The sequence below is a fragment of the Hibiscus syriacus genome, unplaced genomic scaffold (assembly GCF_006381635.1).
Source record: "Hibiscus syriacus cultivar Baekdansim isolate YM2019G1 unplaced genomic scaffold, ASM638163v2 tig00110809_pilon, whole genome shotgun sequence".
Classification (NCBI taxonomy): Eukaryota; Viridiplantae; Streptophyta; class Magnoliopsida; order Malvales; family Malvaceae; genus Hibiscus; species Hibiscus syriacus.
This window is the reverse complement of record NW_024062869.1, coordinates 570,088-642,176: the sequence shown is the minus strand read 5'-3', so window position 1 is coordinate 642,176 and position 72,089 is coordinate 570,088. Positions and strand designations below refer to the sequence as shown.

General features: G+C 33.9%; 1 protein-coding gene and 2 pseudogenes across 1 annotated transcript; 2 read left to right on the top strand and 1 right to left on the bottom strand.

Annotated features, from left to right (window-relative positions):
• Positions 1-49,882: 49,882 nt before the first annotated feature.
• LOC120141485 (probable terpene synthase 9) lies at positions 49,883-52,009 on the top strand. The gene is made up of 7 exons (XM_039156338.1): positions 49,883-49,989; positions 50,057-50,303; positions 50,384-50,768; positions 50,868-51,086; positions 51,157-51,295; positions 51,370-51,633; positions 51,719-52,009. The coding sequence occupies exons 1-7, from the start codon at positions 49,885-49,887 to the stop codon at positions 52,001-52,003; spliced, it is 1,644 nt and encodes a 547-aa protein (XP_039012269.1). The 5' UTR covers positions 49,883-49,884; the 3' UTR covers positions 52,004-52,009.
• Positions 52,010-56,784: 4,775 nt separating this feature from the next.
• On the bottom strand, positions 56,785-57,611 carry LOC120141471 (annotated as a pseudogene).
• Positions 57,612-59,238: 1,627 nt separating this feature from the next.
• On the top strand, positions 59,239-66,536 carry LOC120141444 (annotated as a pseudogene).
• Positions 66,537-72,089: the final 5,553 nt, after the last annotated feature.

Here is a 72,089-nt window from a genome sequence, read left to right as displayed (position 1 = left end):
TGAAGTTATTTTCTCTTAATTAAATGGTTAAATTGACTTTTTCCTCTCAATTTTAAAGTCGCATTGACTGTAAAAATATTTCAAGAGTCACATTGTTTTTTTTTGAAAAAAATTATCATATACTATTAATTTCAAGAAAAAAAGATTGCATTCCAAATTTCATCACGTTTTTTTATTGGTTTAATGATATATGAGCACCTCAAACTTTTCTAAAAAATCAATGCGATCATTACAAATTTTCACTTAATGTAGTCCTTAAATTGAGAAAAAAACTAATTTGACTATTAACTAATGGAACTAAATGTTAACCATTACGATGTTGATGTGACGGTTTACGATGTTACTGTGACGATTTATGATGGATTATAACGTGATAAATAGGCTAAATTGATTTTTTTTGTCGAGTTTGATGACCAAATTGATTTAAAAGTATATTGGGCCGCTATAATCTACCATGGATTGCATCATCATCCATCGTGGACCACTACGCCAGCTTCATTGATTGCCACATTAACATTAAGAGCAAATACGTTAGTATCATAATGATCAATATTAATTTCGAAATAATTTGAAGATCTCGAATACCTTTAAATCTTACTTTTTACATAATAAAAAATTATAAACAAATTTCTATTTATCACATAGTTATATGAAAATATTAATTATTAAAAAGGTGTACATTTGCTCTTGCTTTTTAATCGATCACTAACTTAATATCTCAAAATCCATCCGAAATATGACGATGATCTAAGTTGATTATTATTTATTTTAATAACAATTTTTTAATAACAGTTTTTTATTTAAAAATAAGATTTAATTAAAAAGTTAAATATTAAACACGCTTATTATTTATTTTAAATGTCTAAAATTTTATTTGACTACCTTTTTTTTCTTATGCTCTAATTATATGTCTCCTTTTTATTTATCATAATGAATTTAATAAAAATAAATAAATGATTTATTTTAAGTGATTGAAGTACAAAAAAAACTGTCACTTTCAACACTTACACGACATCCACGTGGAATCTAGTCGTGGTTTCTCCCATTGCGTGAATCGAAGTTGTTGCTTACTATACACACACACAAAAGGCGCGCCATTATCTCTAATTTTTTTAATTAATTACTAATATTCTATCCATTAATCGATTAATTCAGATCGGATATTGCAGAGGCGAAATCGATCCTTCCAACCTAATTTACTCCATTTGCAAACGCCAATATTCGAACCTCTAACCTTACTTAAAAGATTTAGTGTATCATCACACTAGATCAATTGGATGTTGTTCTATTTTTTATTTCTCCATTGTTCGATTACCTTATGCTCTACTAGATGTCTTGTGTCACTAAAAATCAAATATTCACATATTATAAAACAATGTATTTGATAAATTTTTTTAAAATTTATATTTAATCTTTATTTCATTTTAATCTGATCATTAATAATTTAATACGTTTAATACTTAAACTATTAATTTTTATCCGTTTTAATACTTAAACTTTTATTTTTTAAAAAAATTTAACATTAAATTTTTAGTAGAATATTAAAATGAAACAAAAACTAAATGCTAGATATGTATTTAAAAAATTAAAAGTTTAAATACTATAACAAACTAAAATTAATAGTTTAATTACTAAACACATAATTTATTTAATATCATTTATTTAAATAGTTATATAAATGTTATCTTTTAAGGTACTTTTGCATTTATCTCCGCACGTTATGTTTGTTTGCATAGTATAATTGAGTTGGTCAGCTATCCTTTCAGATGGAAATCATTTTGAAATTTAGTAAAAAAATCTAAAACAACATTATCCCTACATGTTATTTTTGAGTTGGTCAGCAGTCCTTTCAGATGGGAATCATTTTGAAATTTGGTAAAAAAATCTAAAACAACATTATCCCGACATGTTATTTGTTTGTATATTATAATTGAGTATTTCAGATTATTTCAAAAAACAATAATTTAATAATTCTGGTCAGCTATCCATTCAAATGGAAATCATTTTGAAATTCGGTACATTTATATTACAAGGGAAATTAGCAGGCCATTAATTTTTTAAGTGGTACAAATAATTAATCGTATAATTCTTTTAATAATTTTGTTTTTGTTATAATACTTTTATCGATATAATCAGATTTATTCGTTTATATTTTATTTGTTAAATCCATAGAAATAAAATAAAGGAATATATGAGAGTAATTCATTAATTGCATTCTACAACTGAATAACTTTACAAGTATGTACACTTTATACAAGTTCACAGACCCTCAACTAGTTCAACTAACCACCGTTATTCAATATACTCCCCCTCAAGAAAATAATGTTTTTAACTCCTAACTTGGACAAAAGAAAATAATGTTGCTGGACACCCAGTGCTTTAGTCATAATGTCCGCAAGCTGGTTCTCTGAAGTAACATGTGCAGTTCGAATCAACCTTTTTTGTATTTTATATCTCATAAAATGACAATCGATCTCCACGTTCTTAGTTTTTTCATGGAAAACTGGATTAACTGCGATTTGTAAGGCCGCCCTGCTATCACAATATAATACAACTGGTTCCAAATTATTTTCCCTAGTTCCAACAACAAACCTTTTATCCAACGATTTTAAAAGCTGTCACGGCCATGCTCATATATTCTGCCTCTACAAATGAGTGAGCAATAGTGTTGTGCTTCTTTGATTTCCAAGAAACCGAAGACTCACCAATCTTAACACAATAACTTGTGATTGACCTCCTCGTCATCAAGCAAGATCCCCAATCAACATCGCAGCAAGCTTGCAGTTGACAAGTCGGTCGATGGAAGAAAGATTCCTTGACCAGGGTCCTTCTTGATGTACCTGACAACTCGAATAACAACTTCGAAATGAGACCTCTTAGGATGCTGTACAAACTGACTCAAATGATGAATAATGTAAGACCCCAAATTTTGGTTAGTGACCAAAATATAAATTTTAAAAGTTTAGTGGCTAAAGTATGAAGTTGGAAAAGTTCAGGGACCAAAAGTATAATTTTCAAAACTTAGGTGTTTTGACTCCAAAAATGAATAATTCACCTCTAAGAATGATATTTTCGCGGGAATCAGATTTTTGATTCAGAATTTGTGTTAAAAGCTATAAAGCATTAAAGTCCGATAAAAAAATCGGATAATCGAATTGAACTAAAAATTTCACAAAAAATTGAAGGATGATAGTTTAAGGTTGGAAATATTATTTCCATAATTTAGAATGATGAAATTTAATATGGACTAGTGGAATTTATGTATGTTTTCCATGTTAAGCTAAAGGTGAGAGATTTGGTGACTAAATTGCAATTTTTGAAAATTACCATATTTGACTTTGAAGATTATAAAGATAAGATGATTTCATAGAAATGTAAAAGTGGACATTATCATATTTTAGTAAGGTGAAAATGGTAATTTCCAATTATAATGAAATTTAAATTCATTAAATAAAGTTCTAACAAGTGTATAAGGAGAAATTTCATGGAAATCAAGCCTTCTTCAAGCTCCATTTTGTGGTCTTTCATAACCTAGGTAAGAGAAATTTTATTTTTCATTTTTGAGCAATTTCCTTTGAATTTTGGATCGAGTCATGAAATAGAAATTTATTTTATTTGAAAAAGGCTATCATTTGGTACCATTATTGCATGCTAATCTTACTTATGTTCAAAGATCCCAAATTCTAGGGTTTATGTAATTAATGATGGATTTTGAGGTTTTTGAGGTCGTAGAATCGTTTTCAAGCTTGTATGATGATCAAAACTCCCTGGAAATGCTTCCATGATGTTTCAGCATAATCCCTAATTTAGGGAAGTTTGTGTTTTAATGAAACTTTATTAGGGGTTTTATTGTAGAGGTTTTAAATTATTGATTCGAGGTTGAATTCATGCTTGAATCGAATTGAAATCGAGTAAAAATTATGAAAACCCTAGTCTTGGATTTTCAAAGTATTTAGCCTTAGGGTTTAAATAGGGAAAAATTCTCATGGCTTAGAAATGATATTTGGAAGGTTCTACAAGCTTTAGAAAATAATTTAGGCCAATTTGTAATTTTATGAAAGTTGGGGGATCTATTCAACAATTATGAAAAAAATATGGGATTAATGTGTAATTATTTAATAGTTATTGTACTATGTTGGAAATTTCTGTTTGAGTGTTGAAATTTATGTTAGAATGTGAAATTGGACTATTTTGGGAAATTGACAAAGTTTGAGTACTAAATAGCGAATACTGAGAAATTTAGTTATTTAAGTGGTAATAGTGAAATTATTGAGGTATTGGGATGGAAATTAGGTGCTGAAAATTTAATCAAGTTGTTTGAGACTTGAGTTGAAGTAAAATGCCAAAGGACTATTAAAAATAAAATGGAAAAAAGTTGAGATGAATTCCAAAAGAATTCATAAAGTATGGTTAAAATGTAAAGTTGAGAACGTTATGTGAAGTTGGCATAAATTTGGATAAAAGGAAAATTGAATGGTCAATTTGAAGTGCTAAGGACAACATAGATTTTGTGGCATGGAACTAATATTGAATGACCATCAAAATATTTTTACAAATTTATTTTCTAGTATGAGCTCATGTTAAATTAGGACTGATTATTTTGACTAGTTTAGTTTATCAATATTTGGTCCGCATAAAATAAATAATATTATGTTTTTAAATAGTACATAAATTTAAGTTGATATAAATAGTTTTAAAGTTGAAAAATATGAATGTTTTAAAAGAAACAAAATTTTAAGTAGCTGAGAATAGTGAATATTGGTTAGTTTGATGTGGCATCTATGGCTCGTATTTTTTAGATGTATATGGGCTATGAGTGTTACATTTATTGGTATCATAGCTACAGGTTTAGTCGATTCTCGATCTAAACCAAGCCTATTTTATATTGGAAATATGAACATGCCACTATGATGTCGAAATTATTGGTCTGATATGGTTTGATGATTTTATTTATGATGCTGCTCCTTACAAATGTAAGTTTGTGATTTTGTTTAGATGTCGGGTTCAGAAGGAATGAGACGTGACACCAAACAAGAAATTCTCGAGGGAACCGTTAGTGGGAGTAGTAATGAGGTAGAGCATGTACCTCAGAGATAGGGTGAGCAGGCATATCAGGGAGTGTTGGCTCCGGATTAGGGAACGTTTTTACAGGCCTTGGAGGCTATCATGGCTCGATATCAACCGGTAGCAGCACCTCCCCCTCCTCCAGATTTGTGAATATCATTTCCGAAAGAATTTAAAAATTTAGGAGTTGTAGAATTTAAAGGTGAAGCGAATGAAGGCCTACTAATGACATATTGTGGTTGAATGATGTGAAGATTATATTGGACATTCTTCACTGTTCTAATGATGAAAGATTGGAGGGAGTAGTTTCACTGTTATGAGGTCAAGTTCGTATATAGTGGACGAACGTGACGACACGTGTTCCTCTAGATCAGATCAGTTGGCAGTTTTTCCTAGAGGCATTTCAGAAAAAATATATCAGGGAGCAGTTTATTACCCAAATAAAGAAGAAGTTCTTTACTATGATCCAGGTTAATAAATCTGTATATGAGTATGAGTGCGAGTTTAATATGCTCTCGTGATATGCCTCGGAGTTGGTTCCCACTGATAGAGATATACGTCAGAATTTTATTCGAGGCCTCCGCCCCAAACTCAGGGAACTTCTATTGACTACAAACTTAACCACTTTTCAGGAAGTGGTGAATAAAGCAAAAGACTTGGAAATGGTGCAAAACGAGAATTATATGGTAGAACGAACACAGCGGTCTAAAAGATCAGGAGAATCATCCGCATCTCAGTTTAAAAGAGGTCGAGGCTCAGGTTATCAATGCCAAAATAAATATGAAAGTGGTTCTTCTAGTCATAAAGGATATGAAGCAAAAGAAAAAGGTCGATAGACTCTAATGATGGCCTCAGGAGCTAACAGATCGACTCAGTCACAGTATTAGATGTTACTATGTCAGTATTGCGGTAAAATTCACCTTGGAGTTTGTAGAATGATTTTTTGGAGCTTGTTTTCATTGCGAAGATATCGATCAATTTATCAGAGATTGTTTGTTAGCTGGGGAGAGATCAGTACAGACCGAGAGGTCTGCGACGGTATCTTAGAGAGGTGGATGAGACAGAGGTAGAGGGAGGGGATATTTAAAGACAACCTTTCAGTCCGATGTTCGTGCTCCAGCCAAAATTTATAATATCAAGACTAATGAGGATCGTGATGACTCATAGATTATAACATGTATTTTCTATCTTTATGACGAGTCTGTGTTTGTTTTAATTGATCCAGGTTCTACGCATTCTTATGTTAGTTTAAAATTAGTCAGAGATAAAAGTATTTCGTTAGAACCCATTGATAGTGATATGATAGCTATAAATCCACCGAGCCATAATGCTAGAGTTACAAGGATTAGTAGAAATTGTCCGATAAAGATTCAAGGGATTGTTTTCTCGGTGAATCTTATGGACTTACTATTTGATGAGTTTGAGATCATATTGGGCATGAATTGGTTATCTCGGCATCATGGTTGGGTTAATTGTAGCATGAAGCGATTATTTATAAAAGATGCAGAGGGTATCGAGATAATAATAATTGGAGAAAAAAAGAGATCTTTACCCAATGTGATATCAGTAGTGATGACAACGAGAATGATGAAAAAATGTTGTACAACTTTCCTGGAAAATGTGATTGATACCCGAACATCTGAAATTCGATTTGAGGATATTCTGATAGTTCAAGAATTTCTATATGTATTTCCTGATGAGTTACTCTAATTACCTCCTGATCGAGAAGTGGAGTTTAAAATTGATATTTTCCTAGGTATTGCACTTATCTCAATGGCTTCGTACTGGATGGCTCCAACGGAACTTAGAGAGATAAAGGTGCAATTAAAGGAACTATTTGATCGAGGTTTTATTAGACCGAGTGTATCTCTGTGTGGTGCACCGATACTTTTTGTTAAAAAGAAAGATCGATACAATTATGTATAGATTACCGTCAACTGAATAAAGTGATGGTGAAGAATAAATACCCTCTTCTGAGGATCGATGATATGTTTGATCAGTTAAAGATAAAAGAGGAAGTATTCCAAAGATGGCTTTTAGAACTCGATATGGTCACTATGAGTTCGTTGTGATGCCGTTTAGACTGACCAATGCTCCAACAATGTTTATGGATTTGATGAATTGGGTGTTTCAGTCATATTTGGATCAGGTTTTTGTTGTTCTCATTGATGATATTCTGGTGTATTCTAAGACTAAGGAAGATCACAACGCTCATCTCCACATCATACTCCATACATTATGAGATAAAAAGTTATATGCTAAATTATCAAAATATGAATTTTGGCTATCAGAGGTCTCCTTACTGGGCCACGTGATTTTAGCAGAAGGAATTAGAGTAGATCCCAAGAAAGTACAAGCGATAGTAGAGTGGAAAACTCTGAAAAATGTCTTTGAAGTCCTAAGTTTCTTGGGATTAGCTAAATATTATCGGAGATTTGTGAAGAATTGTTTGATAATTTCTTCTCCACTTACCAAGCAACTTAGAATGGATGTACCATTTGTTTGGAATGAAAAGTGTCAAGAAAGCTTTAACATGCTTAAAAAGATTTTGACAGAAGCTCAAATTTTAGTACAACCAGAGTTAGACAAACATTACGTGATTTACAATGACACTTCTCATAATGGTTTAGGTGTGTTTGAATGCAATAAGTTAAAGTGGTAGCCTATGCTTTAAGGTAGCTAAAAGTAAACTAATGGAATTATCCTATACATGATGTAGAACTAGCAGTTGTGGTGTTCGCTTTGAAAATATGGTACCACTACTTATATGGTGAGTGATGCTACATTTATACAGATCCTAAGAGTTTAAAATATTTACTCACTCAGAAGGAATTAAATCTAAGGAAAAGGAGATTGATTGAGTTTTTAAAATACTATGATGTGATTATTGATTATCATCCTGAGAAGGCTAACATGGTAGCTGATGCACTTAGTCGAAAGACGTTTACTGCTAATAGACCGTTAGTTGTGTAATTATCATTAAAAAGGATGGTACATTGATTGCAGAATTGAGATTGAGACCTCCACAACTAGATCGAATCAAAGATCTACAGAGTAAAGATAAAAAGTATTTAGAAAGAATGTATCTTGTGAAGAAAGACAAAATGACATATTTTGAAATTAAGTCTGATGGATGTTTGTATTATCAGAATCGAGTTTGCATACCAGATGATGAAGAATTAAAGAAAGATCATCTTTATAAAGCTCATTATAGTCTTTTGACTATGTATCCAGGATGAAATAAAATGTATCTTGATTTGAAGAGCCGATATTGGTAGGCATGTATGAAAAGAACTATCACTGAGTTTGTTTCTAAATGTCTAACCTGTCAACAAATAAAAGTAAAACACCAAGTGCCTTCTGGGTTGTTGCAACCTATTTTCTTTTCTCAGTGGAAATGGGAACGAGTTACTATGGATTTCGTAACATGTTTACCTTTGGCATCCAGTAAGAAAGATTCAATCTCGGTGATCGTGGATAGATTAACTGATAAGTTCTTAATTTAGTTAATATTTTGCTTTTAAATTACTCCTTAATCATTGGTTTTGTGGCTTAATTGTTCGTTTTGATTCATTTTCTGTGCAGGACGTCAAATTCTGGAAATTACACAAAAAGGACAGAATTCTGTAGTTATTTTATTTTCGGAATCAAAGCTGGATTAGTGGGCATGAATTCGGACATGAAACATCCTACGAGGCGATGACGTCAGCACCTTCTAGAATATCCAGTCAACGTTTCTAGAAGCACGAATGGATTGGGCGCACGTGTCTGAAATTCATATTTGGATTAAACTCAAGTTTTAGGATAATATTTTAAACATTATATTTTATCTTTGTTTTAGGTATTTTATTTTAACTAGGTTTTAATATTTTAATTAAGTTTTAGGATATTATTTTAAATATTATTTTTTAGGTATTTTAGTTTAAATAGCTTTAAGTGCTTTAATTAGGAATTAAGATGTTTTAGCTTGTTTTTAGGAATTTGAAGGCTATAAATACCCTCTCAGGGTAAGCCTAGAAACATATCTCCCTCATCTGAGAATAAAATCTTCTTTTTTCTCTCTAGCTTTCTCTCTATTTTTTGCATACTTCCTTTATTTTTCTTTAAATTTCGTTTCCAACAATAGCTAAGTATGACTTTGGTCATGCTTAGCTAATTTTATTTCAAGCCGAAGACTAAAGCGAAGGCTTAATTTCAAACGTAAGAATTGTAAGGTACTTAAATCGCTTCAGATTTCTCTCTATGTTTTCTGAGCTTACTTTTCAAATCAAACTGATTTCGACATTGTTCCAGATGTTGTTATGTTTAACGTTTGAAGAAGGATTTGCTTATTGAAGCATATTCAACTTCCCGAGAACACACTTAGCAAAATTGTTTGCTAAGAGGAAACTGAGACCGGAATCAGTAATTGTTGAAACAACACAATCCGAGTTGGCAGTGAAGAATTGTCCTTGTAAGCCGACGTGAATCTTGAAGTAAAAATATGTTTCGATGATCCGAGGAATTTGAGGCAAAGCTGAAGTTTGAGGATGCTTTCACTATAAGTTTTCTTTATCCTAATTTATTTATTTATTTATTTATTTAATTTTCATCTCATTATACTTCTTTAAATAATTTAAAACTCCTTTTTATTTTTATTACTATTTTTAATTCATTATTCATTATTTATTATTTTTCCTTTTTTATTTATAATTATTTATTTTATTATACATTTTCAACTTTACCTGGAATTCTATCTTTTCTTAAAATCAAGAAACAATTTTACTAAATCACAAAAACCATAGTCCTTGTGGATCGACCATGCTTCTTTATACTACATTTTCGTTTCTATTTAATTAAGAAACCGAAATTATTTTGATAGCAAAACGACAGTTATCGTTAACTAAGACAACAAACTCTATCCCAATTCGAGAAGATTACTTGATGGACAAATATGTTAAATTATATATCAGAGAGATAGTATAACTTCATGGAATACCTATTTTGATAGTTTATGACAAAGATCCGAGATTTACTTCGAGATTTTGGAAGTCTTTACATGAAGCATTTGGAACTCGTTTGAACTTCAGCACAACTTATCATCCTTAGACAACTGGTCAATAAGAGCGGACTATTAAGATACTTGAAGACATGTTAAGGGTTTGTATTATTGACTTAAAAGGATCATGGGGAAAGTATTTTCCTTTAGCAAAATTTGCTTATAATAACAGTTATCAGTCGAGTATTAAAATGGCACATTTCGAAGCCTTATACGGAAGAAAGTGTTGGACGCCTCTAAATTAGTTCGAGCTAAAACATATGATCAAGGAAATAGAATTCAAGAAAATATCAAGATAGCTGCTGATAGACATAAATCTTATGTTGATTTAAAGAGAAAAGATATTGAGTATCAAGAGGGTGATAAGGTATTTCTTAAAGTGTCACCCTGGGAAATGATTATGAGATTTTGGCGCAAAAGAAAGTTGAGTCCGAGATTCATCGGACCGTTCAAAATCATAAAGAGAGTTGGTCCAGTGGCTTATCAATTAGCATTACCTTCGGAAATGGACAAGATTCATAATGTATTTCATGTATTGATGCTTCGGAAGTATCGATCGGATTTTTCACATGTGATTACACCAGAGGAAATTGAGATTCAATCAGATTTATCATATGAAGAGGAACCAATTAAAATTTTAGATCATGGAGTCAAAGAGCTGAGAAATAAGATGATTCCATTGGTAAAAGTTCTTTGGCGGAATCATAAATTTGAGGAAGTGACTTTAGAACGAGAAGAAAATATGAAGAAATAGTTTCCTCATTTATTTATTTCAGGTATGTAGATACGTATGGAAAATTCAAGGATGAATTTTCTTTAAGGGTGAGGAATTTTAATACCCCATATTTTGTGTAGTGACTAAAATGTAATTTTTGAAAGTTTGGTAGCTAAAGTGTAAACTTTAAAAAGTTTAGGGATTAAAAATATAATTTTAAAAAGTTATATATTTTAGCCCGTAAATGAACAAATTGGCTTAAAACAAGGTTTTTCGGTACGAGAATTGTGTTAAAAACTATAAAGCGATAAAGTTTGGTATTGAAATTGGAAAATCGAATCGAACCGGAATTTCATGAAAATTTGAAGGATGTTAGAAAATGGTTGGAAATATTATTTTCATATTTTAGATCAGATAAAGTTGGCTTATAATAGTGTAATTGTTTCAGATTTGACTGAATAATGTAATTTTAGTGACTAAAATGCAATTTTCAAAAATTGCATGGCCAAAATAGAAAGTCAAAGTAAAGTTGATTCATCTTTGACCAATGAATATTTTAATGAAAGATAATACAATGGCATTTGGTAGTTTTCAATATTTATTAATGATATTTTTGTAATTTCTCATTAATTAAATTTTAAATTAAATCAAATTAGATAAATGCCATGTGTACTATTCATTAAATACTAGAATAATCAAGATAATCAACATATTTTCAGCTATTCTTCTTCATTTGGTCGAAACTATCAAGCTTACCAAGGTAAGCATTTTATTTTGATTTTTGAAGTCATACACTTGATTTTTGGATGAAGCTATTAGATAGAGAATTATGTAGACACCCGTTTTTGACCGGACATAAAAAATATTATAAATATTAATTATATATTATTATTATTATTATTATATTTTACATGTTTTTCAGGTTTAATACCTGAAGTCTCAACATGCCCCACCAAGAGAAACATATCAAGTGCAGGAATATATATATCGATCGAAAGTTTTAGCAAATTTCCAAGTCAAAAACTAATCCATTACCTACCCTCATTATTCCTACCTAATCCATCAGCAAATTCAAAGTAGTGGGGGTAGCATATTATGAGAAAAAGAAAGCAATTAAGGAAAGAGAGAAGGGCTTTCGGCAATAAAAAGAGAATTCACGAAGAAGGAAAAGGGGATTTCAAACAGAGGGCTCTCGGTTCTGATAAGGGGGTATTTTGTTCCATTGTTGCGGCAGAAGTCAGGGAAATTCAAGCTAATATTTTGAGTTCTGTAAGCAAAAACAAATCTATTTTAAGTTGTTGATTGTTTTGGGGTTTAGTAATGACGTTTTTTTTACTTTAGTAAAAATAGAATGAATCAATTTGTTTAAGGCCCCTCCATGTTCATGAAATTTCGCATATTGCCTATGTTATGAAGATTTAATTTTCTTTACATTTTAGTTGCCAATATATATATTTTTTCATGAATGCATGTCAAATATATAGACATTTGTTTTCTGGATCCTATGCATGTATTATTAATAGTACGCATATATGTATACATTTAATGGTATATAACCGTATGTTTTGCTCCTTGTAAATTAATTTATGATGCATAATTATACGCATGAACATGCTATGTATTTATTTTAGTATTAATTTTTAATTTACATTTATTGGTTTTTTTATTAAATCGTCACCATTGAATAATAGAGAAAGGAAGAGAGGCGAACATTTAAGGTTCTTGTTATACCAAAAATAGTTTATGACTTTCATTAAAATAGGGTCCTTAGATTTTTTTATCCTTTAAATTTGGTTCTTAACGCATGATTGTTTTGATGGGTATGTGTACATTAGTTCATAGTTTGATATAAAAAAATGATTACTTTGAGGTATGATTCATCATGCATGATGTGGGTTGGTCATGTTGCTAATATTTTTTTTCTATAATTATTCCTTTGTCTTTAGCTCATTTACATTAAGCATAACATATTAGATTTTTTAATTTAGAATGTCCTGTAAATACATGGTTATGTAATTCATGTGCATATCTCGACCATACGATATAATTGGATTAAGGGTAATACCCTTTTAATTTAAATTCGTTTTAAGTGGGTTGTCTTAACTATTAGAGGTCCGCTTTTAACGATTTTAAAATTAAAAGTGTATCCCATTAGTGACACCTAAAAATTGATCTATCACTTTAAAATTTGGGAACGGAAGATAAAGAAATGTTCGGTTATTTAAATTTATCGAGAAAAGGTTGTTATAACTATTTAAGATCTGGTCTCGATATTTTTAAATAATCGAACATTCTTTATCTTTCTAAAGGTTAGGTAATTTTAATTTAATCTTTTTTGGTGATTTTAAATATTGTAAATTCCATGTGTTGTTATTTTGTCGGGGATCATAAATCAAATTAAAATTGAATTTATAAATTTCATTGCAAAGACATTAATTAACCGACTAGGTACCAATTTAGGGCGCTGTGGGGGTGCTAATCCTTCCCCACGCGTAACCGACTCCCGAACTCGAATTTTGGTAACGCATACCTAAATTTGTTATTTTAATTAAAATTAATTTTTTATTTAAAATGGCAAAACAGTTTTGGGTGTCCGATTACACCCTAATCAAAGATCGGTGGCGACTCTTCGAACCCGTATTTTATTGTAAAAGAAATTTCAAATATATTCGAAACGAGAGGTTTTCTAAAATCGCATTGTTTTTAATTAAAATTCAATCGTAAAAAGAATAATTAAAATTGACTCGATTTTCAAAATCTCGCTCTCCCCCACTTGTTAAAAATCGTTTCGACAGCTTGGCGACTCCGCTGGGGATTTTTTTTAGAGAGTCAGGCCTATAGTCGATTAATTGATTGTCTTTGCAATTGAAAGATATAAATTCGTTCTAATTTGATTTTTTGATCCCTATTTGATTTTAATGTCGTTGTTCGGAATTTGATTAACCAATAAATAGTTGTACTAACTTGTTTGCTATTGGTTTCAGATTAATTTATGTGTTTAAAAGGATTGATTTTGGAATGTTTTTCTGATTCTGTGTTGTTTTAATTTCGCTTTTCCTCACACACTGCACAGCTGCATTTGCATAACATGAGCTAAAACCGCTCTGTCCTATTTAAGTAGGAGTGAGAGACTACTCCCTCGTGTGGTTTTCACCTCCGCATGGGATAGTGGATCGCTCCTGGAGCTCACGCCTTATGGTCCTCGTGATGGTATTCACCTCCGCACGGACATAAGGAGGTGTGTTCCCTCGAAATTGAACTCGATCCCTAAAGCCTGTAATGGGCCAGGATTGAGGGTTCGGCAGCCCAAGGGGCACCGATAGGGATATTTCGAGAACCTATTTCTTTAGAACCTAACCCAGCATATGGTGAACATAGAGCCTGAACTTAGGTCAAGCCTAACCCTAAACTAAGGAATCCCGTGAGGAGAGTACACAAGGAAAAGTTTTTTGGGTCATTTATTTTCGTTTTGAGAACAAGTGCATGCGAACTAGAGATCATGTGGTTAGGTTGAATTAGGTATCATGCGGTTAGGGTTTTAATGTTCAGATAAAGCATGGGGGTAGATATCTTGTTAAGTAGGAAACGATAAATAATGATTGGGTAGCCATCATGTGAGGGTAGGATTCTTTAACAAATTATTATCCTTGATTAATTGGTTAATATTTACTAACTGTTTTTCTTTTGTCTTTGTTTTATTCTTTTTGCTTTGCATTGCACTATCCATTTCATGGTGTTGATTTGGGATCGATGTTCATTAGAAGGCCAGAATATGGAACGAAAGGTTCAAAAAGAGGTTGAAGACAATGCAGATGTTTTCAGATGGTCGGAGCAATCCCAGTTGTCCCACAGAGACAGTTTAAAGCCTGGTTATGTGTCGGAGATGTTTAGTTACACTCACATCAATATGCGTCAGAATGATTTGAGCGAGCTCAAAGAGATTTGGGAAGGATGTGAAGTAGCCGACCAAGAGATGTTTTATCAGTTGTATGGTGATATATCTTACCTTCTCGATGTTCCGATCGATCGAAACCTGTTTAGGGCCCTGGCACAGTTCTGGAATCCCGGTTACAACTGTTTCACGTTTGGAAGAGTGGATGTGACGCCAACAATAGAAGAATATCGAGCTTTGATCCGGTGTCCGAGAGCCCAAGTGGATAGAGTCTATACCAAGCCCCCAATCACTCCTTCGTTCAAAAAAAAATTGTTACTGATCACTGGAATGAGCGAGGATTGGGTTGTAAAAAATATTAAGAAGAAAGGAGACAGTGAATGTTTTCCCTGGTCCGCTCTGAAGGAAATAATCAATCGTCATCCTGATCAGAGAAAGAAGCTTGATCTGCTTGCTTTAGGGATTTATGGGCTCGTTATCTTCCCAAAGGTGCTAGGATACGTAGACGTATCTGTTGTCGACCTGTTCGAAAGATTAGACAAGCATGTGGATCCTATTCCGGCTATTCTAGCAGAGACGTTTCGTTCTTTGAGTTCTTGCAGGCGAGAGGGAGAAGGACGCTTTATAGGATGTGCACCCCTACTGCTAGTTTGGATCCTCAGTCATTTTAAACACGTCGAAAGGGCACCGGGTCGAGTGTTTTTGGACGGGTTTTCACCTTTGAAAGATTTCCTTTCAAAAGATTGGCCTAGAGGTTTTACCGAAGAAAAGTGGATTGTCATCTTCAGGGATATCCGAGACGGTGATGTTTTATGGCGAACTTCTTGGAATGTCACTTCAGATATACTTTACAAGTGTGGAGAGCGGGATTGGGTACCTTTGCTGGGTATATGGGGCTCTGTTGGGTATGCACCTCTGCTGGTTTCCAGACAATATGGGTCAAGGCAGTTCATTCCGGCTACGCGGGACTTGTCAGGATCAGATTTTGCATTCAAGGGAGACCAATACAAGAATAAAGTCAGAGGGGTTGCTGAAGCTTGGAAGCAGACTCGTCGTATGAATCTGTTCACCTATGGTCTCGAACTATCACAAGAGTACGAGCAGTGGAGAAGCAATCGAGTAAACGACAATATCCCCATGGCAAATCCTGAAAACATTCAACCCGTGAAAGAGCATTTGAGGATAGTGCTATCTCCTTTAGAGCTAGCTAAGCGCGATTTTGAGGCGGAAAGGAGACAATGGAGGACTAATCTGCAAAAGCTAGAAGATGAGGTGTTTCAGAAGGGGTTGGAGATCGATATTCAAAAAAATAAAGCGGACCGAGCTGAAAAAGCAGAGAAGCAACTTCGGTTAGATTTTGATGATCTTCAATCAAATTACCAGCGAATGGTGAAAGATCAGACATCTTCTAGTTCAAGCAAGTTATCGGTTGAGTGGAGACATGAAGTAGCAAGCTTGAAGAGGGCAGCCGGGGAGAGTCAGGAAGAGCTCAAGCAAAGTAGACAACAGGTAAGGATTTTGTCGAAAGAAAAAAGTTGTTTAGAGCAGCAATTACAAGAAGGTCAAGCTCATAGTGAGAAGCTGAAGGGGAAGATCTTGAGTATGGAGGCTGCGGTGGGACGATACAAGAGTCGGGAAGGTAGCTCGAGTCGTGAAGAAGTCGAAAGTCTAAAAAGAAGAGTAAGTGAGCTCGAAGCCATGGTCAGGAGTTCCAGAGGCAATCAAGTGAGTTATCGATAGTTCCTTATGAAAGGGATGTCCAGTGGCGTGTTCGATGGGAGCGAGCTCAGGCGAGAGCCAAACGAGGAGAAGACCTCATCGCTTGTTACCTGGGGCATGCTCGGGGGATCGCACAATATTTGGTCGATCTATATCAAGAAGCTACTACTATAGGCAGAGAGTTGGATCCTGAGGCGGAAGAAAACGAGAATATCTTGGAATTGCTAGCCCATGTGTAACAGATAGGGGAAACAGTGCAGATTTATCTGTGATATGTTTTAACCTTGTAATCGAACATCGTCTCTAATATACAGAGTTGTTCTAAGGAATCGCTCCAGGATCAACCCCTGCATTTTGCATATGCATCATTTTATTGTTTTTCACAATGCATCTTTATTTTTCTTACATCGCACTTTATTCATTCATAATCATATACTTCATATTCATTAAATAAGATATAAACATTAACAAAAGGAATTGTGTAACAGAGAAATACTGGGAAATTCTAAGCATCACTATAACACAAGGAAGGCCATGGATGATAAAATCGCTCAAATTGAAAAAACTCAACTGCAGTTGCAAGATGATCTAAGGAAAATGCAAGAAGATATGCTTAAGGCTCAAGAGGATATGTTGTCTAAGTTGACAAGTATTCTGGGAGGGAGAAATTCAGAACATGGAAAGGCCCATGAGCAAATAATTGAAGAACCACTTTATCCTCCAGGGTTTACCCCGACGCAGTCTCCAAATATCCAAGGAACGTCAGTCCCTACTAAAGTACACATAAATCCCATTGGCATTGCTGTTAATCCACAACCTGGATCTTGCTCGCATCCCGAAGAAAGTCCATATCACCAGGTCCCGGACCTTGATGAGGAAGCAGAGAAGAAGGAAAACAAGTTGTTGCAGGAGCAGTATAAGCAGCTAGCAAATGAAGTACAAGCTATGAAAGAAGACACCAGCTTGTATGGTCTCGACGCTAAGGAACTGAGTTTAGTTCCTGATCTGGTCCTACCTCCCCAAGTTTAAAACTCCCGACTTCGAGAAATACGACGGTACCCAATGCCCTTCTGCCCATATCACAATGTTTTGCAGGAAAATGACTGGTTATGTAGGGCATGACCAGCTATTGATTCACTGTTTCCAGGAAAGCTTAGTAGGTTCAGCACTGCGGTGGTATAATCAACTAAGAAGGGCTGATGTTAAGTCCTGGAAAGATTTGGCCAAATTATTTCTTGACCAGTATAAACATGTAAAGGACGTCAGGCCTAACAGAATGGTGTTGCAAGCAATGGAAAAAGAAGCATAATGAAAGTTTTAGACAATATGCTCAAAGATGGAGGGAAATAGCAGTACAAGTCCACCCACCGTTGGTAGAGGAGGAAACGAACCTACTTTTTGTTAATACCTTGAAGGCTCCCTTCTTCTCACACTTTATTGGTAATCCTTCTCAAAGTTTTGCTGATATAGTTACGGCGGGAGAAATGATTGAAATGGCAATTAAAAGTGGGAAGCTCGAGGGAGGAGAGTCCAACAAGAAACCACCGATGAGGAAGAAGGAAAACGAAGTCAGCAACGCAAGGCAGTATGATTCCCATAACATCACAGTGTCTCGACCTCAAGGTACGGTGACACCACGACAAATGGACAATAGACAAGGGGCAAGGGATCCAAGGAGAGAGAGGCCTCAATTTGATCCGATTCCTATGACTTATAAGGAGTTATTCCATGAATTATACGATCGACATGTAGTCTCACCTTATCATGTGGACCCCATACAACCCCCTTATCCCAAATGGTATGATGCTAATGCTAAATGTGAATACCATGCGGGGGTTTCAGGACATTCTATTGAAAATTGTCCTGCGTTCAAAAAAGTCGTCCAAGCTCTGAGAAGAAGAAATGTCATCAATTTTGGTGACAGCGAACAACCAAACATAGCCCAGAATCCCTTGCCAAACCATGCAGGAGCCGAGATTAACGCAGTTACTGAAGGGAAAGGAAGAATGACTATAAAGAATGTTAGTGAGGTGATGTCACCCATGTCTTGGGTATGGTGCCAAATGGTCAAAGTAGGACTATTAAAGACCAATCTGCCATGTGAACAGTTCAACAATGAAGAGATGTGTCATTACCATAACTGCACAGGACACAATATACAACAGTGTCCTGATTTCTTAGAGCTGGTGCAAGAAATGATGGATAGTAAAGAAATCGAGTTCTTCAAAGAAGTGGCTGAGAAAGAAGAGGCAGAAGTTTACGCCTCTGAGGGATCATCCAAAGGGGTCTATAGTTCTAGTTGTCCCCTCGTCATTACTCCCAAGAATCGAGTGGTTGAGAATGTAGCTCCAAAAGTGATTATTACACCTCCCTCGCCGTTCCCGTACAAAGATAATAAACAGGTGCCCTGGAGATATACTTGTCAAATAAGAGAGGTAGCAAAGAAACAAGAAGAAGTAGACGAAGTGGGACATATGACCAGGAGTGGTAGATGTTATCACAAAGAGCCTGAGAAGAAGGTTACTGTCGAGAAAGGAAAAGGTATTGATGTGCAGATAAAAGAAGATGAGCTCGTCGTCAATGAGCAAGAAATGGAGAATGAAGCAGTGGAATTTTTAAAATTTCTGAAACATAGTGAATATAGTATTGTTGAGCAACTGCACAAGCTGCCTGCCCGTATTTCTGTCCTATCACTTCTTCTGAGTTCAGAGGCTCATCGCAACGCCTTGTTAAAAGTTTTGAACCAAACCTTTGTCCCGAAGGAGAAACCCACAGAAAAACTGGACCGACTAGTTGCCAACATACATGCCGATAATTTTTTATATTTTTCTGAGGACGAGATCCCTTCAGGGATGATTGGCAATCATAAGGCTTTGCACATTATAGTTAGGTGCAAAGGGCATGTTTTATCCAGAGTACTGATAGATAATGGTTCAGCACTAAATGTGATGCCCTTGGTGACCCTGAAAAAACTGCCAGTTGATAGTACCCTGATGAGAATCTGTCAAAGTGTGGTTCGAGCTTTTGATGGAATAAAAAGAGAAGTTCTAGGCAAGATTGATATTCCTCTGACTATTGGTCCTGCGATATATGAAGTGGAGTTTCTAGTGATGGACATCATGCGTACATACAACTGCTTGTTGGGAAGGCCCTGGATTCATCAGGCCGGTGCGGTTCCATCAACTTTGCACCAGAGGATAAAATTTACAATTGATGGGAGGCTTATATGCATTCATACTGAAGAAGACATTATCGCTTCAGTTTCGACTACGGCTCCATACATTGAAGTGGAAGAAAAAGCTGTTGAATGTTCTTTCAGATCTTTAGAATATGTCAATGCCACGTTCGTGGCGGAAGGAAAGAAGATCCCGAATCCTAGATTGTCAAACTGCACCAAAATGGGGCTTAAACTAACTCTTGGAATGGGAGCGAGAGCTGGCAAAGGGCTTGGACGTCAATTGCAAGGACTGGTGAGTCTAATCTACCCTATAACTAAAAGAGATAGGTTCAGTTTAGGGTATCAGCCAACTTTAAAAGAAAAATTGAGAAGCATCAAGAAGAATCAGGAATTGAGGAAGGCAAGATTGACTGGTGAGCACCCAATCTGGGAGCCCATGACATTCCCGCCATTGAGTAGCATTTTTGTATCAGGAGGATATATGTTTCAAGGGTCTTTGGAAAGCAGTAAAGTGATAGTTAAGGATGCCTTGGAAGACTTGGGCATTAATGTCATAACCGATGAGGAATTCAAAGAAATGAGAGCTACGGGCATTTACCCTGCGCCACCGGGATTTGTGTTGAACAACTGGACTGCGGAGGAACTGCCTGTAGTTTACAAATCTTTTGCAGAGTAATACACTAGAACTCTTCACTATTGTTCATACCCTGGGACAGTAGGTGATTTGATGTAAAGGGTTAAGTTGTGTGTTTTTACTTGCTTTCAATAAAAGATGTGTTTTGATTCCCAAATGGCAAACATTTTTCATGCATATCATTCTTGGTTGTATACATATATATTATTTCTTTCTATTTATTTATATGGGAAAAGATTCTCCCGTATGCATATATGTATATATATTTTCTCTTCCGTTATCCTTTCAGGAGCTCAGATATCAATGATAAGAATGCTAATGACTCTGACCTGGAGATTGATTTCGAGATGCCCATATGTCAAGGGGAAGTCGAAGGGTGTGATGATGATGAGGGATGTGAATTACCTTCTGAATTGCTAAAGATGGTAGAACAGGAGGATAAACAGATTCTGCCTCACGAAGAGCATACTGAGATTTTGAATTTGGGAACGGATGAGGATAGAAAAGAAGTTAAGATTGGTACTACCTTGTCTGTTGAAGGAAGACAGAGTTTGATAGAATTACTTCAAATTTTCAAGGATGTATTCGTTTGGTCGTACGAAGATATGCCAGGTTTGGATACAGAATTGGTGGTCCATAAACTGCCAATAAAGCCTGATTGTAAGCCTGTACAACAGAAGCTGAGAAGAATGAGACCTGAGATGCTGCTCAAAATTAAAGAAGAAGTGAAGAAACAATTTGATGCCGGATCTCTTACAGTGGCCAAATATCCTGAGTGGGTAGCAAATATTGTTCCGGTACCAAAGAAGGACGGGAAAGTTCGAATGTGTGTCGACTATAGAGATCTTAATAGAGCTAGTCCGAAAGACAATTTTCCTTTGCCGCACATAGACACATTGGTGGACAATACTGCCGAAAACTCCTTATTCTTATTTATGGATGGTTTTTCCGGCTATAATCAAATTAAAATGTACCCTGAAGATATAGAGAAAACAATGTTTGTCATTATGTGGGGGACGTTCTGTTATAAAGTCATGCCGTTTGGATTGAAGAATGCAGGGGCAACCTATCAGAGGGCCATGGTAACGTTATTTCATGACATGATGCATAAAGAGATTGAAGTCTATGTCGATGATATGATTGTCAAAGCCAAGACAGAGGAGGGACATATCGAGAATTTGAGGAAGCTCTTTCAAAGATTAAAGAAGTGCCAACTAAAACTTAACCCTAATAAGTGTACTTTTGGGGTGACATCGGGAAAACTGTTGGGCTTTGTAGTGAGCCGAAAGGGAATTGAAATAGATCCCGATAAAGTAAAAGCCATTCAAGATTTACCAGCCCCAAGAACACAGAAAGAGGTTCGAGGATTTTTGGGAAGTTTAAATTACATTGCTCGGTTTATCTCGCAGCTGACCGAAAAATGTGATCCCATATTCCGCCTTCTTTGTAAGAATGATTCAGGAGAATGGAGTAAGGATTGTCAAGAGGCTTTTGAGGCAGTAAAGAGATATCTTTCGAATACTCCGATCCTAGCCTCACCTATCCCAGGCAAGCCTTTAATTCTTTACTTGTCCGTTCATGACAATTCAATGGGATGCGTGTTGGGGCAACATGATCAAACTGAGAAGAAGGAGAGGGCTATCTATTATCTCAGTAAGAAGTTCACTGAGTGTGAGACCCGATACTCACCAATTGAAAAATTGTGTTGCGCTTTAGTGTGGGCCACCAGGAGACTTAGACAGTATATGTTGTATCATACTACCTGGCTCATATCCAAGCTGGACCCTTTAAAGTATCTAATGGGTATACCTGCATTGTCTGGAAGATTAGCCCGTTGGCGAATCCTGTTGTCCGAATTTGATATCCAGTATGTAAGCCATAAGGCAGTTAAAGGGAGCGCCATAGCAGAATTTATTGCAAGTAGGGCTTCAGAAGAATATGAACAGTTGGACTTCGATTTTCCAGATGAGGATTTAATGGCTATCTCGGAGGAAGAAACAGTTGCGCTCACCGGTAAATACTGGAAGATGACCTTTGATGGTGCTTCAAACGCCTTGGGGCATGAGATTGGGGCAATCTTGGTCTCACCAAGTGAAGAGCATTATCCTTTTACCAGTCGGCTCAATTTTGATTGTACAAACAATATGGCTGAATATGAGGCTTGTGTTATGGGTCTTAGAGCAGCTATTGAACTCAAAGCAAAAATGCTGAGGGTATATGGGGATTCAGCCTTGGTAATTTACCAGCTCAGAGGAGAATGGGAAACGAAAGATCCCAAACTTGTGGAATATCGTAAACTAGTTTTGGGACTTATTGAAGAATTTGAAGAAGTGACTTTCAATTACCTCCCCAGAGAAGAAAATCAAATGGCAGATGCCTTGGCTACTTTGGCAGCGGCCTTTAAGATGAACGAGCGTTCAAAAATGATGCCTGTTGAGATGAAGGCTTATGAGTACCCAGCCCACATCTTTAACATTGAAAAAGAAGAGGATGAAAGACCTTGGTACTATGATATCTTCCAATATATAAGGTATCAAAATTACCCCGAACAGGCAACTGAGAATGACAAAAGGACCATTAGAAGAATAGCAGCGGGGTATGTGCTTAATGGTGAGACCTTGTATAAGAAAAGTATAGATCATGTCTTATTAAGGTGTGTGGACACTAAAGAAGCGAAAATGATTCTTGAAGAAATACATGAAGGAATATGTGGCACCCATGCTAATGGACATGTAATGGCCAGACAGATTATGAGATTTGGGTATTATTGGTCAACTATGGAAACTGATTGCATCAATTATGCCCGAAAATGTCACAAGTTTCAGATTTATGGGGATAGAATGCACACCCCTCCTCATCCGTTGCATTTGATGACAGCCCCGTGGCCGTTTTCTATGTGGGGCATGGATGTTATTGGACAAATTTTACCAAAAGCATCAAACGGCCATCGCTTCATTCTGGTAGCAATAGATTACTTCACCAAGTGGGTAGAAGCAGCTTCCTATGTAAATGTTACCCAGTCAACGGTATGTAGGTTCTTGAAGAAGGAAATCATCTTCAGATATGGCTTACCGGAGAGAATTATCTCTGACAATGTATTGAACTTAAACAACAAGATGATGAAATCTGTATGTGTGCAGTTCAAAATAAAGCACCATAATTCCACTATTTATCGTCCAAAGATGAATGGGGCAGTGGAGGCGGCTAATAAGAACATTAAGAGGCTTATGGAGAAGATGACTGAAACTTATAAAGATTGGCATGAGAAGTTGCCATTTGCTCTGTTAGCCTATCGGACTTCTGTACGGACGTCAACTGGGGCAACTCCATTTTCTCTAGTTTATGGGATGGAAGCTGTCCTCCCTATTGAAGTGGAGATTCCCTCGCTCCGGGTTTTATCAGAGGTACAACTAAGTGAGGCAGAATGGGTGCAGGCCAGATATGACCAATTGAATTTGATTGAAGAAAAGAGATTGAAAGCTATTTGTCACGGTCATATGTACCAGAAGCGGATGATACAAGCACATGATAAGAAAGTTCGCCCTCGAGAAATACACGAAGGAGATCTGGTGCTCAGGAGGATATTGCCCACTCAAAAAGATTTTCGAGGGAAATGGATGCCCAAATGGGAAGGACCCTATGTTGTCAAGAAAGCCTTTTCCGGAGGAGCTCTAGTCTTAACTGAGATGGATGTGTCTGAATTACCTTATCCAGTGAACTCTGACGCGGTTAAGAAGTATTTTGCTTAAAAAAAAGGGGAAAAAAAAGAAAAAAAGGAAAAAAAATAAAAAAAATAAAAAAAACAAAAAAAAGGAAGAAAAAGGGAGGGTTCAAGATGAAAACTCGAGAAAAGCGTCTTGAAGCCGAAGGAGGTCTCAAGCTGAAAACCTGCAAAGGGCGGCTTGAGTTTTAAATTCAGGGTTCGTGCATAGAGGAGGATCTGAATTATTTTGGAAGTAGAAAGAGCTCTGACATGGGTAAATGACAGTTGAAGATCAGGAGTGAGACTGAAGATTAATGAGTCTCAGTGAAAACAATCAGGGAGAAATTGAATGCACATGAGATTCAGTACTGGTTTATGGCGTCTAGTAATAGGAGATTTGGGGGTTCAGAAAGAGTTTGCACTCTTAGGTGTCATCATAATTTTGGAGATCCTTTTGACAGAAGCTACACTCGAGTTACTTTAACGGCGTGCCAGTTCAAAAGCATTTGTGTTATTGATATGTGAAGACGCCTATCCTTTTGTTCTTTTTCAATTCAAAGTTTGCCATGTAGTTGCCTAAAAATTCTCTACATTTACATAAATAAAGAGATATTTTTCCTTTTCAACTCCTATTTTACAAACATCTAATTTTGAAAAAGTTAAAACATATAGCTTAACTTGTGGTACATGAGATCATTTTGTATCATTATGCAAAAGGTTTTGGAAAATACAGGTATTCTGAAGTTGATATTGGTTTTAACATGTATGTTTGTATGATTATGAGAAGCAGAAACCTTAGGGTTCATAGAAAATTACTGCCATTAATGGAGGACCCTAAGATTATCATTTATCAAGAAGAGTGGTCAGGGGTACCGGTAGGTTTCAAGAAAGATAGAAGTCAAAGTCATGTCGAGCCAAAAGATATGGTATTAAGAGTGTTAGCTGGGGTGAACTGGTCAAATGTTCTGTACCCGAAATGAAATCGAGTTCCAAGGAAATCAAAAGATATGGTGTCCTTCGAAGAAGAAATGCATTGAATTGCACACTAGCATACATTTTAGGCATGAATAGGATCATAGCATTACATGATGATTCAAAATGCGTACAAGTTTCCTAATGATAGTGGAAGATTGAAGACATTGAAGCATGAATAGTTTTGTGATTTCGAAAGAATAAGGACAACGATTGATCCAGAGTGGATTCACGCTTGACCTTCGAAGCAAATCATCTATAAAGTCTTCATAAAGAAGTAGTGGAGCATATGAAGATGTTCGAGTTCCATACTCCCTAGAGAAAGAGGGAGCGAGCCCGTTTGAAGAAGATGTTCGAGTTCCATACTCCCTAGAGAAAGAGGGAGCAAACCCGTTTGAAGAAGATGTCTGAGTTCTATACTCCTTAGAGAAAGAGGGAGCGAACTCGTTTGCAGAATGTATTTGAGTTCTATACTTCCTGAAGGAATAGGGAGCATACACGATTGTTGAAGCTTGTTCGAGTTCTATACTTCCTGAAGGAATAGGGAGCAGACACGATTGTTGAAGCTTGTTCGAGTCTTATACTCTCTGAAGGAATAGGGAGTAGATATGTTTGTTGAAGATTGTTAAATTCCTATACTCTCTGAAGGAATAGGGAGCGGACACGTTTGTTGAAGATTGAGTCATATACTCTCTGAAGAAATAGGGAGCGGACACGTTTGTTGAAGATTGAGTCCTATACTCTCTGAAGGAATAGGGAGCGGACACGTTTGTTGAAGATTGAGTCCTATACTCTCTGAAGGAATAGGGAACGAACCTGTTTTATTAAGATTGTTTGAGTTTTATACTCCCTGAAGCAATAGGGAGCGAACCCGATGGTCGAAGATTATTCAAAGAAGAGGAAGCAAATCTCTCGAAATAACTGGACAAAAACGCACTGTCTTTTTATCTTTGCTCTATTCTTGTTAACACAAGAATGGACAAAGAGGGGCAGCTGTAGACAACCGTTTTTGACCGGACATAAAAAATATTATAAATATTAATTATATATTATTATTATTATTATTATTATTATCTTTAATATTATATTTTAAATGTTTTTCAGGTTTAATACCTGAAGTCTCAACATGCCCTACCAAGAGAAACATATCAAGTGCAGGAATATATATATCGACCGAAAGTTTTAGCAAATTTCCAAGTCAAAAACTAATCCATTACCTACCCTCATTATTCCTACCTAATCCATCAGCAAATTCAAAGTAGTGGGGGCAGCATATTATGAGAAAAAGAAAGCAATTAAGGAAAGAGAGAAGGGCTTTCGGCAATAAAAAGAGAATTCACGGAGAAGGAAAAGGGGATTTCAAACAGAGGGCTCTCGGTTCTGATAAGGAGGTATTTTGTTCCATTGTTGCGACAGAAGTCAGGGAAATTCAAGCTAATATTTTGAGTTCTGTAAGCAAAAACAAATCTATTTTAAGTTGTTGATTGTTTTGGGGTTTAGTAATGACGTTTTTTTTACTTTAGTAAAAATAGAATGAATCAATTTGTTTAAGGCCCCTCCATGTTCATGAAATTTCGCATATTGCCTATGTTATGAAGATTTAATTTTCTTTATATTTTAGTTGCCAATATATATATTTTTTCATGAATGCATGTCATATATATAGACATTTGTTTTCTGGATCCTATGCATGTATTATTAATAGTACGCATATATGTATACATTTAATGGTATATAACCGTATGTTTTGCTCCTTGTAAATTAATTTATGATGCATAATTATACGTATGAACATGCTATGTATTTATTTTAGTATTAATTTTTAATTTATATTTATTGGTTTTTTATTAAATCGACACCATTGAATAATAGAGAAAGGAAGAGAGGCGAACATTTAAGGTTCTTGTTATACCAAAAATAGTTTATGACTTTCATTAAAATAGGGTCCTTAGATTTGTTTATCCTTTAAATTTGGTTCTTAACGCATGATTGTTTTGATGGGTATGTGTACATTAGTTCATAGTTTGATATAAAAAAATGATTACTTTGAGGTATGATTCATCATGCATGATGTGGGTTGGTCATGTTGCTAATATTTTTTTCTATAATTATTCCTTTGTCTTTAGCTCATTTACATTAAGCATAACATATTAGATTTTTTAATTTAGAATGTCCTGTAATACATGGTTATGTAATTCATGTGCATATCTCGACCATACGATATAATTGGATTAAGGGTAATACCCTTTTAATTTAAATTCGTTTTAAGTGGGCTGTCTTAACTATTAGAGGTCCGCTTTTAACGATTTTAAATTAAAAGTGTATCCCATTAGTGACATCTAAAAATTGATCTATCACTTTAAAATTTGGGAACGGAAGATAAAGAAATGTTCGGTTATTTAAATTTATCGAGAAAAGGTTGTTATAACTATTTAAGATCTGGTCTCGATATTTTTAAATAATCGAACATTTTTTATCTTTCTAAAGGCTAGGTAATTTTAATTTAATCTTTTTTGGTGATTTTAAATATTGTAAATTCCATGTGTTGTTATTTTGTCGGGGATCATAAATCAAATTAAAATTGAATTTATAAATTTCATTGCAAAGACATTAATTAACCGACTAGGTACCAATTTAGGGCGCTGTGGGGGTGCTAATCCTTCCCCACGCGTAACCGACTCCCGAACTCGAATTTTGGTAACGCAGACCTAAATTTGTTATTTTAATTAAAATTAATTTTTTATTTAAAATGGCAAAACAATTTTGGGTGTCCAATTACACCCTAATCAAAGATCGGTGGCGACTCTTCGAACCCGTATTTTATTGTAAAAGAAATTTCAAATATTCGAAACGAGAGGTTTTCTAAAATCGCATTGTTTTTAATTAAAATTCAATCGTAAAAAGAATAATTAAAATTGACTCGATTTTCAAAATCTCGCCCTACCCCGTTAAAAAACGTTTCGACAAATTAATCTACATGAAATTATCTATCATTTGGTACCAATATTGTTTGGTGAAGATGCTTGTATGTTGAGATTTGATGATTAGGGTTTAAGGAGGGTTTGGTGATCTTGAAGAATTTATGAAGGATTTTTTATGTTTTTGATGTTGGTGATTATTCCTAAAGCGTGTATGATGATTAAAATTATTTGTACATGCATATATAAGGTTTGGACATACTGGGGTTTGTGAGAATGATGTGATTTTGATTCAATTTGATGTTGTGATAATTGGAAATGCATGAATTTAATCATAGGAGGTTGAATTCATGCTTGAAATTGAACAAAAAGTCTTCCTTAGGTGACATGAGGCATTTGGCCATAGGGAAGAAATTGGGGGGGAATGTTGAAAAAAAAATTATATGGTTTAGAAATGATATCAGAAGTATTCTATGTGAGTTGGAGATTGATTTGGATTAATTTGGAACTTTGAAAGTGTAAAAAGGGCTAGTATACAAGTTTTAAGAATTGTGGGACATTATTGTTTAAAGGTGAGTTTTGGGGTTTTAAATGTTAATTTTAATATTAAGATGCAATAAAATTAAGATTGGAAAGTTAAATTAAGATTGGAAAGTTGTTTGGAACCAAATTTCAAAATTTGGTAAAATTTGGGGTGGAATTCGAAAAGTCCAAGAAAATAGGCGACTTGTTTGCAAGTTATTAAATGCAAGAGTATTATTTAGGTAATATGTTAATGCTTGAAATTTGTATTAGTATGCTGAATTTTTTATTTTTAAATATTGAATTAGGGTTGAATACAAGCTTACTAAATTGATGGTTAAAGTTGAAAAGTCTAAGAAAGTTTAAGGTGAATTTGCAAGTTTTTTGATATTTAAGTGTTGATTTGAATGTTTTATGAAAATGCTGGAATTTTATGTGAACAATGTGATATGATCATAATAGTGAAGGGCTATTATGAATTTAATAGAAAATTGAGGTGAATTCTAGAAAGAATTCAAAATCTGTGATTTAAATGTGTAATTGGCAAAAGTCGAGGGATTAAAAGTTGGAATAAATATTTATGGAAATTAAAGAGTGTTTTGAGAAGTTTGAAATTTTATGAAAGCATAACCTAAATTTGTATCGATTTTTATTTTTCTATATATAGTTTTATATTTTAAGTTTAAATTATGTTAGTATGATACTAACATATAGTTGAATAATTTATAATATTATGTTATGTTGTCAGACTACAATAAACCTAGAGATCCAAACTACTCGAAAGGAAAGGAAAAAGTGCACGAATAAAGAATTAGCATATAAAGGTTTGGTAATGAGGCAAAGGTGAGTGTAGTTTATTTATTTAATTATTTTGATCGAAGACGACTTGCGATAAGTCAATCTCACATTATTTATTTAAAAAAAATGAATTATGTTTTGATTATGGAATTATATCTGTAATATTTTAATAAGTGTTATGAATGATTTTGGGTATGAACTGCCCATGTCATGTTTTACGAATATGATCTGTATATAATTATGATTATGATATGATTTTTATCAAATGATTATGAATTGAAATAAAAACTCATTGTATGTTGTATTGAGAGTCAAAGGTACAATTGGCATGCCATGAGGTAGAGTGATTATGTACAGATTCTGATATAGTGGTGTACCGGTGGGTACACTAGTATATATATTCTGATGTGATTGCACTTTGTGTGCATATTGTGATTTCCGATGTGATAGCACTGTGTGTGCTTATATGTTCCGATTCTGATGATAGCACTAAGATGCTTATTGCGCACACTCATCCGACTCACGTACCTTACATTCTCTTAAATATACTTTGGGCTATAAAAATAAAATATAAAAGTTCTTAAAAGTGTTTGAATGAAAATGAATGTTGACTAATTATTATGTATGATATGACTTATTACGATTTTGTAAAAATCATAGGATGATTTTTTCAGCTTTCTGATAAAGATACAACATGAGATATTCAGTTTGAACGTTTTATCTGAATTATTTTAAAGTTTTTATTTATTTTGAAACTTTATTTATTTATTCTCACCTTTAGTATTGTTGCCTCACTAAGTTGTACTTAGCGCGTGATGGTTTTCATGTGTAGGCTCTGATAGAGATATAAATGTACTGTAACAAGCCTTTCGAGCATCTTTTGAAGATCATCTATAATATCAGTATCAGTAAGACATTATTGATGTTTATTTTGACTAATAGTGACATGTATAATTATGTTATCAGTCTGTTTTATCAGTTTTGATTAAGTAGTTTGTAATAGTAAATTAGGACTGTTTATTTTGACTAGTTTAGTTTATCAATATTTGGTATGCATCGAATAAATAATATTATGTTTTAAATAGTATGTAAATTTAAGCTGATATAAATAGTTTTAAAGTTGAAAAATATGAATGTTTTAAAAGAAACAAAATTTTAAGCAATTGAGAATAGTGAATATTGGCCAGTATGATATGACATATATGGCCTGTATTTTTTAGATGTATAAGGGCTATGGGTGTTACAATTTTTTTCAATTAATGTTGCTTGGAGTTGGTTTTCCAATAAAATAAAGGTAAATTACCCAGTTTCTCACTCTCCTCATTTTGCTCGCATGGCTTTCAATTTTTCTAATTTGTTCACTGAAATTTATAGATTGAATCATTGTGCTCACTTTGTCGTTAATTTTTTATATGTGTTATGAAATGGCATAAGAATAAAAACGATATCATTTTGAAAAATTCAAACAAACTCTAAAACGACGTTGTTTTGGAGAGTAAAATATGAGATAGAGTAAAGTTAAATGACTCATGGTGTAATTTACCCTTTTTCCTTCTCTTCTTTATTTTCTCTCCGTCGGACACCATGTCATTTTCATTATGGCCACCATCAATCCCCATAGATGGTGGTCGTTCAGTCCCAAAATGGGATTGGTCGGCTCGTCTCAACCCCCTGAGTCCGAATCTAGTGGTTGTTTCACCAGAAAATGTCCCAAAACCCGTGAATTTGGACTGGAACGTTCCAGTTTCCTCACTTCCAATCTCAAATTCGTGGACTTTGGAGCAACTTTCGAAAAAAATGGAGGTCAGATTCAAGCTCACGACGTTGAGGCGAAGCGACCTCGTAATATCCAAAATTTTGGCTAGAGACTAAAATGTAAGCTTTTAAAGTTTGGTGGCCAAAGGTGTAATTTTGAAAAGTTATATATTTTAGCTTGTAAATGAACAGTTTGATATAAAAAAAGAATTTTTGTCGTAATTATATTTTTGGTACGAGATTCGAGTTAAAAGCTATAAAGCTTTAAAGTTCGATATCGAAATTGGATAACCGGATCGAACCATAATTTTACAAAAAATTGAAGAATGTTAGATAATGGTTAGAAATATTATGTCCATACTTTAGATCAGATAAAATTGGCATAAATCAGTGTATTTTTTCAGATTTGGCCATACAGTGGAATTTTAGAGACTAAAGTGCAAATTTCCAAAAATATCATGGCTAAAGTAAGAATTCGAAGCCAAATTAATTCATATTTGACCAAGGAATATTTTAATGGAAGATAATGCAATGACATTTGGTAATTTTTAAGTTTCATTAATGGTATTTTGGGGACTTTTCATGAATTGATTTTAAATTCAATTAAATTGGCTTCAATGCCATGTGAAAAATTGCTAGACAAGTATATAACTCTTCCTCCCCATCAGCTTGTTGTGTGAACCCCTACAAGGTGAGAAAAAAATTTCTTTTCCATTTTTAAGCTATTTTAGAAGGATTTTGGACTAAGTTATGAAATAGGAAATTATTCTACATTCAATTCTCTATCATTTGATATAATAAATTCATGCTAAACATGTTTAGATTTTTAGATTTGGCGATTAAAGTTTATGGATTTTGAGGATTTAATGAAAGATTTTTATGTAAGTGGTGTTGGGGATTGATTCTAAAGGTTGTGTGATGACGAAAATGATGTGTGGGTTGATTTTTATGTAAGTGGCTTGATTGTATAATTGGAAAAAAGTTGAGGGGTTAATAGTGGGAATAAATATTTATGGAATTTAATGAATATTTTGAGAAGTTTGAAATTATGATGGAAGTACGATTTAATTTTATATCGATTTAAGTATTTATTTTATTTCTATTGACTTTTATATTTGAGCTAGATTACGTTATTTCGATACTAACATATAATTTGAATATTTTATACTATTATATGACTTCGTCAGATCACGATAAATTTAGTGATCCAAGTAATTCGAAAGAGAACGAAAAAGTACGAGATTGAGAAGACTATTATGGATAAGGTTCAATAGTGAGGCAAAGGTGAGTGCATTTAATTGTATTTATTTTATCGAATAAACATTGGCTTACGATGAGCCAGTAACGGAGTTATTATAGTACGAAGTGACTCTTAATGTTATTTGAATTGTGATTCAAGCTTATATGTTCATTTGGTAAGCTAAGAAAATTAACAAATAAGTTAAGGAACCAAAATGGTAAAATATGCCTATACTTATGACTTGAATATTAAGTTTAGAAAATCACCATAAATTATACAAAAATTATTGGTGGATGAATTTTATGTCGTTGACTTTTTATATCCGTCTAGTTTCATTTAGAATAAATGGATCATGATTTCAAGAAGTATACAATAAGAAATGAATTTTTAACCGATGATAGGTTAGAAAAAATGGCAGCAGATTCTGTTCAAACATCTTATGTAGGTCAACTTTAAAAATTCACATGATAGGTTAGAAAAAATGGCAGCAGATTCTGTTCAAACAGCTTATGTAGGTCAACTTTAAAAATTCACTATAAATTGTACAAGATGAACTAGAAGGAATGTCTTATTTGGTTATATTCGTAGTAGAATCTATATTTCAATTAGAATCTATATTTCAATGGTGTAAACGGAATAATTTTTAAATGTTTATATTAATACATAATAATATTTCTTTAAAGGTAATGCAAACTGCCAGAATATGAAATTGTGTTAAATTTTGTGATAAAAGCAAATCGAAAGCAAAGAATTAAGTCTAAAGCTTAGTGAGGCTTATACTTTGATTTATAAATAAAGTGTCAAAATGAGTGTGGTTTATTTATTTAATTATTATTATTGAGGACGACTTGCGATAAGTCAACCTCGTATTTTTTAAAGTATGTTTTCTATTTTATAAATGGATTATTTCCATGATGTTTTTATAAAATTATATGGAAGGTTTAGGGTATGAACTGAAAAGTATGTATTTACTATTATGAATTTTAAATGATTATGAATTATGAAACGATGATTATTAAATGAATAAGATATGATTTGCAAGCCCATTGTATGTTGCATTGAGAGTCGTAGGTACAATTGGCATGCCATGAGATAGAGTGATTCTGATTCTGATTATAATTATGTTATGGTACCTTTGTGTACATTATGTGTAGCACTATTGGTTCAAATGATATGAATGCACTTGGAGTGCATATTTTGATTACGATGATATCACTGAAGTGCTTGTGTACACTCGTCTGACTCATGTACTTTGCATTCTCTTACATATGAATGGGGCTATAAAAGTAAATGTGAAAGTTATAACAAGAATAGGAAAGAAAGGAATATGGAATTGAAATGAAAGTTCTGAAATATGTTCAAATGAAAAGAACATGAGTTGATTATGCTATTTGATGTTGATTTACATGATTTTTGATAAAATATTGAGATGATGATTTTCATGTTTTCAAGAGGAAACGGCTTGACTATCTCGGTTTGAAAGTTTTAATGTTTTTATTTAAATTATAGTTTTATGATGTATACTTTATGAGTTTATGTTTTATCACTTTAGCTATACTACTGCCTCAGTAAGTTCTACTTACCGCGTGATGATTTTCATGCGTAGGTTCGAATAGAGAAATGAACGTGAAGTGAGGAGCCTCTTTAGCATCTTTCCAGAAAAATCATACCTAATATCAATATCAATAAGACATCTTATCTTTGATCTATTAGTGACATGTATATTATATATGTATGTTGTTTTATCAGGTTTGTTTTAAATGGTCTATAATAGTAAACTAGGACCACTTATTTTTGTTTGGTCTAGTTATATCGGTATTTACAAATGAATAATATATACATATATTTCTGTTTATAAAATGGTTTTCTAATTAAACAACATTTAGGCATATTTTAAATAGTTTATGAAACAACACTAAACTGCCTAAATGTTTCCATAAACTTGATTCATTTTGAACAATTAAATATTATTTTATAATTTTACATGATTAACAAAATAGTTTAAAGTTGAAAAATGAAGGTTTTTGAAAGGAATTTTTTTTAAGCATTTATGATCAGTGAATGTCAGTAACGTTAATGTAACATCTTTAACTCGTATATCAAGACATATACGGATTATGGGTGTTACAGACCCATCCAATTTTGGGATCAAACGACCACCATCTACGACAGTCAATGGTGGCCGGTGGTGGTATTCGACCACCTTCTGTTTTATTTTTTTTATATTAAATTATAATAAAAATGACACATCAGCAGTCGTTAGAAAGAAAACGAGCGAGTGAGCAATATGATTCAATTTATAAAGTTCAGTGACCAAATTAGAAAAATTGAAAGTTTGATGAGCAAAATAGGAGAGAGAGTATAGTAGAGTGAGGAATGGTGTAATTTATCCTAAAAAGGAGTTTTCATTTAATAACACCAGACAAGTAGGGGTGAGCGTTCGATCAAGTCGAGCCGAAAAAGTTTCAAGTTGTTTGAGTTGACGAGTCGTATTTTACAAATTCGAAGTTGACTTGAATTTTTTTTGAGTTGATTCAAGTTTATAAAATTCGAGTAAAAGTCGAGTTAGGTTGAATTTTTAGTTTTTGTTTAAATTTAATTATAAATAATTTATAATATTATGATTTTATTTGATTTCAATTTAAATGATTTTTTATAACCATATACAATATATGTGTATTTGTTCATAATTTTTTCATATGTGATGTACATTTATGATATAGAGTCGAATGACTCAACTTAAACTTGAAAATCAATCTGTTAATTATTAAATATTTTGAGTTATTCAAGTTGTATTTTATAATTCGGTTTGAACTTGAATTTTTTTTCAAATCGAGTCGAGTTTATGAAATTACAACTCGAAGTTAATTCGAGTCGAATTTTCTCGAATCAAGTTAAATTAAAAAAATAAATTTTTTAATTAATTCGAGTTCTACTCACCCATCGACAAGGGAGTTCGCAACATTATTCCGTGCCTTTTTATAATAATTGCCACTAATGTGGAAACAAAGTTGACAATCGGCATTAGGGTACAGAAAAGCAATCACTTTCAATACTTCCACGACATCAATATCCTATGGATATGGATGCGTTACGTGTATACAAAAGTTACCAGATTGTGGAGGAGGATTTTTAAGTTCCTTGTTTTATTTAAATATTTAAGTTCAATGATTGATGTATGTATTATGGATTTCTAACTGTGGCTAAATAAAATCACAGAAAGACTTATATTATACATCCTTTATATCCTACATATTGTGTGTGGGTTAATGCTCAAAATATAATCATTTTATAATGATATTAATTCTACTTTTAATAAAATTAAATTGTGTGTTTGAAATGATATTTTTGTCCTCGCTATTTAGCTTATAAATAATGAGTAATTTTTTCTCTTTTGATATATCCAAAAAACATATTGTTTGTTTTAGAAACACTCTATTTGTCTTGAGTTGAGATAAGAGTAGTACCACTAAGTCCGCTTCATCTTTCGAGTGTACAGAATTAAGAGAGTCGTGTTAACCTCGGGGTCATTTGTCCATTGTAGCGATTACACCATCAGAACGAATTCGTTTCTAAGACAGTTGATTACCACAACACAGTTATCATTCTGATTGATTATTTTATTTAATATTTTTCAGTCAGTATTAACGCATCGTTTCGCAACAATCTATTTTTCCAACAATTTAGAAGTAAATTCCAAATATTGTTACAAAACTCATTCGAACAACTAATGAAGAAGTTGTTGAAGTTGGTTGAGAATACTATGGTGTTCAGAAATATTCGTAAAGAATGTTTTTCTTATTCTCTATTATAATTTGGTTTTATGATAACGATTAACCGACATGATATCTCCATATTTTCACTTATGCCAAATTGAGTTTATATCACTCGGAGCTCATATATGCTGATGAAATTTCAAAATGGTTGAAAGCAAATGAGAAGTCTCATTGATAGGCTGGAAAAATTCGTAAGTTACAAAGGATGCTATTATTAAAGGTAATAATGTTATATCATTTAAAATTAAGTAAGTATACGTTTCTTTGCTTTAATTGAATGTTATAATATTCTTTAAAGCAATTTGATAAACATTTGACCACATAGAATTGCGTTTAAAACATTAAAACAATGGAAATGATTACTTACGTTTTTGGTATTTGAATTGCAAACATGAATTGCAAACATGATTTAATATGTTTCATGGGGACATTAATTGATGCAACGAGAGAAATCTTTCTTATTAAATGGTTTTTTAAAGAAAGTTTAAAACCATTTTAAAGGGTTAGTTAAAGCCACTGATTGGAATTACAATTTGGTGGTAAAGAATAAAAAATTGGTATACGTTTATTGTTTCAATAAACGTTAACATGATGGTTATTGCTTATTTATAATCATTGCACAATAAAATGGTGGTTATAATAATTATGAAATTGTTCATTTTATAATTATTTATTTAGGTGTTATGGTTTATGATATTAGTGAAGAACCATGAATAATTTAAAATCAAATGCATGAGGTTTGATTTAAAAAAAAAGGATATTTGTAACTTATGGCATTAAATACATTTTGTGGTTTCTTCGGTTGTTATGGTCTCAATGAAAATGCTTTGTAATTGTTGATGTGAAGAAACCGAAAGCATATTTATTATTTTGGTGAAGGAAGCTATTTTATATTTTAATCCATAATAATGCATGAGATTAATCATACGAATGGAATGGAATGGAAACGGTTGATATGGATTATTTTGAAACTTATATGCTATAATCAAGAAGTGCATGATTATAATGTTATGAACATTAATTAACATTTATGTATGGGAGATCATGCTTGTATGACAATTGCTATGTAGAGATGAGAAACTATTTGTTTTCATGTCGAGGTAAGACTACTCAGTTTCTGAATAGTAAGTTGAAAATAAATGTCAACTCACTTATTGTACTAATAATTTCTTTTAAAAAACTTATAAAGACAACAAAATAGTTACAATTTTGGAGAATCATAAAGATTATGATATTGAACGAGAAGATTTTTCAAACCGAATAGTTGTTAAATTCATGTTTGATTTTCACAATCTATTGAAGATAAGGAACCAAAATCTTAAAGATAAAGATCTTATTACTATCAGTAAATTATTTTAATTTTATTACTGTTAGTAAAATATTTTTGTGACTAACCATATATAATCTTCATTTGAATTCAAAAGATTCAAAAGAGATGATGGTTCAGATGAAGTGATTGTCATGATAGATTTTGAGGTCCTAATGCAAAGGCTGAAGTTGTATGAATGGTGAGGATGAAAAAGTCTATTTGAAAATTATGATTCTACTTGTGAGGTCAGACTATTTAGACTTTTTACTTATTAATTTATGCTTAGAATGATACATGAATTAGTATAGACGTGCCTTTGAATTATCTTTAAAACTTAGTAAAACTAAGGTAGTACTACTAAGGCTAAGGTAGTAGTGTGAGCCCAAAATATGTATGCTTAATAAGATACTATTATGAGTAAAAATATCAAGCATAATTCTTTAAAGAGACCATAATTAAAGAAAGAGAAAATTCACAAATGATATATTGAAAAGTAGTGTGAAGAGTATGAAAGTTCATGTCTAGGATTGGTTATATGAAGACTCGGTACTTAAGCATGCCTAACGCACCACCTCTCTTTCATAGAAACCTACCCGGTGCACTATTCATTACTATGCTCACTATTCCAATTTTATAAAATACTATGACAAAGTTAAAAACTCTTAAAACTTAGTATAGAAGTTAAAAGAGTATAGATTAATTTGGTTGAGTGGAATATCAAATTTAGTCATAGTAAATAAAATATGTGATGGTCTCTTTAAGGTTAATATGTTGAATATCATGAATGAGAATATGATAGACTTTATTGCTACTAAAAGTGTGTTGTAGCTATTAAATCTCTTTAAGTGATTTTCCTAAGTAGAGGAAAGAAAAAAGATAATCTATTTCAGAATTTGTATTGAAATCTCTTGTTTTAAACTTGAGATCATTTTTCCTGTTGTTAGGAAAGGTTGAAATTTCCCAATAAACTGTATCATAATATTCATAATTTCCTAAACATTTCTTATAAAGAATTGGGAAAAATCAAAATTCCTTTTAAATGAGAAAAGGTCATAGAGAACTAAATGAAATATAAGGAATTTTATGATCATTTGAGAATAAAATAATGTATGAACAAAATTTGAGTTTATTAAAGTATAGTTTTGTGGTTAAAACTAATAACAAACTTTACTCAAGTATGAATGAGTAAATGTGCAAGAGAATTTTTTACACATTGTCCAAGACACTTATGGATTTATTTCTATCCTAGAAAATGTTAGAAATGTGGGGGTGTCTTAAATGATGATTAAAGTTAGAAAGGAACCTAGTTGGTCTGCTTATAAAAGGGTTAAGTCGAAAAATGGTTCTTGATTCGTCTAGGAGGATGGGTTTAAAGCCCATTGGTTGAGGAATTCATTGGATACACAACTTAGTTATCTAAGTTCAATGTGGTCAAACGAAGACATGGAAAGACTTATAGTGTACATTTCTACCCACCTATCCCTATAACGAATAATGCACATGCACAAGATGAGCTTAATTGCTCTTAATAAATTCATAGCCCAGGCTTTGGGTGGTCTTATTGAGACAAACTTGATGAATTTATCGATTTTGGTTGAATATTTATTCTTAATAAGTTCATAACCCAGTGTTGAGTGGGTACCCTAATCGCGAGGGACTAGGTGAAATTACTGCTTGAGATGATGAGTTTTATTAAAATCTTAATGAATTCAAACTCAAGAGTTTGAGAGTTCCTAGTGAGAAGGACATATTGAATGAGAGTTTCTAGTGAGAAGGACATATTGAATTCACCGAATAATGAGGTTGAATATTTATTCTTAATGATATCTTATCCCAGAGTTTGGGTGGTTCATTTAAAATGAACTTGAATAAATTCACCTTACTTATTGTGAGGTTGAGGTATTGTAAAAGCTCTTAATTATTTCATAGATCAGTTTGAGTCGTTTATGTTAAGATAAACTTGATGACATAACCTACGTAAGTGAGAAGAATTAGCCACCTTCTATGAAAAATGTTAGGTTATTTTTCTAGTACAATTATTAGAATATCGAGGAAAGAAGGCTAAAACATATATACACTCTTGTATATACTCTTTGTAGACACATCGATGACTTTGATGGATGAAGGGGTTAGTTGTGTGCTATGAGTTTACCCTTATCTTAGTAAGTTCAAGAGAATTTTCACTTATCTAAGAGAAAAATTGTTCATCGTCACTATGTACTAGTTCAATATACATTCACTAGTGCTTAAACAATTAATCTCGCTATTGATCTTCTCATGATTTAACTTCAATGCTCTCATTTTTACGAAATAACTATTTCGCATTAGTGGAGGATTGTTGGTTAATGCTCAAAATATAATAATTTTATAATGATATTTAATTATATTTTTAATAAAATTAAATTATGTGTTTGAAATGATGTTTTTTCCCTCACTATTTAGCCTATAAATAATGGACAATTTTTCTCTTTTGATATATCAAAAAAGCAATTGTTTGCTTTAGAAACACTCTCATAGAGTGTTGCCTTGAGTTAAGAGAAGAGTAGTACCACCAAGTCTGCTTCACCTTTCAGGTGTACTGACAATTGCCTTTTTGATGTCAAAATAAATTCCTTCTTCCCAATAGAATATAAAAAAATACGTAGTAAAGAGAAATAAGGGTCGACCCTCAGGGACTTAGAAAAATTCCCAAATTTTTGTTTGAATTTCTTAAACCAGACGATGTATAGTAAAGAGAATGGTGGGGTTCTGAATTAAAATGATTGAATAAGGAAAAATAATTTGAAGTGAAAATTAAGAAATTAAACAAAGATTTGAAAAATAATTATAGTAAATAGCAGCCTCAGGCCTCGCTTTGACTCAATTTGTTTCTGATCATTGCAATTGGATTTTTCACTTTGGGATTCAACCTGGTTGCAGTCTACAAGGCATTATCCATGTAACTTGATTTTCACTTCGGTAACCGATTTTCCCAAAGCCAATCTTTGGAAATCCATCTTTTAATTGAACCAACTATGACAATCGATGTTAGTGCAAAAACAATTTTAGTTTAGGAAAAGCCTGACTCAGATTATGTGTTGTCTTTCTGAGAATCAAACCTAAACTCAGTTTCCCTTAGTGGACTGCCGCTAAATGTGTTAACAGGAATTCATATATGCTATTCTTCGATCTTTCCTCCCAACTTTAAATCAGAACAACATCCTGACCAACGACCTCTTTTTGAAAAGAAAGTGTTTTGATTTTTAAAGGATAGGTCGATTACCTATCCAAGTTTTTCAGAAAACTGAGATTGACATCCTGAAGATGTTAAGTGCTTTTCAATTCTCACATATTGAATTGAGTCATCGCTTAGCCTTTCGGCTTATGAGAAAATTAACTATGCATGGCAAAAGTCATACTTAACATATTTAAAAAGAAAACTTAAAATAAAAAATGAAAACCTGAAAATAAAGAAAAGAATAACTTTATAAAACCATAAACAAGAAGAAGAAGAAGAAAAATGAAATTTGAATTGTCTATTTAGGCTTACCCTAAGAGGGTATTTATAGCTTCTAAAATCCTAGAGATAAACATAGAAATTAAAAGATAAATAATCCTAAAGATAATTTCAAATATTTTCCAAATTCAAACTTTAAAATTTAAAAATAAATCTCCTAAGATATCTCTGCTTGTCCACCATCTAGAAGATGTTGACTAGATCTTCTAGAAAACTGTTGTTGATTGGACCTTCTAGAAACTGCCACGTCAGACTGTGTCATACCCAGATTCGTGCCCATGTCTTCAGTTGTGACTAAATAATAAAAAATATAGAATGCACTCTTTTTACTGCTAATTCTAGAAAATAAGATCATGTACGAAAATAAGCACAATATAACCAAATCAGCAGTAATAAATCTATAAGATCGGAGAATTATCAAGCAAATATTATATATTTAGAACACTCATCAAATTCCTCCTCACTTATATCATGCTTGTCCTCAAGCATGTTTCAATCAAATCAACCAAAAACTTCATTTACCTTCCTTTGTCAAGTTTCACATCAAGGAAGCAATGTAAGTATAGACCACATTAATCATCCAAAGTCAAGACACCAATTAATTGAACAACACTCAATCTCAATTCCACATAACTCAACACCTTACCAGGATTCACTCAAAGCACTCGAGGTGTTTAGGGTATAGAAACACTCAACGTCATAAGTGACATGATATTACCATAGGCCTGCAAGTAAATCAAGTCTCCACTACTAATAAGAACAAGAAACATAAATTAAAGGGTCTTTTATTGGTTGTAACTGGCCTTAAGTAAAGGTGGGGAAAACGGCTAAATATATGGCTAAATTTCAAGACAAGCAACTACAAATAATAAGTATAACAAGATAAGAAGATATAAACCATCAAACATCACATTTCCTTTCGAATTGAATTTGACTTTTTCGCACTGTTGTTGTTGTTTTGGTTTTTTTCTTCTAGATGTTTTTTCGAAACGTAAGATAATTTTTTCTCTTGCACATGACTTTCTTTCTATCACCACCAAAATTCTTCTGTTTATGGAGTATACACCGGATAAATTATTCACTTGTCCTGAAAAGGGTTGAAAATAGGGATAAAATAAAAAGGCCTCGATTTATAAATGTGGTGAAAAAAAAGAATGGGAATAGGCTCAAGAGTGGTTAACTAGGGGAAATGCGTGGGTAGACAATTTAGTGGGTAAAACAAAGTGGTTAATCCTAAGGTGTCCAAATCATTTTTAAGCATCATATTCATGTGTAATCTCGATAGTATTTAAAATGCATATTCCAGAATACCAATGCCAAATTTGACACCCTCAATCCAACAAAATAAGAGCAAAATGATATGCTCATAAAGGCTCAAATTTCACCAAAGTGTTTTCATGCATTGAGCTAAGCACATTCCAACCAACAAAATCATGAAATATCATAAGAAATCTAACTTGATCAGAACTCATGTTATCCGCTATCAAGAATATTCTAACTTAAACAATTATGTATTCCCAAACAATCATGGCATTTCAAAAAATTCAATAAAACAAAGAAATTAATGGAACTTTCTATAAATTCAACCAACACATACTAGCATCAAAACATAGAGATAATCAAAGGAAAATTCAATGAAGACTCTACTCCCCCTCACTTAATGCGTTTTGTCCCAAAACGTAAAATTAAAGTACGAAAAAAGGAATAGAGAACTCCTTGGATTTATTGTCGACCACCGCCACGACTGGAGGCGCTGGGACAAAGATATAAAGGAAATTCAGCAATGTTTGTCTCAATGGTGTTAAGGTGATTGTAGACTTCATCCATTTGTGTTTGCATGTCCAGGCGATGTGTTATAGGTGGCGGTTGTGGTGCATTGTGATGAACAAAAACTTGTTCGCTGTAAGGATTAAGAACACCAAGTGGAACAAAGTATGATGTGCTCGGGGTTCCAGCAAGTAAGCCCATCGAATCCAAGCATCGCTCTTCCAAGGCATCTGTAGAAAAAGCATAAGTAAACCTGGTAACATCAAAATTAGCGATGCGAGAAGCTACATGAGTAATATAAGAGCCAAGGATAAGCGAGTGATTGGATCAAATAACGATCTCAAAAGCCCGAGCAAACCAAAACCTAAGTTCACCCGCTGGCCGACTAATATGCACCATAAACAGAAAAGTTTGACTAGTCTCTAGAAAGAAGACGAGTCATTTCGGCCTGAATAATTGTAAGCTAAGAAACGGTGTATGTAACGTAAACTCGGGTCATATATATGATGAGCTCGAGTTGAGAGAGTGTTGAACGTATGACCAACCAATCCAGTGAGTGCCTCGTAAGCCATATTAGCATCAAAATCCTGCGGAATCTCAAGTAGAGCAGTCAGATATTCATGATTCGTGACATCCATCATGAACCCATAACAAGATTAAAATCAGAAATAGACATTGAAAAATTATTTCCGCATAATCGAAAGGTAACGACATCAGGAGAGGTAACATTAATAAGACGATGCTCTGAAAAAGTGAAAGTGGCATAAAAATCAAAGAGAAGTTCATAAAACGTGCCACAATTAATCATCAGATATAAATTCCAACCAATAGCATTAAAGTAAGCATGTATAAATTCACGTAAATGTAAAGTTTCCAAAGTTTGAGTCGGAATATATTTACCTACACGAAAAGGATGATGACTTACCGATTCAAAACACCCTCATTGTTGAACCGTAAGTAACCTTGTATAGTTTCTTCAGTAGGGACATCATAGGAGTGGCCATGTTGATTACGTTATGGATTCTTATAAACATGTGATGGACTGTCAGGGGGAGGAAAATCATCCGGTCTGGAGGATTAGGACGGAGAAGTAGGCTTCCCGGGTTGATGTCGTGAACTAGAAGTATGGTTAGGTGGTGTCGTCGGTGGAAAATCATAATCCAAATCCTCTGTAAAACCATAAACTTGATGGTACATTGATAATGGTTGAACTGAAATAGGATCAGAATTTACCTCAGGATTATGGTCGGATGTCGTCGAATACATTGAACACAAGGGAAAAGTTTATTATCGTGGTCAAGAGGAATAAGTGGCCACAGTTGGAATAGACTAGAATGACAGAGATGATGAGCGCAGCGGAGAGTTGGGTGCATGGCCTTTCGTGTTGAGCGTGGAGCACATTGTGGAGGTTGCGAGTTAGAACTGTTGGGTACTTCAACGAAAGCCGGCGTGTTGAGTCAGCGACACCCACTGGGGATGGGTTGGTGGAGGACTGACATAATCATTTTGCTAGTTCCTTGAGTGCACCACCGTGGAAGTGACGGCCGGTTAAAAGTTCAGTGGTGGGTGCGATAAAGGAAGTGTCTGATGTGGCATAGAAGGTGGGGCAAGGTCGGCGTCGAGAGTGAAGGAGAAGAGAATGAGGTAACGGGTATGGTTTGGGGAAGATGAATGTGTTAGGTTTTAATTTTTTATATTTGGTTTAAAAAGCACGTGGGGGTGAATTTTAGTAAAATTGGGTTTTAAAATAGGTATTTAAAATTGAAAAAGATAGAGAGAGATGAGATAGGTGAGGCCCACGATCAACGAAAAAGAAGAAAGAAATAGATATAGTGTAATGGGCGGCGGCAGATGTTTCAAAATGGGTGGCAAAAGGTGATTTTGGGTTTGGCTAAAATGTGTCGGCCTGCTAAGGGAAATACTAACATGTGTTGTTTAATCAGCTAAAGAAAAAGGAAAAGTTGTAAGTTTGATTTGGTTCTCAGTTACTCCCTGTGGTTTAATGTTGAAGCAGACCATATGAAATTCCGTGAGATGTTTATGTGGATTCTCGTTTGGTAATCCACAGAAGTTAGGGAGGAGATGAATAAGGCCAATTTTTAATTGGTATGGAGTTTCACCTTGGGGAAAATCAATGCATAAAGGTTCTTGTTTAGTATGAGCTGCGGCTAACTCTCTGATAGTGGGATCGGCCATAGAAATTGGTTATGTATTAATGGATTTGCCTGAACTTGATTCTGAATTTAATTGTTGTTGTCTCCTTCTTTCTCGAAGCATCTGTGCATGAAGTATTCGAGCTCTGACTTCAATTTACGGGTTGTAATCCACTAATTCACCTGAGTTTGTCCTGGTTATAAATCAAAAGCAAACAAAAATTAGTAACTTTGGCGAAGTATAGAAAACAAAAGTGTGGGGCTAGGGAATTTAATTGGGTGAGTTTGTGATTTAAAAGAATTGGTAGAGTTTTTGTTTAAAAAAAAGGGAGGATAAAACCTTACTGTTGTGCACGACTCTCATTGCTTAGGGTTCCGAAAATTACATTTTTCGATAAAAAATAATGCTTTCAACTCCGTTCAAGTTTGAATAAAAAACACTAGGTTACCTAAAAAATAAAATAAAATTAAACACAAATAAATATTCAATAAAAATAAATAAAGTAAAGAAACGAAACGAAACGAAATGAAAAGAAAACAAAAATGAGTTATCTCCCATTAAAGCGCTTTTGTTTAACGTCGTTTAGCTCGACGGCCTGATTCAGACTATAGGTTTTGTTCGAGATTCTTTCTAGTCATAAAATCAAAACAAAAAATATACGAGTAATTTGCTGATGTCCCCATCAATGGCACCAATTTTGAAAAGTGTCGCTTTACTCGTCAAAATAAAATAAAACATCTTCTCAAATAAAAGAAATAAAAATAAATATAGTATAGTGAAAGAGGGTTGGTCCATAGGGACTTAGAAATTCCTGATGCGATTTAGTGTTGTTTTCAGTCCAGGCAACTATAAGAAAAATAAATTGGAAAATGGGGAGTTTCGCAATTGAGAGATGAAAAATAAAAAAATAAAAAAAATAAAAATCAAAGTAAAAGAAATGAAAACGTAAATAAAGTTGAAAACAATAATGATGAAATCGCTTCAAGCTACCTTTGTTTCAATTTCGTTTGATTTTCGAAATGTATTTTTTACTTCGAGATTCATATATGTTATGATCTACAAGGCCCAACCCATTGTAACTTGCCATTCTCTCATGTAACCGATCTTCCCAAGTCTATCTTCGAAAGATGATTCTTGAGTGGATTAACCATAGCTATTTTCGCTAAAACAATCATAATTAAGTATTGGAAAGGTCCAACTTGGATTATATTGTCTCGACAAGAATCAAATCCGATCTCAGTTTTCCTTAGCGGACCGCCGCTAAGTATGTTCACAGGAAGTCGAATTGCCACAAGTCGGTCTTTCTTCATGACTATATATTTAAACCACATCCAGACCAACGAGCTCTTTTTGATTTGGAAGTGTTTAAAGTTTGTAAATAAGGCCGAAACTAATAAACCAGAATAACTAGAATGTATCCCAAAGGGAATTAAGTGTTATTAAATTCTCACGCATAGAATTGATTCATTGCTAGCTCTCGGTTATGAATGAAAAAAAAAACTTTTAATAAAATAAAAAAAATCTAATTCAAGTGTGTTTCAAGCTTTACTCTAAGGGAGTATTTATAGCTTCTAAATCCCTAAAGATAACATGGAAATTCAAAATGAAAATCTTATATCTTAAAAGATAAATCCCAAGTGTTTTTAAATTCAAACTTTAAAATTTAAAAATAAATCTCCTAAGTTATCTCTGCACGTTCACCTTCCAAAAGATGCTGACTGGATCTTCTAAAAAATTGTTGCTGACTGCACCTTCTAGAAACTGCACATCAGACCGTGTCATACCCAGAGTCATACCCATATCTCCAGTCGTGACTAAATAATAAGAAAAATGCATAATGAACCCTTTTTACTGTTAATTCTAGAAAATAAGATCATACACGAAAATAAGCACAATACAACCAAATCAATAGTAATAAATCCATAAGATCGAAGAATTATCAAGCAAATGTTATCGATTTAGAATACTCATCATGTACGGAATTTGGAGTCGTGTTAACCTCGGGGGGCATTCGTCTGTTGTAGTGATTACACACATCAGGGCGAATTCGCTTCTAAGGCAGTGGATTACCATGACACGATTATCATTATGATTGATTATTTTATTTAATATTTTTCACTCAGTGCTAATGTCTCGTTTTGCAGCAGTCTATTTTTCCAACATCGTGTACACTTGACTTTGAGCTTTTAAGCTCTTAATGATTTCATAGTTCAAGATGTGAGTGGTTATAATTTAGAGGCCGAGTTTATCACTCTTAGTGAATTCATAATTCATGATTTGAGTGGTCTCAACGAGATTAAATTGAATAACTCAATGAATTTTAAATGAGAGATTTAGTTAGATAAATGCTCTTGACGATTTCATAGCTCTGATTTGAATAAATTATTCTGAGATAGACTTAATAAAACTACATGCATAAGTAAGGATGATTATCCATCTTCTATGAAAGACTCTAGGTTGTCTTTATTGAACAATTATGAACATCTTGATATATATTTAGTTAATTAGTGAGCTATATAATCAATTCAAGATCCATTCACTTATTAAGAAGAGAATTAATTGTATCACTATATACTTATTTAAATCTAATAGTGACCTGTACACGTAAGCGACTAATTTCATCATTACTATTTTATATCATTTCCTTCTTGGATTCTTACTCCCTTGCATTATTGAGGTGGTGTTGGTAGCATGACGTTATGCATAGAATTAGTTTGTATTCCACATTGATGAGATACTAACTGGGTAAAAGATTTATATATAAATCAGCCCTTCTTAAAAGATATATATAGATAATGTGCTAAAATTTTAAAATAAGAATCCTAAAATATTTTATAATGAGATGGAATTATAAAATATAAAAAATTAAGAAGATTGAAACTAGGATTGGCATAAATAAGATTCTTTTTACCAATTAAACGCCATATATTTGATGAAATTTTTAGATATAATTGATTATAATTAAATTCTTGAGATAATAAGGGAGAAAACTAGAATGTTTTTTTAGTTAAATATTTTCTATTATAAAAGAAAACTCTCGCTATTTTCTCAAATATTCACTTCATAGTCTGTGGCATTCCTTTTTTTCAGCGAGGTTTTTTCTCTCTCTTTGGGATGAAGTTTATCTGGTTTTTAGAGTGATACTATTTGGGGGGGTCTTTTTTTTTTTTGGTCTATGAAATTTAAAAGATCATATTAATTTTGAGAAATAACATTCCCTTGTAAGTATATTAAATAAATGAAAATAATTTTAAAATAATAATAATACAATATAATAATTATATTCTATTATTTTTATTTAGAGGTGTTCAAACATATTCAATCTGGATGATCCAGTCCGTTGACTCACCGACTCAAACTAAAATTATAAGAAATTTATAGTGAAAATACCTGAATTTTTTAACTGGATACTCGACCCGGTATTTTTTACAGGTTTCTGGATTGGGCCCGAGTCATGAAATAATGTTTAATTGGGTACTCGTCGATCTGATTCCCAGATTCTTATATATATATATATATATTAGATTTTCTGTTCCTAATTCTCAAATTATTTCACCCTAACAATGTAAAATATTTCTCAAATTATTTCTTTTAACTTCAAAATATTTTAAATGTAATTGTATTTCTTAAATTTCATGTTTAATAAATTTTATTTTTTAATTATATAATTCAAATTTTTAAATTTTATAAGTGAGTTATGTATTATAGACCCCCAAGTTTTAAATTTTATATTTTTTATATGTTTTTTAAAAATATATAATTTAAAGAAAAATATAAATATAAATATAAATCGAGTAGCCTTAACCCGAAAATGCAAGTACACGGGTTTTATGGGTACCCGACTTACGGGTACCCGAACTTAACAGACCATGACACTGACCGGCATTTTAATACCCAAATATCCCAAATACCTAATATGAGTACCCAAATTTTAAACAACCCTACTTTTATTTATTATCGTTCGTAACATATAATGTTAATATTGTTGAATCTATTTTGATATAACAAATTTAAGGACAAAATATTTTTGGACTTAGATTGAATTTATTCAAAGTTTTAAAAAAATAATTCAAATTCCAAAAAACTTGAATTTGAACACAAAACTGTTTTTCTGGGTAAGTTGTACTGATATTGTTCTTACAGTATCGATATCGCATGAAGAGTACTGATATTGTTCTTGCAATATCGATACTAAATGTAAGAGAGGTATTGATACTCTCATGATAGTATTGATATTGGCTATTAGTTTCACATGTGTTCATATTTCAGTAAGCAAAAATAGTACCGATACTCAAAGGAGTGTCAATATTACTGTATAGTAGTATCAATACCATAACCCCAATATTGATACTTCTCATCCCAACAATAAAAAAACAACTAGTTTTCATTAGGACAGTATCGTACTCCTAGCTCGTGTACAGATACTCCTTGGTCTGGACAGTTTTATTTTATAGAAAACTAATCCCAACGGCTCCAAAACATCTCAACGGCTAGAAACAGTCATAAACACATTCTAATATATAAAAACAAATTGAGGATACTTGAAGAAGGTTACACTTCACCTATTCAAGCATTGATCGTCAAGAGAAAAATTTTTATTCTTTATTCGTATTTTCTCTTGTAAATAATATGCTTTAGTGATCTTAAATTGTAAACATTTTTCGTTGAGAGGTTTCTTGTTTACGCATTTTTAATCCTTTAGTAAAAGGGGAGTGGTTCTATCTTAACCATTGAAAAGATATGAAATTGTAAAAGGTTACTCTTGAGCTTATAAAAAGAAAGAACAAATTAGTTAATTTGTCAGAAATCCTTAGTGTGGAACTAAGATAGTGGATAAGTTGAACAACTTTAAATTTTTGTGCCTCTCAATTTTCTATCATTTCTTTCCATATCTCTAAAATTTTTATTTGATCAAATCACCTCCTCTTGACAACTTATTCGATTGAAAATATGTAAACCTCAACAAATACTTTTATTTTTCTGTAAATTCCCCTATTAATTCTTACTCAGCAGCCCTATCCTCTACTCGTGGTTCCTCCCACTGCTTCCGATTGTATGAGTCGAAGATGTTGGCCCTTTGCTTCCTTTTCTCTATTTTTTTATTAAAAGGAAAATTTATTGTTGCGTCTGATATTGTTGAGAACAGTTAGGTTGTCTGATATCGGTATATAAATACGGAAGACCCTGACCCTTCAGCCTATATAATTCATTTTGTTAGAAAGTTGAGAATAGTTATGGAGTCTGATATTGATGTTCAAGTGACTGAACGACGATCCGGTGGTTACCTTCCAACTGTTTGGGACCTGAAATTCATCGACTCTTTTAGCACTTCCCATACGGTTAGTGTCTTACTTATATTCAATTTTGTCGATTAACGGCATCATCTATTTCTCTGCCTGCATGCAGTATGACAGTGACGGTGGTCGTTTGGAGGAGCTGAAGCAAGCTGCTCGGTGTTTGTTTACGTCGGTAAATGGACCTGATGAAAAATTGGATATGATCGACAAAATGCAACGACTAGATATATCCAAATACTTTCACAAAGAGATCAATGAGTTTCTTACTCATCTTAATCCTAATGCAGCAACTGATCTTTTTACACTCGCCTTGAGATTTCGCATCCTCCGTCAACATGGTTTCTTCGTTACTCCAGGTTTACTGATTGTTTACTTCATTATGCATAAGTTTTGCATAATCAAATGCTAATATACCGATGACGGTGTAAAAATACAGATGTGTTTAAAAAGTTCATGGATAGCGACGGGAAGTTCAAAGAGAACCTAAGTGAAGATGTAAGAGGGCTGCTGAGCTTGTACGAAGCTTCATACCTAAACCTAGGACTGCATGGAGAAGACGATGTTCTTGAAGAGGCCAACACCTTTACCACAAAACATCTGAAACTGGCAACGGAGAATTTGGAGGACAAGGATTTAGCCCAGCAAATCAAAGAATCACTTGAAGTTCCATTATATCGGAGGTTGCCTAGAATGGAAGCTCGAAATTTCATCAATATCTATCAAAGAGATGGGAACAACAGTACGGTGTTGCTGGAACTTGCTAAATTGGACTTCAATCTTTTGCAGTCTGTTTACCTCCAGGAGCTGAAGGAGCTTGCACAGTAATTAATTGTTCTCTCTCTTTTCAATATTTCAATTTCAGTACCTGTAGCTTCTTTTTTGTATCAAAATGAAGTAAAAAAAAAGGAATTGATGGACAGGTGGTGGGCGGGGTTGAAGATGAAGGAAAAAGTGCCATTTGCAAGAGATCGGATGGTGGAGTGTTATTTTTGGGCAATGGGGAGTGTTCCAGACCCAAAGTTCTACAAATGCAGGAGAAACCTCACAAAATATGGAAGCTTAGCGACAGTATTAGATGATGTGTATGACATTTATGGATCAATGGATGAGCTTATCAAGTATACAACTGCTGTCGAAAGGTAACTTATCTATCATTCCTTTTCTGCTGATATTACAAAAACTCCATAAACCTATATATTGACCACGCAGGTGGGATGTGGAAGCTATTGAGGATCTTCCAGAGTATATGAGAGTATGCTACAAAGCCATGCACGACCATGTGAATGAAATGGTTGAGGATGCCTTAAATGCTCATGGCCTTAATATTTTACCCTATATCAAGGATCAGGTACGTGTATTCTTATTTTACTAATTAAGGAGAACTTGGATTATGTTAATTAATTATAGCATATATTACTGCAGTGGGTGTGTTATGTACAATCGTTGCACACAGAAGCAGAATGGTATTATGGAGGATACATGCCAACTTTGGATCAACATTTGCAAAATTCATGGATCTCAATCGGCATTGCCGTTGGTTTGGCCTTTGTGTTCCTTGCGTTGTTGGAAGATTCCGGCTCACTCCATCATTCTCAATGGCAATTCTTCGACCACTGGTCTGATTCAGACTTATTTTATTTACCATCCTTAATTACTCGACTTTTGGATGATTTAACCACTTCCAAGGTATGCTTGCTTAACAGAGTTTTTTTTTTTTTCAGAAGATAGAATTTATATTGTACTAACCTGAAATTATTGGACCATTTTGAAGGTTGAGATGGAAAGAGGAGAGATAACGAATTCGATCCAATGTTACATGATTCAGGAAGGGGTGTCTGAAGAAGAAGCATCAGATCACATAAAAGGATTAATAAATGATTCATGGAAACAACTTAACAAGTTGGTGGTTGATCCTTCTCTTCCAACTGGATTTGCCAAATTTGCATTGCTCATGACAAGATGTGTTCAACGAATGTATCAATTTGGTGATTGGTTTGGCATTCAGAGCACTGCAAACAGAGATTGTGTGTCTTCTTCCTTGTTCAACCGTATTTAGAATCTACAATAAGTAGGGTCTAAAATATCGATGACATAAATAAAAAATGTCGATTTCCTATCTTGTTTTTTTCAAGTTGGATCTATCTAGAATTTTAAAATTATCAAAATCACTTTTGAATTCCTATCAGGTCATGAAAAAAAAAATCCAGTCAGAATGAAAGCATCTAAAATCAGTAACAATAAATAATTGACGAGAACGTCAGAAATCAAACATTTTATTCATTTGTTTATTGCACAAGCTGGTAAAATTATTATCTCAAGTGCCTAATTAACAAGGAAGTGGAACTAGACACATATAATGTTTTCTTCTCAAGGAAGCACGGAAAATCTCAGCCATGTCAAGATCTCGAGGTTCCATTCCATTAGGAACCTTCCAATCAATATGATAAAGTGGATTTGCAAGTATAAGTTCAACATTGGCAATACCATACGACATGCCAGGACACATCCTCTTTCCTGCACCTTGCTGTTTGAATCTTCCCCCAAAGGCTGTTCTTGAGAATATGGTAAGTGATAAAGAATGCAACAAGTTCTTCAGGTTGATAGCCATCCCTGCATTCGATTTTATGGTTTCTGCCAAATGATAGACCTCTTCTTCCCTGATTGTTCTAAATGACTGAACTCGTTTCTGGATCAAGAGCTCCAGCACACAAATCTTGAGTATTTGTCTACTGTAATCGCAACGAGAAAACACCATGTCTTGAAAGTTGTAGGCTATCCTCTCAGCTGCGAAGAGAAAGGCCTCACAGCAAAAATGGAGTCATGAGTTCTCATGACTTGTTTAACAGCTTCTGTCGAGGAAATGACGACAGTTGGGACTTACCCAAGTTGAAGAAGCATGAGGGGGGCCATACTTGTGAGCCAAACGGGCGGGGCAGCGATGAGTCTGAATGCCAAAGAGGAGGTGTAAGTTCCCGATGAGTGGCAGTTTTGGAGGACCTGGGGTAGCTTCGATGCAAATTGATTAGATTTGGAGTTCAACCATGTCCTCAAAGCCATGAATATGAAGATTAGAGAGGTGGATTGGAGTAGATAGCAGGGGAGCTGGTTTTCCATGGCTGCACTGCTGCACTGGTTCCCCGGAATAGTAATATTTCAGGTGGAGTTATGAAAGAAAATAGGGTGCACTCCAAATTTTATTACATTCTCTTATTGGTTTAATGATATACGTAGAACCTCAAACATTTCTATAAAAAAAAAACTAATGCGATCCCTACTTTTTTAAGCTCAAAATGATATTTAAATTGAGAAATAAATTAATTTGATTCTTTGACCCACAAATTTGAATGTTGACCGTTATAATGTTGCTACCACGATTTAAGGGTGAAATTGTTTTAAAAAACATAACGAGTCATCGTCATCCATCATGGTCCAGCGTCCATGTGAATCGTTACATCATTACCATAGATCGTTATGTCACGTCATCACCAACAATAGTATGTCAATATCGTAATAGTTAATGTTCGATTTCAATGATTAAAAGGTCAAACTGATTTTTTCCTCTCATTTTTAGAGTCACATTGAGTGTAAAAAAAATTCAATGGTCACATTGATTTTTCAAAAAAAATAAGAGTCTCATGTACTATTACTTTCAAGAAAATAGATAGCATTCCAAACTTTATCAAGTTTTTTATTGATTTAATGATTTATGAGGACCTCCAACTTTGTTTTGAAAAACTAATGTGATCATTAAAGTTTTTCACTCAAAGCGGTCCTTAAATTGAGAAAAACCCAAGTTGATTATTAACCAACGGAATTGAATGTTAATTGGTACGATGTTGATGTGATAATTTATGATAGATAATAATATGACAAAAAGACTAAATTGATTTTTTTGTCGAGTTTGATGACTAAGTTATTTAAAAGCATTTTGGGCATCATAATCTACCATATTTATGTAAATACGTGAATAGGATTCTACCAATAGCATATTGTATAATATTTAAATAAGATTTAAAAGCATATTGAAATAAAAATAAGATTTGATTCAAAGAAAATAAAAAAAAATTAAGAAAATTAAAGTGAAAATTCAATTGATAAAATCAACCTTAGGCTAAAGCTCTTTGCCTTGATTCAAATCAATCCTTGAATAGGATTCTACCTTAGGACTCATGTCAATTACAGTCTACAGGACCCAACTCCTGTAACTTGTTTTTCTCTCTAGTGAATCGAGCATCTAAAATCAAATTTTAGATCTCAACTCTTTGTAAATTAATCGCGACAACTGCTTACTAACTCAACACCTTTAAATTTTGGAAAACCCTGACTCGTATTGTATCATCTCAATCGAAAATCTAACCCAATTTCAGTTTCCCTTAGCAAACTGCTGCTAAGTGTGTTCACATGAAGTCAAATGTGCCACAGGCCGATCCTTCCTCTCAACTATTAATCGAAACTGAAATTCAATTTCAAAAATTCTAAAGTGCACTTTTTGAAATTAAATCGCTTTGATTGAAAAGATGATTGATTATCAATCATTGATTTTCGAAAACTGAAAATGTAACACTGAAGGGTATGATGTGCTTTTCGATTCTCATGATTTAGAATCGAGTCATGACTTCAACCTTTGACTATGAAAAACTTAACTAAGTATGATAGAAATCATACTTAGTATTTTTAAAAGAAAATAAAATAAAAAATCATGAGAAGATAACATTGGAAGTTGTGGAAATCATCCTTATCGTCTTCGTATTCTTTGTCGTCATCTTCGATCAAAGATTCACGAGAGGGTGACTTGGGTGAAGAGAAGCTCGCGTCATCGGTGGTGGCTGGCTGCCTAGGTTGCTTATTCTATGTGTTGACAATGAAACATAACCCTCAATGTCCCAGGTGCAATACCCTTGTTCCTATTATGCCAGCGGCTAGGAAGCCTCGCATTGATCTCAATATATCAATGTGAGTGACTTGAATATTCAATGCTTTATTATAATTTTGTAAATATAAATACATGAAATGAATAAAATTTAAAAATACATGAATTCGTTGAATAATATTTAGTAATAAAAATGAATGTTGTTCTCTCTACAAAATCTGGGTTGAAACAACTATGTGGGTACCTTGTCAATAAACAAAATAAAAATTCTAAACATATATTACCTTGTAACCACCTCAAACTATTTGAAAAATTATTTTAAAAACCCTAAGTTTAACACTAATTTCATTTTTATCCCATGGTTTTTTTTATCAAATTAATTAATTCAAGTTAGCTTAAAACTTAATTTACCCATCGATTCTTAATTTCCATCTCATTGTAACATTAGATTATGTTTCTATCTAACTTCTATTGCATTGTTTTATTGAATTAAAAAATAAAAACTAATTGATAAGGAACAAACTTAATTATAAATGCTCCATGTTAGGTGTACTTATTTTGTCACCATATATTATACCAATTAATCATAAATAAATTTCAATGAGTGAAGCCGAAATAAACTTTACGAACCCTACACGAAGGAAGCTGCATCACCTTACCCTTCACATAAGCTTTCTTCACTTAAAGACAATAACTAAGTTGGCAATTCCAATGTTTTGCTTGAAGAATGCCTCTATATAGATTTCTAGAATTGAAAATTTCAGAATTTCATTATTGTTATATTGATGTATCATTGACAACACATTCACTGAACCATTTAAATAAGTGTCAATTTGCATCCTCCTATATGTTACAACGTTAATCATATCAACCGAATAAGAATATAATTCAATAAATTATTTATATTTGGCAACAAGAGAGGTAGCATTGACAAGTTTGTTCCACTTAATTATCAGCCTTTTCAGGATTCTGATCCAACTGGAAGCGAAAGAAACGCTATAAAGTCTAAAACCATTAATCTTTATACCCCCTGAGTGTTGAACAATGCAGCTTCATTTCCCAATGAATTTAAGGTATTTATGTACCATATAATCAATTAGCCTTTTGGCTTCGGTTAGATAATAAATGCTGAAAGAGAAATATGGTTGTGGTCATATAAATGTTTAAAAACTGCTTTCAACTACACTTCGTCAAACGAGGAGATAGGCCATTTACTAGACCAGTTCATTAACATGTTTAGTTTTTAATGTTTAGTTTCCCTTCATGGCGTTTAAAATATGTTTATCAGATGATAAATGTTTATTCTTGTTTTTAAATTATCCTTGTGTCTACTTCATTAAGTGTGTACCGTATTATCATAGAAAGAGAAAAGAAAAATTAAATTGTCAATAATAAATTTATTACTACATGTTGGAATATTGCAAAACTGTTTCAAGCAGTAAAGAAAGAGTTCTTTATTTCTTTGTTTTGAATACAAGAAGTCTACCTAACATAGTATACGCTACTATTTATACACAGCCTTAGCAGTATAGGTAATCATCTAACTGACTAACAAACTCATAACAATCTATCTTCTAGAATATCTTCTAGAACTTCTCTACACCTGGACATGCATGGCATTACACAAGCACACTCTTCATTCACGTGAGCTTACATTATTCTCTCAATATTCTCCCTACTTTCTCAACCTTCTTGATGAAAAGATGAACACCTGAATCGAAAGTGCGACGCCTCATTCCGTTCGACTTAAATCGAAAGTGCCGATGCTTCCTTCCGTTCGACTTGAATCGAAAGTGTCGATGCTTCCTTCCGTTCGATTTGAATCAAAAGTGTCGATGCTTCCTTTCGTTCTTCTTATTCACCTTCACTTCTTTCTTCTTCATCCTCTTATACAAGGCTCCTTGACATATTTTTTCTTTTTTTCCCTAAAGGACTATATTATCATACTTATTACAAAATCACCCCAAGTAATTATATCCATTTTGCTTTACCAAATTGAAAAAAATAAGTGATGCAGTAAACCACGAACTCCTTCAGATGAAGAATAAGACCACCGCCGGTTTAGCACGCCTGCTACGGCTCATCTAACTGGTCCTGTGCATCCGACGTCCAGAGAGTAAGATTATCCCTTAGCAGTTGCATTATGAGAGTGTTATCTTTGTATGATTCCTCTCCTAAAGTATCCAAGTCAGCGATTGATTCATCAAATGCATGTTTTGCAAGATTACAAGTGCGATCAAGAGAGTTGAGAATCTCGTAGTAGAAAACAGAGAAATTGAGTGCCAATCCGAGCTGGATCGGGTGAGTTGGGGCTAAATCGGCTCTGGCAATGTCCTGAGCAGATTTGTAAACAGTGAGAGTACTCTCGGTAGCTTCCTTACGTTCGACTCCAGTCTTGAACTCAACCAAATACCTATGATAATCACCCTTCATCTTAAGATAAAAGACCTATGAGTCTTTAGCGGAGGACAAATGGATGAGCATGGAGTTAAGCAGCTTCAAGAATGACAGCCACGTGATAATCACGAATGACAGCCACGTGATCCTCGTTACCATGACTCCCATCTTTCTGCTAAATGGAGGAAACGATATGCCACAAAGCACAGAGTGTGTCGATCACGTTCTTGTATGCGACGGAGAAAAGGTTCCTTTCCTCGACGGTTAGTTCGTCGGATGGAGTTGAGTTGAGGACCAACTTTTGCATGAACTGAACCATCTCCTCGTATCGCTCGGCTTGCTTGGCTAGGTACACGTACTGATCGCGTCTCAGGTTATTGGGGACATTCGTCGCCATTTGCAGGAATCAGTGACCTTTCGAGAGAAACATCATCAACAACGGCAGAAGCAGTCACGATAGAGCCAACGAACTCCATGCAGCGAAAGAAAAACAAAGTCAAGACCGTTTGGCGAATGATACTATATTGGAATATTACAGAACTGTTTCAAGAAGTAAATAAAGAGTTCTTTATTTCTTTGTTTTGAATACAAGAAGTCTACCTAACACAGTATAGGCTACTATTTTTATACACAACCTTAGCAGTATAGGTAACCATTTAACTGACTAACAAACTCATAACAACCTATCTTCTAGAATATCTTCTAGAACTTCTCTACACCTGGACATGCATGAGCTGCATGTACATGCATGGCATTACACAAGCACACTCTTCATTCACGCGAGCTTACGTTATTCTCTCAACACTACAGGATAAAAATATATATTACTTTAAACAACAATAAATGAACTATTCAACCAAAAAGGCTTAAAGTAAAAATAACTCCTTAAATTATTTTATATTTTTATTTTAAGCACCTAAACTATATTTTGATCAAATAAGTACTTGAATTATTATATTTAATCATTTTAAGTCCTATAATTCTTTCACTTAGAAAAATGCAACATCATACAAAATTAGATACCGGTTTTGGCAAAAAAAATAGTTTAGGGGATTGAAGCAAAAAAAGAGACATAGAATAATTTAGGTAATTAAAGTGGTTACATGTAACGCTTTAAAGACTTATTTTGACAAAAAAATAGTTTAGGGGCTTAAAGCAAAAAGGAATATAGTTTAAGTACTTTTTTAGTTTAAGCCTTTATCTAATTATAAATTACCATGTGAATTTGGACTATGTAATTTAAATTTTTATAAATTGTATGATTTGTATAAAAAAAAACTATATAAATTTATTCGAACTAATTTGCGGGTATATAATTGCCATGAATAATCGTTTTGTAGGTACTTGATCTTCACAGATCAAGACATATAAATCTTTTTACTACCCGAAAAATCAGATACTCAAATTTGTGAATACACAAAGTATAAATATAACTCTTAATCTTTCGACATTGATAGCTCACACCCTAACATCTATGGTCCTCGAACTCGGATCAACTCGGATCTTCAAGGAATAATAACAACTCATTTACCACATATGCCACTTTGGTTCGTGTTATATAAAAAAAATTGAATTTATCAAAAGGTGAACATTTTGTATAAATCTTTTTTTTAATCAACTTAAAATTTTGTATTTTAAGTATTGTAAAGTGAAAATATCTATTTAAATCATAACTAGCACATATTCGATTCATGAACCATGATTATGAATTTGCAAATAAATGATTATTTTATAATTAAGGGACTATCTTTGTAATTTACCCTCACAATTAGTTTTTTTCAAGGCCGGGACCCGAGATATTTTCTGCCAGTCCGATCCAACCGGCCTTCGATCTGGGTAAGTCCTTTCGAAGACAGATGAACCCTAAACCCTAGGGGTTTTTCAAATTTTCGTTTGCACCGTTTTCTTTTTCCTATATTAGTCTGTCGTTCCATGTAATTTCCCCTAAACCCTAGCATCCTTCTGCAGTTCTGCTTACGGCAGAGTGAAGAACCATCTAAATTTCGTATTTCTGTTTATTTCAGAAAAAAGTATTAAGAAAAATCGCCATGGGGAAGGGTAAGCAGCGGAAGCAGATAATTCTGCCGCCGGAACTCCCACCGGAAATAGAAGAAGATGAGATTGAAGTTTCCGACGAGGACCTCCAGTTCGTCGATCAAAACAAAGACTACGCTGGCTTCGTCTCTCGCTTGGATACTCACTTTATTAACAAGTTTCATTATTTTTTTTCTTTACTCAATCATCGGATTCATTTTTCATTTTTAGATATAAACAACAAAAGCATTTATTATTTACTGGAAATTCTTCTGATTGTTATTTCAAAATGCTTTATTTTAATACTTGGATGGTGGTAATTAGTTAAATTTTAAAACTGGCATTTGACTGCTGCAACTTGAAATGGAAATTAGTTATTTCCACTTTTGATGGTAACTTTCTTTTGTGGATAGGCAAGTCACACGGGTGGAGGGTGTGAGCGAAGATGCTTTGGAGGCTTTATATGAGAAACGAAGAAGGAAGACATTGGAGCAGAAAGAGAATGAGAAAAGTGTTGTTGAAGTTGCTCCTGTTGATGCTCTTCCTGTCAAGTCTTTGGATGGAGAAGTCTACTACAAAACATGTATCTTATCATTTTCAATAAAGTATTTTACTTTCTTTGTTTCTAAATAAAGTTTATTCATTTAATGAAGAGAATGAAAAGGTTTATGCTGTTATACAATGCAGTTTCCCAGACAGCAGAAGTGGCTGAAAATGAAGGGGATGAAGATAAGAGCATGGTTAAGATGACAAAAGCTGAAAGGAGAGCAAAGCTTAAAAAAAGTAAGAAAGAAGCTAAGAAACTGGGGAAGGAATCGGCAACCAACTCAACAAGAAGCCACACTAGTATGTTGCTATATTTCTCTTCTTTATGCCTTTCAATGTTAAGAAAGAAAAGCATGAATATTAAAGTTTACATTAGCATCTCAGACAGATTTGGTAACCTTTTTACAGACATGTTTGAAATCAAATGTTCCATGTCTTTTCTTTCTGTTAAACACTACAGGCTACATCTTATGAGGATAATCATCTTAGTTATTTTCAATTATGTTAATACACTATGCATAGTAAAATGGAACATTCTTGTTGAGCATCAGCCATCAGGGTTGTAGCAGCATTCATGTAGCACTATATCAAACTTGAGTGGGAATGGCCTATCAGACAATCATAACAATCATCCTGCCTTAGATTACTTTATATTCATGCACTAACATAATTATATGTGGTACTGCCATGAGTTCTAGAATTAAATGAAAACAGCTTGACTATTTTGGCACTTTTTGTTTTGCCTTATCCTTGTTACATCTTTATGATAACCTCTTTCAATCACCAGAACATGGTGGAAACAGAGTTCATATATTATGAAGTCTAAGAGTATTATCTTTTGGACCGGCTGATATAAGTTGAATTCATGTAATTCCCTAGTCAGGTTATGTTCAGTGCCTACATCTAAAAAACAAGATTTTAGGATTGTTGATAGCAGAAGCTAGCACTCAGTGTTCTGTTCAATTGGATTATAAAAATAGAGGGGCTGGAAGCCTTGAAGGTGAACTGTAATGTAATATTTTCTGGTATCAACAGCCATTTGAATCATTAGTTTGGAGGAGTTGATCGGTGGGATTTGATGGGAAAAAGTGTTATTGGCTTAATTTTGTCAAGCATCTAAATGTGTTTAAGTTTGCCTACCTTAGAAAAGGAAATATCAGGTTTATTGGATTCTTTCTTATGTTGTGATTAGTAAATCATGATATTACAGCATGTCCTAAGAGAACAAGAAAGAAGACAAGCAAATTCTACTTGAATTTTATAGCTCAGTCACTTGAAATCTCAGGGAAGTGTTTGTTGTTATCTATATATTCATATATATGGATTTTTTTGGAAGGCTTTTCCTTTTCTACATATCAAAATGGCGCAAACAAAAATTTTCCTTTTTCTTTTGTATGTGCATCACAAAGTTTATAACTTTCTGGATGATGGTAATCATAACTTCTGCATGATAAACCAATTATCACCAAGAACTTGAAAATGCCTATACATGTGTGATGTTAACAAACCCTTCTGGTAGATTTTTTTCATTCTCATTCAAGTTATATCTATGTTCACAATTTTTATCATTTTTTGGGTACATAGGTGGAGAAATTCCCCCTCCATCTATCTGTGCTTTATGCTAGATGTGCTAAATCCTGCTTGTGTGCCTTTTTGCATTTGTTCCTACGACATGGCATTGACAGTGGGTAATGCCTACATAACTTATTCTTATTATCTTCAATATTCTAAGATTGTTCGTCTTTTAGGCAGAAGTGAAAGAAGACCTCACGGCTGAAGAAGCATTTGAAACCAAAAAGCATAAGCTAGCTGAGCTTGGGATGGCACTGCTTGTAGACCCAGAGACAAACATTAAGTCATTTAAAGAGATGTTGCAATTTACCAAAGATGGCAATAACTCAATCGTAAAGCTTGTTCTGCTGTCCTTGTTGGCCGTCTTCAAAGACATTATTCCTGGGTACCTATCTTTCCTTTCCTTCTCTACTGCCCCTTAATTATCTCTTTGTAATAATTTATTTTCATTGCATTGTATTTCTATATTTACTCTACTTTTAAACGTGCAAATACAGCTACCGGATTAGGCTTCCAACTGAAAAAGAGCTAGAAATGAAAGTTTCCAAAGAAGTTAAGAAAATGCGGTTCTATGAATCAACACTTCTATCAGCGTACAAGGTTTGAACTGCTATCTTAATGTGATCACTATTCTGAATTCTGAAATATAATTTGGTTTAGTCCTTGAGTGGAGTCTACATGTTGTGTGTATTCACAATTTGATAAAGGCATGTCTACCCCCTTTTCTTTGTATAAAGGCTGTTATTATCTGGAAGCCTACAATGTGGTTTAATTGGCACATGGATTTGTTCAACCATATTATTTCCTGATGAATATGAAAAGAATGTGTAATGCCACTACAATTAGATGAACAAAGTTTTATATTCTAGTAAATGTTGGTTCTATTGTGAAGATATGCTTATGGGCATTCTAACTTTTAGCTGGTTTCATAATATGACTAAAAATATGGTTTGATGTTTTCCACACCATTTGAGTTCACTTTTAGTGCAAGAAATGGTTGTTAATTTGGCATTCTTCTTCACACTAAAATCGGGAATATGCAACAGGGCTTCCTGCAGAAGTTGTTAGCATTAGAAAAGCAGCCTATATTTCTTTTTTGATAGGAAAAGCAGCCTATATTTCATCATGTTGTGGTTCGTTGTGTTTGTACTTTGCTTGATGCTGTTCCTCACTTCAACTTCAGAGAAAGCTTGTTAGTAGCTGTTGTCAGAAACATTGGCTCCTCAGATGATGTTGTAAGGTATACTGTATTGATGTTCTTTGAAATGTTAAAAATTCTTCAGTAATCTATTTAGGACCTTTAAAGTTTTGGCGTTGTTAACTGGAATATAATATATATTAGTGGTGAAGCTTTGTTGTTCAGTGATGATCACATAAAGTACATCTTTGCTTCTTTTGTCTTTTCCAACCAAAGTACCTATTACTTGCTTACAGGAAACTTTGTTGTTCAACTATAAAGTCACTTTTTACCAATGAGGGGAAACATGGTGGTGAAGTTACTGTTGAGGCCGTTCGGTTGATTGCAGATCATGTCAAAGCTCATGATTGTCAACTGCATCCTGATTCTGTTGAGGTATTGGATAGTCTTAAATGCTACATTTGTGGTTAGTATCTTTTTTATGGCCTTTATCTTCCCAAGACTATAAGGATCTCCCACCCCTGATCTTTAACCTTGCCATAGAAGATAATAACATTGTTGAAGTTCCTTTTCCTCCTCATAGAAGGTTTTTAAAGTTGTTGTAAGGAATGCAAGATGGAGCTCAGCAAGACAGCGACTGAAAACTATAGATTTCAATTTCATTATGATTGTTTATCTTTAAGATGTTAATAAGATGTTAGAGTTTTGTCATCATTTGTTTTCAATTTCATTTTGTTATTATATGTACTTTATGTACAACTTTGTCTCCCTGCTCTAAGCTCTTTAATTCCTTTTTCTTATATTAATTTTCAATACCTTTTCAGGTCTTAATGTCTTTGTCATTTGATGATGATCTTTGTAAGCCGGAAGTTCAAGAAGATAATAATAACAAAATGAAGAGCAAGAAAAATAGAAAGAGGAAGAATTTTGAGGAGTCGAATCAACTGCAAGGAAATAACAGAAAGATGAGTAAGAAAGAAACTATAGCAAAGATGAAGGAAGAGGTACTTATCCCCAAGATTGCAATATTTTTATGTTTGGTTTATCTTGTTATAATTATCACTGCATTGATTTTTTGAATGCCTATAAATCTGTTTCTTATACACCAGATGTTATGGAAAGGATGAGGATGCAGTCAGAGACACTTTCTGCTGTATTTGAGACATATTTCCGCATCTTGAGGCATACCATGCAATCATCTGTAGCCAGGTGTTATGGTTGTTACACTTACAATTATCAGTGTGGTTGATGAGTGGTACAATGATTTTTTCCAGCAGCAAATTGTTTAAGGCAGTGAAATATGCTGCCTCTTTATCCTGTTGATGAAAAACAATGTTCGGCTCCTTGCCTGAACCAATAATATGCCTAAAGATGTTGAAAAATCTCCTATGCTGAAATAAAACTAGTTAACCAATTGCAAAGGTGATTCCTGCACCCTGTTGCTGTTTCAGGGGCATTTGTTTCTTAGAGCTCTTTTATTGAACCTCTCCCAACCCTTGATCCAATCAGGGGTGTGCGTGCGTGCGAGAGAGAGGCTTATTCGCTTTTCTGACCAATTTCTGCAGCCATTGGGGTGCTGCATTCAGCCATGGATGCTTCCATAATAATGAAAAATGCTCGTTGGTAGTTGATTTATTCATAAGGGGGTAGTGGATGACAAAAATATTCCTGAAATAAAATCATATTTATTTTTTGGTCTTTGTCTGTGTGCCATGCTTTTGTTTCAAGGAAGATGCACCATCAGGTTATCACAAGGCAAGGCAGTGAGGGACTTGTTTTGCAGATATCTCAACTATGTTTTACATAAATTGTAGAAGGTTTCTATCGGTCTTTTTGCTTGATTTCTTCCTAGTTTATAAATGAAATAAAGTGACTAAAGATGAATTTTTATGCCGATCTTGTTTTTGTTGAAGTTCAACTTATCTTTGTATGATATCTTAATGTCTCCTTATGTTTAGGTATACATGTTTCATAAACATAACTCTGTTAACATTGATTGAGATTTTCAAACAATGTTAGATTAGGGTAGTTAATACCAACAACATGATAAAGTGATTACCATATGAGTTCTTATACCATTTCTTTTTATTTAAGTTGAACTTGTGTTTTTAATATATTTTAAAATCCCAAGCAGACCAGGTAATTCTGTTATTTTCTTTTCAGTTCTGAAGCGAATGGTAATATAACTTCTAGTGGATCTGGTTCACATCCTCTGCTAGCTCCTTGCTTGAGTGGTTTAGGAAAGTTTTCTCATCTGATTGACTTGGATTACATTGGGGATCTTATGAATTATTTGAAAAGGCTGGCCGCTGGAGGTAGCAATTCAGATGGTTATTCCCAGAAAGTGCAGAATGACTGTCACTGAGCGCCTTTGCTGCTGCATTGTTGCTTTTAAAGTTATGAGGAGCAATCTTGATGCTTTGAATGTTGATTTACAAGACTTTTTTGCCCAGCTTTACAACCTTGTGCTTGACTACAGGCCTGGAAGGTAGGATATTGGACATCCTTTACATTTTATCTAATGAATAGCAGTAGCTTCTGAGTAAAATCAGTAAATATCAACACTTCAGCAAAGTCTTGTCCAGCTGCAAAAGCTGGCTGAGGCTAGCTTACTGCAAACTTCTTCAAACGCTGAAATCAATTTCTGAAACAAGAACAGGTTTATTTCTTCTAGGTAAAGCCAGTCACCAAAGGAAAACTGCAAAATGTGTTGCCAATGTTAATTTTTTGCTTGTCTATGTTGCAGAGATCAAGGTGAAGTATTAGCCAAGGCTCTTAAGATAATGCTATGTGATGATAGGCAACATGACATGCAAAAGGCAGCTGCATTTGTAAAACGCTTAGCCACATTTTCTTTGTGCTTTGGATCTGCTGAATCCATGGCGGGTGAGTTATTTGAATTGCTGGAAAATTAATTTGCAGTGCTTTATTATGGTATTTTTAAGTCATTCTTTTGTTTTCCATTTTGATTGTACAGCCTTGGTAACGTTAAAACAGCTTCTTCAGAAAAATGTCAAGTGCCGAAATCTATTAGAAAATGATGCTGGTGGTGGCTCCGTGTCAGGATCAATTGCTGCTGTAAGTTATTTCTGCTACTATTTAAATGATGGAATAATTTCCTATATTCATTTTGTTGAATGCAATGCTTCATTAATTTTCTATTCCTATATCCTTGATTCCTTCTCGGCAAATTCATTCATTCATTTTACAATTTACATTTTATCTTGACCAATTTTATCCTCTAAGCTTTGTTATTCGTTTATGGGACGAATGTCCAGAAAACTAGGAATCATGAAGCATGGAAAATTTGTTTTTGAATATTTTGTACCAATTGGTACCAACTGGGACTAACGCAATTGTTTGATTTGAATTTTGTTTTGAAACCATGTAAAAGCAGAAATACCAACCATATGGTTCAGACCCCAGCTTAAGTGGTGCACTTGCCTCGGTACTTTGGGAACTGAATCTTCTATCTAAACACTATCATCAGACCATATCGACACTGGCTTCAGGCATCTCAACCATGAATTCTTCCCAGAACCAGGTTTATATCAACATTTCTCCTCAACAAGCTTTTAAGAACTTGTCGTTGGAAGAGGGGTCATTCAAATTCAACCCTCAGGGCAGTTCCCAGAAATCAAATAACAAGAGGAAAAACAGAAGCACTGCACTTTCCTCACTGCTGACTAGAGATGAACCTTCCCCGATAGATGAAAACAAGGTCAGCAAGAAGCTTAGTAGGCATTTTGCACTTCTTCGGGACATTAAAGAGAACGAGAGATTAAGGGGGGAGCTGGATCAAACATCCTCCTCCTTGCGGTTATATGAAGAATACAAGAAGCAACGAAAGTCGGCCATTAAGAAAAGCAAGAAAAGCACAACTGCATGGGATATGAACTTCAGATATTGTAGAATATTGAGATACGTTCATTTTAGTAAGTTTTAGATTTCACAAAGATAACTAAAAACTTGGATTTTATTGCGAGGCGAAAGGATCGTCATATGATATGTAGCTATAGCTTTATTTCCCCACTTGAATTTTATGTTTCTGGGCTTCATTACTACTTGAATTGCTCTTGCTAATGTTTTAGTACTAAAGAGTTTAAATTTGATTTCGAATAAAATACGCAATGAAGAAGATTAGTCACCATTGGTATTGTAACACCCACATATCAATGGGTTGACTCGGATTGACCCGATCTGATCCGGAATGTTATTTAAGGTAACCTGAGTGACTCACAGTAAAAATCCAGGGAAACTTTAAAATTTATGTTAAAATGTGTAAAATCATAAAAATAATTTATAAATAAAATATCAGTTCAGAAAATCATTATATATTACAAACAAAATTAAAATCATACGAGTTTTAGAATTGGATATAAAAACATAATACAACTTATATGTCCCCTAATCACATGCACCGTACTCCGCAAGTAACGTCGGTGGAACTCATATACTGATGTTGATAGCTGAACTGGTTCAATTATTTTAACCTGAAACGTTGAGTAAAAAAGTAAGCTTTGGGAAGCTTAGTAATACATAACTACCAAGTTATGCTTAAAGACATGCAGATAAATGGAAAATCATAAATATTTCCTTATCGATTTCGATGTCTATAGGCTTTCAGGATGAAATGTGGTTCCACTGATATTTCTTCGAGTAAAAGACATGAAGATTTCAGTTCGAAGGAAACATTTAGAGGACCAAGTTCATGAGATCATAATAGGATGTCTAATGTGTTCCAACAAAACAGAGTAATATATATAAGTCCTTTAAAAACGTTTGTAGTTTAAAACATATTTTAAAAACACAGTAATACCTTCCAACCGAACATCGTTTGCAGTTCCTCAAAACTACATCTATAAGGACTTACCCTAAGCACACAACAAAGGAGCCACCATAAGGGAATACCTTGGGGCCTATGGGCCTACCCAAGGGTCTCCTTAGGTCCGTAAGGAATTACCAGGTTGATCAGAGCTGAACCTTCATACTCCAGAATCCTATCCATACAGTATCCAATAGAAATCAGATTAACAGTAAACTATAATATCATGATCGTGATCCAATAAAATCTCGTAAGAGTGACAATGAAATAAAACTGCACTCCAACCCTACACCATATATAGTCCCATGATTTACCCATGGGAGTGCCTTGGGGCTTGAGAGCCTACCCAAGAAAGTTTCTTGGGGCCTCGAAACCTACCCAAGGGTTACCTTAGGTCCTTAAGGAATTACCAGCTCGATCAGAGCTGAACCTTCATACTCCAACCTTCCCAGATAATGTCCCAATAAAACAGTTCTAATAATAACCAGTAGATTCCATGATCCATGAATCATGAACGATTATATTTTCCAGTGAAAACGATAATATGAGAACAGATACCATGTAGCCATGGTTCAATAAATCATAAATTTTGGTGGAACATTTCAAAATATATAAAACAATCAGGTAGTACATAGGGAACACACTAGATGATCCAATTATTTTTGGGAGATACTTAGCAATTATCAAGTGGGGACCATGAAACTTTAGTAATTTAATAGGATTTCAGAATTAAGATCCCTGTATAAAAATGGTTTGATAGCTAACAGAGTAATCAATCATTTAGGAAGTAATTTATCAATATCATATAGTATTCGGATATTTTTCGGAGGCACTAAGTAGTCAGGAACGTACTCAGAATCTTTTGCATTAGAGTTGCTTAAGATTTCAAGCATGTCGAGAGTGATTTAATTATTCCGACAAACAGGGGTATTTTAGACATTTTGATTTTTGGAGGATTCTCAGTAATTTAAGTCAATAAGAGTGGAGCAATGATTCATGGTAATTAAGATTCATGTCAGTTTATCGGGATATCGAGTCAACTCGAACTGAATAAATCTCAGACTATGATACTTGCCAACTAGTAAAATCGATGCACTTCAAGGATATTCACACTTTAATGCTGACATCACTAGCCGAACTGATTATCTTTTGAATCATTCGTTGAATATATCTTAAGAAGACAAACATGTATTCCCTCTCCAGTACTGATTGCACTAGTGGAACGAACCTCTTTTATAATCAACATCAACCAGATCTTCACATGATGAACGCATATTTCGGTGGTGTTTAATTTATTCATGAATTATAACAATATCCACATATTTTACGTCGTTAGAAAAATAGACCGCTTCAACAACCGAGGTTAATTTGATCATCTTAGACTTCAAGATATTTTGGTTCCTTTAGAGTTCAAGGCATTTTGGTCATTTGAACATTGGAGGTCATTTTAGTTATTTCGCATCTTGAAGACATTTTGGTAATTCTTATCAATCCAAACATATGTACCTTTTTTCTGGTAATTTGGTCAGATATATCAGTTCATCGTTATATTTCGCTTTTAGGGTAATCTTGGTCTTTTAACAGTGCAAGAGCATTTTGGTTAAATTACAAACTCAAGGGTATTCCAGCCCTTTTCTTCTGTCTAGTCTTTCCATTTTATTCAAATTCTTCAAATAATTCAAGCATGAATAGAACTTTCAATACTTTAGTCTTTAGGTGATTGCTTATAAAGCAACAGTTATAGGTCTTGTACCTTCTCGAATGTTAGGATCCAATTATCAATGACTATTCGAGCAGATCGAGAATTTAACAGATGGAACAATGATATATCGAATTATAAAACGAACTCTCAAGGTACTTTCGCTCTCAGATCTGTCCAGGCCATTTTTACCTCATAGGGGAAATTTTGTAAATTTTATAATCAGACAATTTCAGTATTGAAGCTTTTAGCGATGATAAATAGAATTTAGAGATTTTGAGGTTATTTGCTCTTCAGACTAATTATTGTATTTGAAATTATTTCTTATCAGTCTTCCAATTCCTTTATGTAATTCAATCGAGTCTTAACCAATTTATCACTTAAATCGTATTCGGTTCGAGTCCATCCATAACCAAACATGCCTAATAGACTAATCATATTCGGTCAAAGTCAACGATCAAAGTCAATGGTCATAGTCAACGGGTCGACTCAGACGAGTTGACTCGGTTCGGGTTGACTCGATCGGGTCAAATAGACCCGGTTCAAACCGAGTTGGTCGATTCGGGTCGGTCCAGACAATTTTAGAAGAAATTAGAGTAGAGGGACGAGCCCCACGCGCGTGGCAGTAGCGACGAAGGTCAGGGTGATAGACCGATTATTCCCTATTTCAACACTCGCCATAATTTATCCAAATCAACATCACTAATCAGCCATAACGGTGCAAAATAATTGAAAAGATTAATCGACTTACCCTCAATGACGAACGATGATTACAACGACGGTAAGCGACTAACCTGACTAGATTTTGGTCGAAAGTCCACGAAGAGTTCGACGACGATGGTTGTGAGCTCAAAGGACAGACGATTTTTTCGGAATCACGAGACCAATAAAGGTGAGTTTTTATTTTCTTTTGGACCTTCGATCGACGATTCACGACGGATGACGAGACTACTCAGCGAGTGGAGGGCAAGGCTGGGATCAGAAAGAGGTGACACTTCTGATGGTGCCAGCGATGACCCTCGATGGTGTGTGGTGGTCGAGATTAGCGTTAAAGGACTCGAACGATCTCTCCCTAGTTTTCTCTCAACGGTCGTAAGTTTTTATGCTTGGCAGCCTAGATTGGGAATAGTGCACCCCTCGACTGGCTAAACAACGGTAGCTGACGAGGGGAATAGTGGTGAAACATGATGATTTCCAGGCACGGTTTTGAACTCCCAACAGAGAAGAAAATGATGGAGGTGATATCATCTAATTTGTATCTAATAAAAGTAAATTTTTAATTTTTTAATGACAAGAGATGGACAATTTCAGGGTTAGGTCCCTCAACTATCGTCAAGCTTGCAAAACATCCATCGTACATCGAAATCAAGCATTTTAGTCCTCAACTTTTCCATTGTTTCGAGTTTAATTCAATACTTTACGTTAATAAAATCTAACCCCTAAATTGGGGTGTAACATGTATCATGTTACTTGATGCGCTACATTATTGAGTAATTAGCAATTCTTAATTTCAAGAAACTTCCCAATTAATTTATTGCCTTTTTTTTATCTTAATATTCCCATCTTTTGATTCTCTTATTTCCAAAAAAAAATGAAAGGATTTGAAGTTTCAGTTTTCCAATCCATACATAGTTGATGCTTTTAAAATAATAAAATAAAAATGGAAGCATGAAACAGAAGAATGAAAATTAAAATTAAACGTTATATATGATTTTGATTAAAAAATTAAGTAAGTGACCAAAATGGAATGAAAGTAATAGTTTAAGTATTAAACATGTAGTTTGCTCTTATCTATATTAGCCGTAAAGATAAAGAGAAAATAACCTCAGTGACCAAAAATCCCAGATAATATACGATTTTGATCAACTTTTTTTGGATTTGCGAAAATGATCAACAAAATCGCAATGCGATCTCTAATTCGCATTGCGATCTCCACTATCGCAAATTCGCGTTGCATTTCGTGTTGCGATAATTGAAAATCGCGTTGCGATAGTTGAAAATCGCATTGCGATTTTCCATTTCGCGTTGCGATTTTCCAGTTCGCGTTGCGATAGTCTACAGTTGTCGTTGCTATTTTCCAAATTCGTTGCGATAGTCTACAGTTGTCGTTGCGATTTTCCAAATTCGTTGCGTCGCGTTGCGATTTTCCAGTTCGCGTTGCGATAGTTGATAATCGCGTTGCGATTTTCCATTTCGCGTTGCGATTTTCCAGTTCGTGTTGCGATAGTTGAAAATCGCGTTGCGATAGTCTAAAGTTGTCGTTGCGATTTTCCAAATTCGTTGCGATTTTCCAAATTCGTTGCGAAAATTCGTTAGAAAAAAGATTTTGTTTCTTAAGAATTTTCTCTAAAAAGATAGTATCCGCGCGGACGTGTCGAAGACACGTATTACCACGACCACGACCACGACCCGACCCGACCCGAGACGGACGGCGGCGGCGCGCGAGAGTCCCCCTTGTTCTCTTTCACTCAACAAGGAAGTGGGAAAGCCAAGCCTTAAATACCATTCTCAAAGATAAATTGTTGCATCAAATCATAAATCAGTTGATTTACACTCCACTCAAGTGAATAACACCACCAAACTGTCTATTACCATCTCTAACTACCACCGATTATGCTAGTCTACGAAACAACCACCAAACGTAACGCCAATTTTTTTTAATTTTCCCATTCAGTTTTCCGTGAAACCAAACAGAAAAATTGCTCATGAACCACAGTTGAGCTGATAGAATCTTAAACTTTACCTTGCCTAAAGTTTCCTTTCGGAATGGAGTTGTAAGCCGAAAATTAAAAGCCAGAATATAAGAAGAGGAAATAAATAAACAAATTGCTAGGGAAAAAATAGAAAATCAATTCACTACAAAAAAATGTGTAATTGCTGATGGAGTTTATGAGGGAATTTGTGATGAAATTTGATTTTATTAATGGAATTTTTTAGGGAAGAGAGTTATCAGTAAAATGCTGGTTAAAACCAATATTTCCGAGAGAATAAAGTAACCTGTAAGAAGTTTACTAACGAAAATTCGATAGAAAAAACGAAACAAAAAAAAAAGAGAAAACTA

Bases quoted from the DNA above. Each gene is read 5' to 3' on its own strand.
- LOC120141485 (XM_039156338.1), top strand. From the start codon at position 49,885: ATGGAGTCTGATATTGATGTTCAAGTGACTGAACGACGATCCGGTGGT. The intron at 49,990-50,056 runs GTTAGTGTCTTA...GCCTGCATGCAG, and splicing joins CTTTTAGCACTTCCCATACG to TATGACAGTGACGGTGGTCG. The intron at 51,087-51,156 runs GTAACTTATCTA...TTGACCACGCAG, and splicing joins TATACAACTGCTGTCGAAAG to GTGGGATGTGGAAGCTATTG.